We start from the raw sequence: 71,536 nt of genomic DNA, 5'->3' as shown, positions 1-71,536 counted from the left end.
AAAATTTGAATTCAATGTATTTAAAATAGATTAAAATCTAATTCAATTCAACTCATTAAATTAAATAAATTGAAATCCATGAATGAAATTCACCCATCCAATCAACAAAATAAATTTATAATAACTCATGCAACACGTGACATTTTGAAATAATATTAATTATACCCAATCAATTTTATTATAAAATTGAATTTATCATAATCAGAGAAATATCATGAAAATCAAATCATATTAATGGACAAATTTGATTATATTTAAAAAAAAAATCATAAAATAGTACAAAGTTGTGACTTAAAAGAATGTGAAAAGGGTAATTTGGGTAAGGAAGGGCATTATAGTAATTGTATAAACCATACCGTGGAGTCCAGTCAAGAAAAAGACCAGTTTTCTGAGTCTTTTGCTTCTCCATTAATGGAGGGAAGTTCATAAAATTTCTCCAAAGTTCAAAAAGCTACACCACCTTCTACTTCTGGCGCCATTTGCAGTTACCCTTCTCTCTTTCAAACTTCTCTTCCATTTCTAGAAATAAAAAAACTCACACTTCTCTCTGAGTTTCCCTTTCAAATTCTTTCTTCATGGAAGAAAAAGAAAGCACTATATCCGGATCAACAGGTGGTAACTCGTACACTGACTCACCTCCACCAGTGAGTAACAACGTGTTGTTGCCGCAACCGCCGCCGCCGTCGTCTCAAGTAGCGGTCAGTAATGTGGAAAGGAACATTGATCTTAGTGCAGGGGCAATTGCAGTTGCAGCAGCCCCAGAAAATAATAATAACAATAATAATAATAGTGGTGGTAGCGGGGATTTGTTTGGAAAGAAAAAAAGAGGGAGGCCGAGAAAATATGATTCTGAAGGAAACTTGAGGTTGCAACCTTCTTCTTTTCCACTTGTATCGTCACCTCCTGGTTTTACTTTGACTCCTTCTCCGGATTATTCTTCTTCAAAAAGGGGTCGAGGTAGGCCTCCGGGTTCTGGTAACTGGCAGCTTCTTGCTTCTTTAGGTAAGTTCCGGGAAAAGTTTTCATGTTTGCGTTTGGTTGCTGAGAAAATGCTGGAAAGTGAAGGGAAGATGTTAGAATTTTTTGGTTTATTTTAATGTTTGCTAACCTTTTTTTAAAAAAAAAAAGTAAATATTACTCAAGTTACATCACAGAAGGAAAAAGAAAATTCTCGATATTTGTTTTGTTTTGTTTTCTAATAAAAAGCATTCCTAAAAATTAAAAAAAAAAAAAAAAAAAAAACTTTGTTATTTTATTTATTTTGTCTTTCATTGTCTCACCAACCCCATATGTGGTTGGTTGATAAAAACTCATTGTGAGAATTGAAAGAGTAGGTTGATCTATGGTGGGATTGAGATCTTAATTTCAACTCAGCAGATAATTGTAATTTTTTTAATGGATTTCTGACCAGGCTGGCTTCAACGAAATTGAACTTTTTTCTTCTTCTTAATTTTAATTAAAATTGCTGGTAATTCTCGCATAATAACACTTTAAAGTTGAATGTGTACTTGAAAAGGTCAGTCTTTCAGTATCATCATTGAACATTAATAATTAAGATTTTCCTGTGATCATAGAAATGAGTCAAGTTAAAGATTGTGTAGTACTTGTCATTATGCTCACTTTTTTAATGGGAAGAATTTGCTTTAGATTGTTATAATTTGATAAATATTACATCTGGAATTTGATCTGTGAAGGTGAATTGTTCGCGAACACAGCGGGAGGGGACTTCACACCTCATGTTGTAACCGTTAATACTGGGGAGGTAATGGACGTGTTTATGAATGCTTCGGTGAATTAGTTAAGAATATCTAAGACGAATCTTCCTCAAAATCTTGGCAGGATGTTGCTGGAAAGATTCTTTCGTTTTCGCAGAAGGGTCCTCGAGGAATTTGCATTCTCTCGGCTAATGGAGCTGTTTCTAATGTTACCATTCGCCAACCAGGGTCCTCTGGTGGTATCTTGACATATGAGGTATCAACTCCGAACTGAAAATTTTGTTTTTATGGCTTTTATTTCTTTCTTGGAATTTCTCCCTTCCTCTGCTTCCACAATAATTAATTGGGTTGGTGAGGTTTCCTTTCTCGTTCTATCATTCAATTATTAAATAATAATATAATACTCAAGTTACCTGTACAAATAGATATATACATAATACATGGGCAGTAGTTAACATGACAATCCATAACATTTCCACATCAGTTTGCATGTATAAATGTATGAATATTTTGTAAGTGTGGCATTCATTACTAAATCATCAACACTATGTTTAATAAATGTGATTTCTGAGGGCACATGCTGATATGTTTTAAGTACTAAAAGAACACAAATTTCCCCAAAGATACAACGACATATGCTCAGAAAATATGTTCTTTTAGTATTTCAGAAATTCAGTTCAGTTACTGGAGCAATATCAATGATAAGCTCTTAACTAGAACACCCCAAATAATTCATTACTAACATTCAAACCCTTCATTAACATACTCTCAGAGAATATGCTCTGTTTATATTTATAAAATCTGGAAAGCCCGATTGGAAGAATTAATGGTAAAATTGAGCCGAAAATAGCCCCGAGAGTCCTTACTATCAGACAAGCTAACTTGAGCCTCACAGATGATCTTTGAGCTCAAAACAGCAGTCTTACGCCCCAAATTCCAAGTCTAATTCTTTTTCACATACACGCTTGACCAAATTTTTTGTTCAACATATATTACGTTGCACAAACTTTATTTCTTTGGAAAACTTTGAAACTTGAGGCCGTGTTCTTGCTATATATCCTGGACACTTCATATATGCAGGCGGGAGGTTTTTCTCATCCAGTTTTGTCGTGTTTATAGAGAAGTAGGACTGTTACAGAATTTGTACCATGTGATAAATGTCCAACTGCCAGTAACTCAGTTAACTTCAATATCATCTTTCGTATCACCCGCTATGATTGTTTCATCTAAACATATTCTCCGATGCAGCACAGAGTAATTTATGTTTGTGCTCCTTGGCTTTGTTTGTTTTCATGATGATTTTACCACTTACTGATAAGACCTTCATTGAGATTTATATCTTTGTTCCTTCTAAATTTTTAGTAAAATATTCTTTGCAGGGTCGCTTCGAGATACTGTCATTATCTGGTTCATTCACAGTCAGTGATACAGGTGGCGTAAGAAGTAGGACCGGTGGATTGAGCGTTTCGTTGGCTGGACCTGATGGGCGTGTTATAGGTGGTGGTCTTGCTGGTTTATTACTGGCTGCTAGCCCTATCCAGGTAAGGCCTTTTTCTGCCTTTTGTCTATCTGAATTATTTTAATCAAACTCTCAGTTTTGAGCAAGAGAACAGAGCACTTTTCTCCTAATTTCTGGTATTAACCTGTTTCTTAAATAATTATTCTCTGTACCAATCTTATAGCTTCTGAAGTACTTCTTTAATAATATCTAGCTTTCTCTCCCAATATGATTGTAATTAGAGAGAACATTAGTGAACTTGCATGTGAATTTGATAAACGCTGACCTGTGAATCACCAAGAAACACATGACAAATCTATCCAATACAAATTCACAATCAATAAGCACAGTACAGAAAAGGAAATAAACTCTCTATATTGATGTTAAAATAGAACAGTACATCCAGAGATCATGTTATATCATCTACCCAATGAACAAGCAACAAATTGGAACAATTCTAAGTATAGCAAAGAAAATAAAGATAAGACTGAACTTCGAGGTTCAGTCACCTCCCCTTCTAAACCTTAACCCTCTTTTCTGAATATCCTCCAATTCCTTCTCTCCCTCACTTTTATTCCCTGACACCTTTTGCTCATAACCGAACTCTTCTTCCTTCCAATCTCATTAGGCCACCTGTCCTCCCAAAAACAACTCCTAACCTCGTGCATAACAAATATTCCTCTACTTCTCACCTCTACCCTTCCTACTGTAGACCAGCCTCCCAAGTGACTCATCATTACCCTCCCCAAGGAGAATCACCTTGTCCTCAAGGTGGAAAGAAGGAAATTGAGAGTGGATTGTGTTAAAATCCTCCCAAGTGTTTTCATAAGGAGGTAAGCCTTTCCATTGAATTAGTACCTCCTATTGTCCATTTAAGAGCTTTCTTTTCTTGAGTACAGCTTCAGGTTCAACCTGCAAAATAAAATCTTCATTGAGGGCTTCCGGTAGAGGTTGGCTATTGGGGAGTGAGGAAGTTGCCTTCTTCAATTGCGAGACATGGAAAACGTCATGAATACGAGCTGAGGAAGGTAATGCCAGCCTGTAAGCTATGACCCCAATTCTGTCTGTGATCACAAATGGATTGTAAAACCTCAGACTAAGTTTCTTATTATATCGACGAGCTAGAGATCTTAATTTGTAGGGCTGTAACTTCAAATACACGGATTCCCCTATCTCAAACGTAACTTCTCGCCGTCAGTTATTAGCATAAATCTTCATTCGGTTTTGAGCCTTGAGGAGATTCTCCTTTAACTCCTCTATGATATTGTTGCAATTCCGAAGTTGTTGGCGACTTTTTCGATTGAGGAAGTGTGGTTAGCATACCTCAACACCGTTGGAGGGTCATGTCCATAGAGAGCCTTAAATGGACACATACCTGTGGTGCTACTATAAGTTGTGTTGAACCAAAACTCCCCCCACGAAACCCATCTCAGTCACTATTGGGGTTGGCTATTGAAAAAGCACCTAAGGTACATCTCCAAACATCGGTTTACCACCTCGGTTTGACCATCCGTTTGCGAGTGGTAAGCTGAACTCATGTGCAGTTGGGTTCCTGACTGTTTAAATAATTCTGCCCAAAAGTGGCTCATGAAAACTCTATCCCGATCTGAAACAATGGTGCGGGGAAACCCATGCAATCGTATCACCTCTTTGATAAATAGATCAGCGACCACTTTAGCTGTGTAAGGATGCTTGAAAGTTATAAAATGGCAATATTTTATAAGATGATCAACAACTACCAGAATTGTATCTATCCCGATCTGAAACAATGGTGCGGGGAAACCCATGCAATCGTATCACCTCTTTGATAAGTAGATCAGCGACCACTTTAGCTGTGTAAGGATGCTTGAAAGTTATAAAATGGCAATATTTTATAAGATGATCAACAACTACCAGAATTGTATCTATCCCGATCTGAAACAATGATGCGGGGAAACCCATGCAATCGTATCACCTCTTTGATAAGTAGATCAGCGACCACTTTAGCTGTGTAAGGATGCTTGAGAGTTATAAAATGGCAATATTTTGTAAGATGATCAACAACTACCAGAATTGTATCTACCCCATGAGCCTTTGGAAGCCCCATAATAAAGTCCATAAAGACATCTTCCCACACTTGGTTAGAAATAAGTAATGGCTATAGCAGACCCGCTGGGCTCAAGGCGTCGTATTTGTTATATTGGCAAATAATGCAAGCTTCCACAAACTCCTTATATCTTTCTTCATCCCCTCCCAAAACACTACATTTGTGATGCGTTTATATGTCCAAAAGAAACCCGAATGGCCCCCAATGGGCGAGGAATGAAACTCATGTAATATTTTCTGGATATGAGGTCCAGATTTAGGCACCACCCGTTTGTCATGGTACAGCAGATGTCGGCCCACCAATCTGAAATGAGGATGGCTATTTGGTCAATCAAAAGTTGTTGCATGATCCTGCGTAACTTGTCATCATGATGAATGACATCTTCTAAATTTGTTATACCCGAGAGGCAGCTTATAGAAAGAGCGCGATGCTCGACAACTTCTGGCATCCTAGAGAGAGCATTTGTTGCCGTGTTCTGTGGCTCAGGTTTGTACTGAATTATAAAATCTAACCCCAATAACTTGATAATCTATTTTTGCTGATTCTCACTCAACAATTTCGGGTTAGTTAAGAAGTGAAGACTTCGCTAATCTGTCCGTATAACAAAATGTCTTCCCAAAAGATAATGGCGCCATTTTTGCACAGCCATAACTATAGCCATTCATTCTCGTTCATAAACTGATTGAAGTTTGGAATTTAGAGACAAATCTTTGCTAAGAAAGGCAATAGGTCGCCCCTCCCGCATCAACACGGCCCCTAAACCATTCCCAGAAGCATCAGACTCTATGATAAATTTTTGTGTGAAATTAGGCATTTGGAGGATTGGAACACTCGTCATGAGTCTTTTTAATTCTTCAAAAGCACCTTGAGCTGCTGTACTCCACACAAACGAATCTTTCTTTAATAGAGCAGTGAGTGGGAGGGCTGTCTTTCCATAATCTCGAACAAATCGTCGATAATATCTTGTCAAACCAAGAAATCCTCTGAGTGCCCGATGTCCTTTGGCTCTGGCCATTTAGTAATGCTCTCTATCTTTCAGGGGTCAACCACCACTCCTTTTGCTGAGATCACATGCCCCAAATACTCTAACTGTTGCTGCTCGAAATGATATTTCTTCTTATTGACCGCCAACTGATTATCTAATAGTGTTTTTAAGATAATGCTTAGATGCCTTGCATGCTCGCCCATCTCTTTACTGTAAATCAGTATGTCGTCGAAGAAAACTAACAAAAACTTCCTCAAATACGGTTTGAAGACATCATTCATTACTGCTTGAAAGGTGGTTGGTGCATTGGTTAGGCCGAAGGGCATAACCAGAAATTCATAGTGCCTTTTGTGTTCGGAAAGCTGTTTGTGTGTGTCCTCTGGTTTAACTCTAATTTGATGATAGCCTAACTTCAAATCAAGCTTGGAAAACACCGTTGCCCCTTCTAACTCATCAAATAACTCGTCGATAGCTGGAATCGGGAATTTGTCTGGAACTGTCACCTTGTTAACTGCCCTATAATCCACACATAATCTTCATCCACCGTCCTTCTTTACCAATAAAATAGGACTTGAGAATGGACTTATGCTCAGCTTTATAATCCCAGAGGCCAGCATTTCCTTGACAATGCGCTCTATCTCATTTTTCTGATAGTAAGGGTACCTATACGGTCTAAGGTTTGGTGGTTGAGTTCCTAGAACTAATTGAATGGTATGGTCTCTCGATCTGGCAGGTGGTAATCCTAGAAGTGGATTAAAAACTTGACTAAATTTCTCCAACACATCCAACAATCGATCATCAATATCCCTATTTTCATCACATTGTGTCTGAATCTATCCAAACTCTATCAAACAACCCTGCTCTTCACGTTACAATGCCTTAATCATAGCTTTGAGAGACACCATGGTTTTGTTAAGTGATGGATCCCCACACAAACTAACTGTCTGATCTCCCAATTTAAACCTCATTGTTTGCTTTCTCCAATTAGTGATTGTCTCACCTAGAGTCTCCAGCCATGTAATTCCCAGAACAGCATCAACACCACTCATGTCAAATGGAAAGAAGTTGAACGATGGTAACACCTTGTAACTCCATACAAACATCTCTACACTCTCATTCACACCTCACGCTGTACCCATCACCCACTCTAACCCCAAAAGTCTGAGTTCCTACTATAGATATCCCCAACCTTTTAACCACCTCAGAACTGATAAAATTGTGGGAAGCCCCACTATCAATCAATACAATCAACTTCTTACTTTTGATTCTTCCTTTAAGCTTCATTGTCTTTGGACTGTTGATCCCCACCATCGAACTGAGAGAAAGTTCAACATTTTCTTGTTGTCGCTCGATTTCAGGTTCAACTATTTCTCCATCACCAATTGATTCTGGTTCATCTTCCTCTTCATCAATTAAGATGATTTGGAACTGTTTTTCACCACATTTGTGTCCAGGAAAGAACTTACCGTCTCATCTAAAACAAAGGCCTTTCTCTTTTTTTTTTTTTTTTTGGATTTCTGTGTCTGTCATCTTTCTAAATGGAACTCTTTTCATTGAAAGTTGGTCACTCAAAGGTTCGAAAAGAAGATGGTGGTTGGTCACGAGGGGAGTAATTGGGCGACGAACTCTGTATTGAGGATTCAGGTGTTCATCGATTGTAATTGGAAACAGGGGTTGATTTTAGGGATTCTGGCAAATTTGGTAATTTTGGGTTGTCATTGGGTTAGGTCAGATTTCTGGATCCATGGGTGTTGAACTTGTATGAAAGCCCAGCTCCATTCATGCGGGTAAACTTAGTTGCTCCTAATCGGGCTTCCTCTAAGGCTTGATTTCTCTCATCTATTCTTTGGGCCAATTCAATTATTTGAATTAAAGAGCTGGGTTGGGCTAAACGAACTTCAACTCTGATCTCAACTTTAAGCCCATTTACAAAAGCAGCCTGTAATATCTCTTCCTTCTCCTCTACCAAAAATGCAGCCATCGCTTCAAACTGTCGACAAAATTAAGCCATTGAACTAGTCTGTCTCATCGCCATTAAGGACTCATAAGGATTATGCTCTTGTGATCCACTAAACCTCTGGAGGGGTGCAAGTTTAAACATGGCCCACGAACTTGTCGGAGTTCTGGATTCAGTCCACTGGAACCAACTGATGGCACCTTCCATACAAATGGTCGCCACTATCAGTTTCCCTTCCTCAGATATTCCGTTAAGGTTGAAGTAACACTCCACTCTAAAAATCTATTCGTAAGGGTCCTCGTCGGAGAATATTGGCATTTCCAATTTTCGTCCTCCTATTTCACTACGATTCTGGCTACTGTCACCAGACCCACTAGCTCCATTGGGATTTTCTACTTGGTAAGAGCGAACATTGTCCAATGAGTGCATCTCCGTTCTGCCAGCTTCTGCTTCGTCCTTTCTTCGCACCCAGGATTGTATATCTACCAAACATTCTCAGATAATACCCATTTCAACCCCTAACTTTGTAACTTCTCTCTCAACATTATCCATTCTATAATCCATTTTCGTCACAACCATTACCTAGAAACCAGTGCTCTGATACCACTTGATAGAACACTGACCTGTGAATCACCAAGAAACACAAGACAAATCTATCCAATACGAATTCACAATCAATAAGCACAGTAAAGAAAAGGAAATAAACTCTATATTGACGTTAAAATAGACCAGTACATCCAGAGATCATGTTCTATCATCTACCTAGTGAACAAGCAACAAATTGGAACAATTCTAAGTACTAAAAAGAATATAAAGATAAGACTGAACTTCGAGGGTCAGTCACCTCCCCCCTTCTAAACCTTAACCTTCTTTTTTTGAATATCCTCCAATTCCTTATCTCTCTCACTTTTATTCTCTGACACCTTTTGCTCCTAACTGAATTCTTCTTCCTTCCAATCTCATTAGGCTACTTGTCCTCCCAAAAATAACTCCTAACCTCATGCATAACAAATATTCCTCTACTTCTCACCTCTACCCTTCCTACTGTAGACTAGCCTCCCAAGTGGCTCATCAGAATCAAACACAACTACACTTATAAATACAACCATGACCTTAATCACAACTTTTTATAATTTAATTAATAATAAGCACAATTTGAACGTAAGACCACTAAATAACTTGACTTTTATATCATTTTAAGTAACCACTTAACCTCAAAGCGTAAGTTTATAGTTATAGATGAGGATCCAACAAAAATATTTATGCACTTCCTGGTTGTATTCACCAGGTCATGGTTTATATGTCTATGTATTACAAAAATATCCTATATTAAAACCTATGCTATTTTATGCCGCTTGCTATAAACTTGATGAAAATGCTGAAAAATTTATTACATTCTACACGTAGTCTGAATTTACCTCAATGGATACACGCTCTTTGAGTGATGTTTTATGCAAACTTCATGTTAAATTAGTGTGCTAAATAGAACTGAAATGTGCTTTATTCAAATACATTAGTTAAGGACATACATGATGAACTAATGTAATAATGCACTTGTGATGCAGGTTTTATACAATGAAACATGTAGCTATATTTTGTTATTGCTCGTTGATTAAGAAATGGGAAAAAGAAAAAGAAGAAATACTTTCAACCATTTTTTACCATTTATGCTGCTGTATTTGATGGATGACTTACATTGGTTCTGCTTCGTTCATTAGATTGTGGTAGGAAGTTTCATGCCAAATGGTTACAAGGTACATAAAAGGAAGCACCATCGAGAACATGTGATTCCTTCTATGTCTCCGGGTGCTCCTGATACAGTGACAGCAGCAAGACCAATTTCACAGGCAAAACCTTATGGGGAGACCTGTTTGACCCCTGTAACTCCAATACTGGGACAAAACCATGCAGAAGTGAATAACACCAAAAACAACGAACAATTGCCAAATGTCACATCATCCCCTAGTCCGGGTTGGAATGGCTCAGAGACCACATCTAACCAGGGCCCATCTCCTGATATCAATGTGTCTCTGCTCAGTGAATAGGCTGTACAAGGTATGTTTATATTTACTACTCAGAAAAAATTAAAAAAACAAAGAACTAGTGGAGAAACATAAATAATTCTTATTCCCGTTCATTTTCAGGTGTATTTCGAGACTTGGAGGCTGATGTGATAACTGGATGAACTAATCTTATTTCATTTTCATTGTAACAATTAGATTAATTAACATAAAGTTCCCAAATTGCTGCCTGAAATTTAGAAATTAGAAACAAATGCAGCATTCATTTGTTAGCAATTGTAGAAGCATTTTTATTTTACAAAAATACTGATCGTCAACTGAACTAAATTAAGACAGTTCTATTCATTCACTTGATATTATGTTTAGTTCTCCTTTCTCTTGTAATCTTGTTTGCCATTCTTGTGAATGATCGTTTCTTGATATGCATTTCAGCGTTTAGTTTTTGCTGTTCCAGAGCCGGTATTCTGCCTCATTGCAGCTTTTAATTATTAGATTTATTCATTGCTTAGTGAGGGAGAAAAACAGAATAAAGATATGCAAAGTCAAGCCACAAATTATTATATTAGATGAACAGCCACTTCACACACCCTTGCAAATGTATCATTTTCTTATCACCATTCATCACTTAAAAGAGTAGCTTTTTTGATGTGGGTGACAAACTTGGAATAATAATCCCAATCAGGATGCAAGGCTGTTATTGCAGGCTGCTGTCCAAATGGGTGCTCTTTGATATATGAAGGAACATCATCTGCATCTACCAGGCCATCCAAGTACAGCCTCAGCTCGCCCTTAGGACCTAAGGCATCATAATCAGCATCGCTTGCTTTGTATTCAGTTGGAAACACTGATGTGTGGGGCTGCAAGACAAAAGACATAAGATTAGGAAATCCTGAAGAAAATTTTCAGTTGTTCAAGTAAGAATATAATTGATGTTGGTTCACATATTACAGGATTTAGCAAAGCCTTGTAAGCGTCAGTATCAATCAACAATAAGTTGGACGATAAATATTGCCCCACACGCGAAGGTAGATTAGAGTATTTGTTTTCCCATATTTTGTCCAACTCCTTGAGAAAAATGGGCTTGTCTTTCTTCTCCAGGGTGCTGAACCCAGAATTCGTACATTCATTTTGCTCCTATAAGAAACCATCAGACATTTTAGAAATTCTTCAGCAGTACTTATCAATCTTAAAATTAGAGATAAATACTAAACAGTGTATAGTTTATGCTTACCCAAGCAAACAACAATTTGCTTCTCAAACCAGCCATTACACAATCAAGGGCATTACTCATGTACCACCTGTTTTGGTATAAGTCTTGTAGAGTTAGCAAAACACCATTAAATTTCAAAAGAAACAGAAATTAATAAATTATTAGTTTAATAATACTGACTCCCTTGCAGATGACCATATTCCTACTTCAAATCTTTCCAGGCAAAACTTCATAAAGTCCGTACAGTAAGGTCTCTTGTAAACTGCAAGAAAGAATGAATTTCTTAAAAGATTAGTTTCGTTAATTAATTATGATCAGTAGGCCAACAAAAATATGAAAACTTTCACCTATATAGCTTCCATTGGCAGCGTCAGGACTGCGATAGATTGGAACGCTTGACCTCTGCTTATGACAGACCCTATGGCAAAGCAACCCTCCTAGCCCAAAAATAACAAGTTTCTTTCTTGGACCCAGATTCAGTTTCATCAATGAGAGACCACCATAATCTTCTGCATCTTCTTCCAAACCGCTGTGATCATAGCATACAATTTTCTTGTTCTTGTCGTAAATGTTTCCTGCCATTTTTGGAATTATATGTAGAAACACAGATTATTTTTGCGCAAAGGAGAGTGTTGAAGATGAATTATACAACTAAAAAGTTACCCGCCTTCTCTTGGAAGGTTCATCATTAGAAGAGAAATTTTCTTTTGGCTTTATCACCTGATTGGCTGTTTGTTACTTTCTTCGGAGAAAGTATAACTAAAATCTTTTAATAATTTACAGGCAGTAATAATTTAAGTATAACTAAAATCTTTTAATAATTTACAGGCAGTAATAATTTAAGTATAACTAAAATCTTTTAATAATTTACAGGCAGTAATAATTTAACGAAGTCAAGAAGATTGAAGTCGTCGGAATTTGATAGTGAAAGACCAAGACTTTTCAACTTTTTTCTTTTATGTAGGAAGTCTGAATAATAAGTAGAAATTATATATATATATACTGACTCTTTTGCAGATGACCAAATTCCCACTTCAAATCTTCGGAAGCAAAACCTCATAGACTCTTATGAGAAAGGTCTCTTAAAAGAATATATATGATTTATAAAAGTTAAAAAACATTAGACAGCTATTGAGTTTACCTGAATGGCTTCCATAATGAGCATCAGGTGTGTGCGCATTGGGAATGCTGGACTTGTTAGCCAAATTAGCCCTGTGTATTAGCAAACCATTTGGACTTCTGACAAGAGGTTTCTTTCTGGGTCCAAGGTTCACCTTCTCCTGTGAAAGGCCAACATCATCTTCCGCGTCTTCAAAATAATCTCTGTTGCCGACCATATTTTCTACGAGACTAGTTGCAGCAAGCAATTGTGGCTCCTATTTTTAGTTTTATAGCTTCTTATTGCCAACTTTTCAACTTCCTTCTTTTATGTAAGCTAATAATGGTACAAGGTTCAAAGTCGGAGAAATGATCCCATCCGACCTTAATTGTTCAGTTATTAAATTGACGAGGTCAGCTTTGGAGACTATAGTCCTTTGCTAATCTAGAGGTACAAGTTATTGTAGGACTCTTCACTTCACTGTGTATTTATTACATCTAAATCCTGGAAAAAAAAAAACTTTGGTTTTCTTTTTCTGAAGTCATTATATTGGATTTCCCTTACATAGGGAAAAGCCATTTATATAGTGATACTCTATATAGGAATAAGCTCTATATAATCATAAAAAATTTTAATCTCAATTTAGGATAGTTATAAATAAGAATAAATTTCACATTGTAATAAGTTATAATTTTTCTAATTCTTGTCTTAAGGGAAGTTACCTCCACATAGTAATAATTATCTGTATATTACAAAAAAAATATGTATTACGTTACATTAAAGGTTTAAAATGAAATAAAATATTTATCTAAAATTGTTTGGAACAATGATTTATGCTTTAGAGTTGTTACAATACTTTTTAACTTGTAAGTATGTAATAATTCGCTAACATGGACATCTTCTTGTTGAAACTAAAATATTTCTAGTTTTTCAAGCATGTTTAAAACTTGATGGCCCAAATTTTTTTGTATTTCTATAGATCCTCAGGATTATTTCTTTTCTCTTCTTGTCTAATTGCAGTAGTGATTTCTTCTTTAGTTAAAGCATATACGACTTGTTACTCATTTGGATGATTGAGGAAGACATTAATATGCATTCGATTAGTGTAGTGAAGTTGTCGAATCTGATCACTCAATTCTGCAATGAGTCTTTTATTCTCCACATCCACTTCATTTGTAACTTGCAATTCATCGACCCCGGGGGTTCTAATTTTGCAATGCTTAAAACAATTAACAATTGTTTGTGGCTTCACGTCAATTGACCATACAGCAACTGCATTTACAATTTTATTAAAGATACTTTTCTTTTTTGGTTCCAATACATGATCTTTTATCCGTTTCAAAAATAGGCGATTAAAATGTTGACTATAATAACCTTTGAAATTTCTAATGATGCCTACATCACACAGTTGGATTTTAGAAGTGCTAGTTGGTGGTAGGAACGGAACAGTTGTGTGATATTAATACTAATACCAATACTACTAAAATAATTAATTGAAATCTTTATACGCACTATTAAAACATGAATTATAAAATAAGAAATCAAAATATTAATTTTTGTAACTATATCTCTATTAAGTTATAACTCCTTTATAGTAATAAATTAGTTTGATCTAACTATTATGATTATAAAGAGACTTTACTCTCTCTCTCTCTCTCTCTCTCTCCCTATATATATATATATATATATATATATATATATATATCGCCTCGCAAATGAAAAGGATAAAACCCAAGAAGGCTTAGCTCTGCTGTCAGAGTAAGAATCAAAATTTTAAAATTTCCAGGTCAAATGAGAGTAATATAATTAAAATGACTATATATTTCCCATTTGTTGGAGAGGTCTTGGGAGTTTAATCACAATACATATTCATGATCATCCAATAAAATAAAAAATATAAATATACATTGTCCTTTTTTCTATTCAATCAATTTAGTAAATGACCATGATCGGTTGTTTTAATAGTCTTATTAGATGTACTAATTTGGATTAATTTGCACAACCATCCATTTTTTTGTAAGTAATTCGATTTTTCTTTTTTCTTAAGATTAGAGTTTCAATTTATTAAAAGCATCTCTAATAGTGCTCTTTATTTTGAAGAACATCTTTCATATAAATAAAGATATAAAGAACACAATTTTTATTCAAATCCAATAAACTCTTTAAATTTAATGAAAATGTTCTTTATTTTTAAGAAAAAGACTTAATGGGAGAGAGAATTAATAAATAAAATGCATAAGAACTTATAGTTTATTAATTAAAATTAGAATAGAGAGTGAAATGTGACTCTTTAAATGTGGAGAGTCAAACTCACTCTCTAATTTATATTTTAAAAATAAAGAGACTGTTGGACTCTTGTTTTTATGGATAAACTCTTTATAATAAAGAGTTTAAATCATATAAAGAGTCCTTTAGAGATGCTCTAATATATTTGTGCTGCAAAACTAGTTTCCTCATATTTGTTCAGTGTATGAAAAAGGGCAAAAATCACTTACCGACAAAAATATGGTAACTATTGTCATTTTAATCAACTTCCCTCCAGCACTATCAAGATATTAGAGCATCTCCAATGGTACTCTTTATTTTAAAGAATAATTTTTATATAAATAAAGAGCATCTTCATTTATTTCTAAATATAAAGAATAAAATTTTTATTCAAATCTAATAGATTCTTTAAATTTTAGGAGAGAGAATATGTTTTTTCAAGAAAGAAACTTAATAGGAGAGATAAATCATAAATAAAATATATAAAAACTTGTAATTTATTATTTAAAATTAAGATAGAGTGAAATTTGACTATCTAAATATAGAGAATCAAACTCACTCTTTAATTTATATTTAAATAATAAAGAGTCTATTGAACTCTTACTTCTATAAATAAACTCTTTATAATAAAGAGTTTGGATCATATAAATAGTTATTTGGAGATGCTCTTAAGGCATAGGAGAGACAGGACTTTTGGAAAAAGTTGTGTATACTCTATTAGCAGTAGTCATCGGCCAGCAAATTTCTTCCTGGTTCATAATAGGTTAATAACTCACAAGAAAAGAATTTGGTGAGAAAAATGATAGACAAATCTCACATTTTCATTTACATAATCCTATGAGTTTAAACTGCAGGGTCCTTAGGCATGAATTTTAAGAAATTCAATATTTGCCAAAGCAATAGAATGATATGAAACATGAACACCAGTTACATGATGATCGAACAACCATTATTAATACAAACCTATAGCACACAAGAGTATCTTTAAAAGACTCTTTATATAAATCAAATTCTTTATTATAAAATATTTGTCCATAAAAACAAGTGTCTAATAGATTTTTTATTCTTTAAATATAAATTAAAGAGTGAGTTTGATTCTCTACATCTAAAAAGTCAAATTTCACTCTCTATTTCAATTTTATTTAATAAATTACAAATTTTTATGTATTTTATTATTAATTCTCTCACCTATTAAGTCTCTCTTTTATTTATTAATTTTAATTAAAGAGTACATTAGATTTAAATACAAATTTTATTTTTTATATTTAGAAATTAATAAAAATAATTTTTATTTATATGAAATATGTTCTTTTAAATGAACAACATAATTGAAGTACTTAAAAATATATATAAACATCATACAGATTATAAAATCACTTGATTTCACCAATTACAACTTTGACGTTCACAAACAAAGTTACATATAATTGTAAATTAAAGCAACTCCATTCACGTTCAGTAAAATCAAACTCTTTAATATAACGATCATTCTCTTTGAAGTTCACGAATCACTTTGCAGTAAAAACTCCAGTCAGGATGAGATGGGTTCACAGCTGGCTGCCCAAATGGATTCTCCTTCACATGGGACTGTACATCGTCTGCTTCCGCCAAGCCTTCCAAGTACTTAGCCAGCTCCCCCTTGGGACCTAATTCCAAAAAAAAATTATTAAACAATAATAAAACCGAATCATATTCTTACAAGTTATTGTACTTTTGTGAATAAAAAATATAAATATAAAGTTACTGTTTCTCTAGACTATTTCTTACTCTATATGTCATCATCAGGAGCCTCTACATTGTATGTGTGAGGGAAGATGGCAGTGTGAGGCTGCATGAGATTAGGCATTCATTAATTAAAGAGCATTTTAAATTAATTATCAGAAGGTAACGCAATCGCAAATGAGCTGTACAATATCCAGCAATATCAAGATATAAGAGTAAATATTTCTAGAAATGAAAATTAATGCTAAGTAAGTTGAAAAATAAGTAGACACAAGTATTTTATGTATATTATATATATACTGACTCTTTTGCAGATGACCAAACTCCCACTTCAAATCTTTGGAAGCAAAACCTCATAAACTCTTCTGAGAAAGGTCTCTTAAAAACTGCGAGATAAAAATTTAGTAAACTCAATAGCTGCTAATGTTTTTTAACTTTCATAAATCATATATATCCTTATTACCTATATGGCCTCCATAATGAGCATCAGGTGTGCGCGCATTGGGAATGCTGGAATTGTTAGCCAAATGAGCCCTGTGTATTAGCACACCACTTGGACTGATAACAAGAAGTTTCTTTTTGGGTCCAAGGTTCAGCTTCTCCAGTGAAAGGCCAACATCATCTTCCGCGTCTTCAAAATCATCTCTGTTACCTGCCATATTTTCTACGAAGCTAGTTGCAGAAAGCAATTGTGGCTCCTATTGTTAGTTTTATAGCTTCTTATTGCCAACTTTTCAACTTCTTTCTTTAATGTAAGCTAATAATGGTACAAGGTTCAAAGTTGGAGAAATGAACCGACCTTAATTGTTCAGTTATTAAAGTTGACGAGGTCTGCTTTGGAAATTATAGTCGTTCCTAATCTAGAGGTATAAGTTATTGTAGGACTCTTCACTTCACTGTGTATTTATTACATCTAAATCCTGGAAAAAAAAAAAACTTTCGTTTTCTTTTTTCTGAAGTCATTATATTGGACTTCCCTTATATAAATAGATTTAATTAGCCTCGTAAATGAAAAGGATAAAACCCAAGAAGGCTTAGCCCTGCCATCAGTGTGCTTTTCTAATAAGAACCTGTCAGAGTTAGAATCAAATTTTAAAATTTCCATGTTATATATATATATATATATATGGAGTGCTATTTGGATCAATTGATCCCAATCAAAAACTTTTTGGAAAGATAAACTTACAAATTTACCTTTCAGTAAAATAATTTTTTTTTTGGCTCCGAAACATGTCTTTTGGAGGGAAAACAATTCTCTCCATTGACATTATGGGCCGATGAGAAAGAAGTAATGATTACTTCAATATTTCTTATAACGAAGTCTCTTGGAAACCAAATGTCTTAAGAATAAATATTTATTATTCTTATTGAGTTTCCCTAAAACAGTGTAGTTTTATAAGGCATATGTTTTTATCACAACACATTATTTCTTGCCGTTTTATCAAAGTATATAAATAGTAATTGTATTCAATTTTACTCAATTTAATAAATTATCTTAGAGGTATTTACAAAAACCTCCTCTACCCCTCTTTTCCTTCTTTCAGCGAAACTTTGTAACACAAAGTCGTTTCACTTTAGGATAAACAATTTTTTTTATGATAAGAATTGTGTTTAACTTTAGGATGAATATTATCATTAATATTATCGTTAATAATCTTAAAATATAATATTATTGTTAATGGTCTTAAAAGATAATGCGAACCGTAATCTCATTTTAGAATACTATGTAAGCAATATAATGCTATACTATATCACTATTAATGCAAGTAAATCTATTTTTTTAAATGACATGTAGATATTCTATTTAAAATTTTTTATGATTCACAAAATCATAGGCAAAATAAATAGATAAATAAAATAAAAGTTATACTACTATATAAAATTTGTGACAAACATGTTATTTCAATAATATATGTGTATGGCATTATTTGGTAAATCATGTCATTTACCAAATTACATGTTAACGTACATGTAGCATACATACACATACATACATACATACCTTTATTTTTACATGTATTTCACATTTTAGAATTGAGTATACTTACATGTTGCATATACTATGTGATTTTGTATATATATATACTCAATTCTAAAATGTGAAATACATGTAAAAATAAAGGTATGTATGTATGTATATATATATAGTAGAATCTCTCTATAGTGATACTCTATACAGGAATAACTTTCATGTAGTCATAAAAAATTATGGTCCCAACTTAGGTCAGTTTTAAATAAGAATAAATTTCACATTGTAATAAGTTATAATTTTTCTAGGTCCCGTCTTGAGGAATTTGCCTCTATATAGTAATAATTATATGTATATTGCAAAAAATATACGTTATGCTACATTAAAAGTTTAAGATGAAGTAAAATATTTATCTAAAGTTGTTTGTGACAATGATTTATGCGTTAGAGTTGTTATCACGTCTTTTATTTTGCGGGTACGTAATAAGCTGTCAACATGGACACCTTCTTGTTGAAACCAAAATATTTCTAGCTCTCAAGCATGTTTAAAGCTTCTTGGCATGGAATTTTTAGTATTTATGTACTATTATCCTCATGATTATCTCCTTCCTTTTCTTGTCTAATTCTAGTAATGATTTCTTCTTCAGTTAAAACATACACGATTTGTTGCTTATTTTGATGATTGAGAAAGACATTAATATCTATTTGATTAGTGTAGTGAAGTTGTTGAATTTAATCACTCAATTTTACAGTGACTCTTTGATATCCATTTCCGTACTATCCTAATGCTACTAAAACAATTAATTGAAATCCTAATACTATTAAAACATGAATTATAAAATAAGAAATCAAAACAATAATTCTTGTAACTACACCTCTATTAAATTATAATCTCTTTATAATAATAAATTTAATTGGTCCCAAAATTATAACTATAAAGAGGTTTTATTGTATATATATTGTTCATGCGTGATTTTTACATCAACGAAACGCACGTGTGAAATGTTAAGCTGGCTCAAAAGACACATGTGAATGCAAGAAAAGAGAGTAAATACAATGAGAAAAGCGTTTTTAAAGTGGTTCGGATGCTAAGGAAGCAAGTCCTACGTCCACTGTTATTTTATTAACGATAGGGATCAGGTCGCATTAGCTGACTGACTTACAGATGATGGTACAAGCGAGTGAATGCTATAAATTATAGAGAGAGAATAGCTAATCAAGAGTAAAAATGGGCGAATCCCTTGAATGGGAGAGGAGCTCTCTATTTATAGTGGGATACATTGGGCTAATGATTACTGAATCTATGAGTTGGTGGGATTAAGCATGCAAATCATTCTTTATGTCACATTGCCCACCTTTTAAAGTGATTTGTACGATTTGGCGTAGGGATTGGACACGTGGGATCACCACAGCTTCTGGCTGGTCTGGCATGCACCCACTATTCTGACAGAAGCAAGCTACGGGTGTACCAATGTTCTGACTTTTGCATGCTGACTAGGCCTTACGTCAGCCCTATATTTTTCAGGCATAACAGAAGTCCCCTAGTTTTTAAGGTTTGAGGATCGAGCCTTGGAAACTATAAGTCATGCCGCGATTGGATGCTTGCGGGAAATTCTGGTGATTCTGACCTGATTGAAAATAGGTCGGGGTAGCACTCTGCGCGAACATGACCTCGCATGGTCATTGCTTGCTAAGGATGAGCGACCTGACTTTGTCAGGCATTATCTGTTGTACTTTAGCTATGATGCATTTAATGAAGCAGTCTCTGCACTGAAAGATGTGTCCTGTGCGTGATAAGTGCCAACCAGGTGCATTAAATGCGTTGTATGCTGACATGGTACCCTTTATCAGAACATTAAATGTGTGACATGCTGAAACGAAACCCTTTATCAGAGCATTAAATGCATATTGGAGCGCAATTAATGCTGAGAGAGAGAGAGTGCCGTCGCTTGAGTTTTTCAACGGAAAAAAGATGAAGGTTTGATTTTCTTCAATCGTGACGCTCACTCTTCCTCACTGATCTGCGATACGTGGCCGTGATCAACGGTGAGAAATTCTTGCCACCCAAACATTGTTTTGATTCCGAGAAAAACAAACATCGTTTTCCGTGCTATAAAAACTCAGATCTTTCTCAGGCAATGTCACCACACTCGTCTTTTTCATAGAGAGCACGAGATTTTCGCAAGCTTGGAGTCTTTGCCTTCCAAACCAGCGTTTTTCCGATATTCGAAGCAGAAGCCATTTTCGTACTCCGAGAGGTAAGAATCTTTTTCTACTTTTATTTTCTTATTCCCGTGGTTGGTAAATGGCGTTAATCATCTGGTAGCTCATCGGAGACAAGAAGCCCATGTCGGGTTCGAGCCATGAATGGCGGCTTGAACCATGCTGTTAGGGTTTACCCTAGGTTTTAGGGAGTTTGTTTCCTTCCACGTCATCGTACGGAGTGGCGTACAATGGCTAAATGACCCCCCATGCTTGTCGCTTTTGCAGACCAGTAGAATGGACCCCTTAATGACTAGATCCGAGGAAGGAACTAGTTCGTCCTCGTAGGGTGCTCCGAGTATCACTCTTGAGGTCTACTCAGTACTTACCGGGGAAGAGCTCGAGAGGGTAATAAAGCAGTACGGTATCGAGGTGGAAGTTTTCTGCGATGTGGCCCACTCATCGCGATACCCATCAAGTGGGATGGTCGCGATCTCCGAGGAGATCATCAAGGGTAGGAGATTGATCCCCTTCCACCCTTTTATCAGGTCGCTTTTGGATTACTTCGGGATCGCGCCGATACAGCTCACGCTGAACGCGTATGTGATCGCTGTTGCCATGTACATCGCGTGTCGCGAGAACGGGCTGGGCGAACTGACCGCTGTGGAGCTCGACTGCTCGTATTTCTTGAAAAAAAGCAAGGAAAAGGATTCTTATTACTTGTCCAGGCGACCTACTATAGCGGAGGGGATACATAGCTACCCTAGCAATACGGGGGCCTACGAAACGAAGTTTTTCTTCTTTCGTTACGACGGCCATTGCCGCTTTCAAGACTCGAGTAGGCTCTTTTCCCTTGGCGAATTCATTAAATTTGGAATGTGTTTTCTTTCTAACGACCTATTTCTTTTCTGGTAGTTAACAAGACGACCGACTTAAGGCTGCTCTTCGATCCGAATAGGATCGTATCTTTCGGCTTCCTACCTGAAGCCAGTCGCTACGCGAAGAAGCTCGTGACGACAGTGAATCTGCGGAAATACAGTTTCTTCAACACAAACGCGTCTTTAGAGCCCCATTGAGTAAGTATTGCTAACTGGTTCATTTCTAGTCATGAAATGAAGTACTTTTGCTAACAATGCTTGCACGCAGCGACCATGCTTCCGAAGGAGTCAGAGCCGCTGTGACTAAGGCAATTCAAATTTTTGTGGTCAAGGACCGCCAAGGCGACCGATGTTGCTCCTGCCGATCCCCCAGCTGAAGGTGCCATATCGGGCCCCCCGGTGTGACCTACTGGAGCTTCTCAACATCAACCTTCAGAGGACATACCAATCCGTCCTGCGAAAACTTCCCAGCCATCGGCTGTTCATCCGAGGCTAAACACAACGGCTCAGCGAGCAAAAAAGAAGAGAAGGCAAATTCAGGTCGAAGAGTCAGAGACCGAATCTGAGGGCAATCAACCAGGGAGGTCATAGCCGGACATCGGGAGGAGGTCGGGTAAGGAATTGACGGGCGACACGACCCTTGCGAAAGGCGCGAAGAAGGAAACCCCAGTGCTGGACTCGCTGGGGAACCTGTTGGAGTACCTGTAGCTGATGGTCTACACTTTGCTGGAGTGCGGACTCTCGGAAGCATTCGAGCAGTTCGTAGGTTCCAGCGACGTGGACCTAATGTCCACATCGCTCCAACATTTAAGCAAGGTAAACGAACTGTCCTCGACGAGGACTTCCTTTGTTCTTTTTTATAAGCAAACTTGATATCTTTTCTTGTTCGCAGGCCCTGCTTTCCATGCAACTGTCCTTGGAGAAGGTTCGGTTGGGAGCTGCAAAAGGGGAGGTCGCACTGAAGGAAGAGAACGCAATGCTCAAGCGAAGCTTGGAAGCCGCCCAAATAGAAAGAAACATATCCTCTGAATCGACGAACCGGTACCTGAGCGAAAGGGATGCAGCTCTTCGCACAGTGGACTTCCAAAAAGTGGAGCTCGAGAAGCATGGGGAGGAAATAAAGGAGCTGCAAAGGACCATAGTCAGACTCTCCAAGAAGGTCGGAGAGAAGGACCAGGAGCTCAAAGCGACCTCTTTGCAGGCCTTACGAGCAAAACAAGAGAGGGATGCCTCCGAGAAGCAAAGGCAAGCTCTCGAGGCCGAACTTCAGGCAAGTCAGGGGAAAGTTGTTTCCCTGACCGAAGAGATGCAGAATCAGGCAGCGGAGGTTAAGGAGAAGGCTGCCGAATGGGCAATGGAGTCTATCTATGCCTTGCGGTCGAAGAACCCGCATATTGATATGTCCGACCTCTCGGAGGATTGGTAGGAAACTCTCAAGTCCATGGCACGGCAGGATGATGAAACGGCGGCCGCCCGAAGATCCCCAGCCGACTAGCCTTAAGATGATGAGGTCGTTCCTCTAGAAGGTAGATCAGGGCTAACAGTTGTACCATTTTGCTTGTTGTACTCTTCGCATTAATGAAATACATTTTGCTTTTACAATTTATGTTCGCTTTATTATACATTGTCTACAATATTGGAACAAGTCTATGCGAACATGATAACACGTTTATATGAACAAGATTACATGCGAAGACTATTACAAGCGAACAGAATAATACTTTACAAGGAAGATCAAAAATTAATTTACAAGGAAAACTGAGTTCGGAATTACTAATAGTAAGGTCGAAGGTGCTCAGCATTCCAAGCTCGGGGTACTTTGGAACCATTCAGCCTTTTGAGATGATAAGTCCCTGGTCTTATCACTTTGTCGATGCGGTATGGACCTTCCCAGTTTGGTCCCAACATTCCCGCACTTGATTCCTTAGTACCGAGAAGAACTTCCTTTAATACAAGGTCGCCGACCTGGAAGTCTCTTCGTCTGACCTTATAATCGAAGAACCTCTTCGCGCGTTGTTGATAGGCTGCTATTCTTAGCGATGCCTTGCTGCGATGTTCTTCAACAAAGTCCAAACTTGCTCTCATAAACGCTTCGTTGTCGGCTTCATTATACAAGTCCCTCCGAAGTGAACCAGTTCCTACCTCCACAGGGATCATTGCTTCACAACCATATGCTAGCGAAAAAGGCATTTCTGAGGTAGAGGTTCTCGGAGTTGTCCTGTACGCCCATAGGACTTTGGGGAGGTCGTCGGCCCAATTCCCCTTGGCTGCGCCAAGTTTGGCCTTTAGAGTGTGCTTAATGGTTTTGTTGACAGCTTCAACTTGACTATTTGTTTGTGATCTTGCGACTGAGGCGAATTTTTTATGGATGTCTAGCTCGACGCAAAACTGCTTAAACTCCTCGTTATCGAACTGTTTTCCGTTATCCGAGATGAAGGTATGAGGAATCCTGTAGCGGCACACAATATTCTTGAAAACTAAATCTTTGAGTTTCTTAGTCGTGATCGCAGCTAGCGGTTCGGCTTCCACCCATTTGGTGAAGTAATCTATCGCGACCACGGCATATTTGACTCCCCCTCTACCGACTGGCATGGGATCGATGAGATCGATTCCCCACATGGAAAATGGCCAGGGGCTAATCATTGTTATCAGCTCGTGAAAAGGAGCTCATGGTATGTTCGTGAACTACTGACACTTGTCACACCTCTTAACAAAGTTGTAGGTGTCTTCTTGGATTCGGGGTCAATAGTACCCTTGACGAACAACCTTGTTCGCAAGAGATCGTGTGGCAGTGTGATTACTGCAGATCCCTTCATGTATCTTCCTCATGATGTAATCTGCTTCGTCGCTGGTTACACTTCGGAGAAGAGGAGCACTAAACCCTCGCCTGTACAGCTGGTCCCCGTAAGGGTGTAACGAGCAGATCTTGTTCGCAGAACCCTTGCCTCGACCTTGTCGTCGGGCAAGGTCCCATCCTTGAGGTATTGAAAAATGGGAGTCATCCAGGAATCTGATTCTATTACATTCACGGCCTGTTCGATTGGGCTGATACTAGGGGCCTCGATGAATAGAACAGGAATGCTATCCGGTGCTTTTGAGTCCAACGATGAGGTTATCCTCGCCAAGGCATCTGCCACAGAGTTACTATCTCTAGAAATTTGAGTGATCGCGAAGTGCTTGAACGGCTCGAGTGCAGCCTTAGCTTCTTTCAAAAAGCGGATCATATTTTCTTCATTTGCTTGGTACTCTCCTAAGATCTAGTTAACGACCAGCATGGAGTCGCTATGGATATTGATCGCGGTTGCACCCATTTCTTTGGCCAACCGCAATCCAGTGAGCATAGCTTTATACTCGGCCTCATTATTGGTTGCCTTAAATCCAAACCGGAGGATGCCGTGAACGCGAGCCCCTTCGGGACTTAAAAGGAAAAGACCTGCACCGACCCTCTTTTTGTTCAATGATCCATCGACGTAAAGGCTCCAGGTCGACAGATTCTGAGCAGTTTCCTGAATGGCTTCGCTGGGCTGTTGCTCCAACTCACTTGGAAGATAGGAGAATTCTGATATGAAGTCGGCAATAGCCTGCCCTTTGATAGTCGATCTTGGCTTGTACTTCAGATCGAACTAACTCAATTTCATGGCCTATTTAAGCAATTTACCCGATGCCTCTGGCTTCTGGAGGACCTGCCTAAGCGGATAGTTAGTCATTACATGAATTATATGGGCGTGGAAGTAAGGTCGCAGCTTTCTGGAAGCGATCAGCAGGGTATAGGCTAATCGTTCCATTTTTGGATACTGCATCTTGGCATCCAACAGACGCTTGCTCGCATAGTATACTGGCCATTGGATCTTTTCCTCTTCCCGAACTAAGGCTGCAATGACCGCGAACTGAGAGACGGACAGGTACAAGAGCAGGATCTCTTGCGGAAGAGGTTTGGACAAGAAAGGTGGCTTCCCGAGGTGTTCTTTTATACTCTGTAATGCCTATTCGCACTCGAGAGTCCACTTCTTATTAGCCTTCAGAACATTGAAGAATGACAAATAGCGATCTGTTAGCCTCGATATGAAGCAACTTAGCACCGCTATTCGCCCATTAAGGCTCATGACCTGTTTTTTGCTAGTCGGGCTTTCCATATCGAGGAGAGCTTGGATCTTCTCAGGATTGATCTCTATTCCTCGTTAGTTAACCATGAATCCTAGGAATTTTCCTAAGGATACTCCGAACGAACACTTGAGAGGATTCAGCTTCATTCTGTATAGTTGGAGGATATCAAACATCTCAGCGAGATGCACTATGTGATCTGAGGCGACATGGGACTTGACCAACATGTCATCTACATAGACCTCCATTGACTTACCGATCTGGTCGGAGAACATCCGATTAACCAATCACTGGTAGTTCGCGCCAGCGTTCTTGAGGTCGAAGGGCATAACTCTATAGCAGTACAGTCCCCGATCTGTAATAAAGGATGTATGCTCTTCATCAGGTATGTATATCAGAATTTGATTTTATCCCGAGTACACGTCCATAAAACTTAGCAGCTTGTGCCCCGAGGTGGCATCCACGAGCTGGTCGATTCTGGGCAGAGGTAAGCTATCTTTAAGGCATGCTTTGTTGAGGTTGCCGAAGTCGACACAGGTTCGCCACTTTCCATTGGGCTTCTTTACCAGAACCGTGTTGGCAACCCAGGTCGGGTAGAGTATTTCTCGGATGGATCCGTTTCGGATAAGGTTATCCACCTTTAGCTTTAAGGCGGCTTACCGGTCTGGATCCATCGCTCTTATTCTTTAGCAAACTGGCTTAGCTTCGATGTCGATGTAACGCATGCCAGATGATATCCGGGCTGATCCCGACCATATCTGCGTGCGACCAGGCAAACACATCGATATTTTCTTTTAGGAAGCTGATCAGCTCGGAGGTGAGCTGAGGGTTGAGATTGCTCCCAATCCTTAACACTCGGTTCAGTTCGCTCATGTCGACAGACACTTCGAAAAAATCCTCAACTGGCCTACTGGAAAGGCTTTCCTAAATTCAAGGATCCATATTATCCTCGGCTGGACCAGGCTATGGCTCGATCCGGCTGATCGCCATAGCCTGTCGGGGAATGCCTCGCGAAATACCCTACCCTTTGCATACCATCTGCACTGCTTTTATGTAACAGTCGCGAGATGCGCTCTACGATCCGCTAACTTCCCCTATCTCCGTCGGGGTGGGGAATTTCATCTTGAGATGGTATATGGAAGTGAATGCCTTGAAGTTTCTAAGTAGAGGTCGCCCCAGGATTCCATTGAAGGCAGATGGGCAATCCACGACCAAGAATTCAGTAACCTTTGTCACTTCGTCATAGTCACCCAGCATGACTGGAAGTTGGATCGTTCCTTAGGGGATCAAGTGGTCCCCTGTAAAACCATAAAGAGGGATCGAGGCGAGCTTCAGGTCAGCCTCGTCTAAGTTCATTCTTTCGAAAGCATTCTAGAACAGGATGTTCACAGCGCTTCCGTTGTCCACTAGCATCCTGCAGACGTTATGGTGCCCGGGATGATGCAGATAGGCTGCATCCTTCTCGAAGAAGGTAATTGGCTCCTCCTTGAGAACCTTTTGTGGTCGCTATGACGTGTTCATCACACTGATTGGGTCGTGATGAGTCGAGCGAGCATATCTTTCCTAGGCACCTAGCGTGTTCTTCGCGAAGTGCGGCCCCCCAAAGATCATGTTGACACTGTAATATCTTGTGCGATCAGGACGCTTCTTTCCTTGTTCCCTTGACTTTTCTCTTGTGCAGGAGCGGAGTCGTCAATATACTCCTTGAAATGCCCCTTCTTGATGAGTTCTTCGATTGCCTGCTTGAGAGCTCGGCACTCATCGGTGTGATGCCCGTTATCTCGATGAAAGCGATGGTATTTTTTATTATTTCTAGTTGACGCGGGAGTTTTCATGGGCTCGGGCTCTCCGAGCAGGCAGGCTTCTTCGAATTTATCGAGAATAGCCGATACGGATGCATTCAGAGGCGTATATTGGTCTCTATCGTGATCGCGACGAGGGACAGGAGCATAAGACTTCTTGGGCTCGTAGCGAGGTTTCTTTCCTTTTTGTTGATCATCAGCGGCCCCTCTGCGATCGGCTCTTCTACTTTCCCCCCAACCAGGCGTACTACCTAAAGCTCCGGGGTCGCGACGGCGGAGTGCCGCCAATGAATTTTCTATTCGGAGGTACTTCTCCGCAAGGTTATAGAATCGGGTGAGGGAAACATCGTCCTCAGCCTGTAATTCTTTCCACAAGTCGGTTTGTGGACGAACTCCTGCTATAATGAGAGTCCGAACAGACTCTTTGGGAGTATGAGCCACCTTGTTGAGTTCCATGTGGAAACAGTCAATGTAGGATTGGAGGGATTCATAGGCATGGCAATAGTCCCCAAAATTCCGGGGACCCGTCCCGCCCCGCCCCATATGGGGCGGGGAAGGCCCGGTTTTTTTGGGGATAGGGGCGGGGGTGGGAGGTGTTGTAATCCCCGTTCCCGGGGATGGGGCGGGGGTGGGTGATGCCTTTCTCCCGCCCCGCCCTGCCCCGTATACAAAGAAAAGTAAATAAAAACCAGTAAGATAAAAGCTTCAGCATTTGGCAATGGATTTGTGTAATTCGGGGGTGTTAATATAATGGCAATTAGCTGTTAATTATATTAATTAAAAAACAAAAGATGCTCTTAATTTAGCCCCACACTACTTAAACCCTATACATAATATGAAATATGCCTCCTAATATAGGTACCAGCTGTCTGTGTGATTGAAGTTTACCTTACATGTGCTCAACCATGAACATCACTACTTGAAATGCCCATTTCAAATAAAATTTTTATTTAAAAAAAAAATACAATTTGTGCATAAAATAATACATGGTACCAAATAGGCGTTTGATTAATTGAATTAAACGCTGTTCAAGATCTCAACAACTCAATCATTCTCGTATTAATAAATTTCCAAACCCTAAGAAAGAGTAATATTATATAAATATAAACTAAATTTTTGCCAATGTCGTCAGTGGCCATCCACATTTGTTAATCAGTCGATTGCATCTTGGATGATACAATGGGTTACATGAGAATTAAAATTATGATATATATATATATATATTTATTTATTTATTTACTTTTCACTAATTACTAATACCCCCATATATTTCATCTAATTATACAATTATTCCACCTATATAAACCCAACCTAAACAATTAAACAAGAACAAACCCTAACCCATATTGTCGCCATTGTCGTTCGACGACGCAGATTTCTTCCACTAGTTTGATCTCTCCGATCCGGCCAAACTTCAACTCTCTCTACAAAGGTATTTTCATTCATCTTTAGTATTGAAAAGTGGATTAGTTAATATTGATAAAGATACAAGACGTGGTTTTAAAACTAAACAAACAATTAAGCTTTGTGTTAGTATGATTAGCCGATTAGGATCATGGAGTGAAGTGCTCTAATCATTATCTCCATAAATACACAAAGTGGGTTTTCAAATCACTTTTATTATCATTACAATTATGATGTTGATTCTAAGCATTATTGCATTAATGGTTTTAGAGCTTTATTGTCTTTGCATGGGCCATGCTAAGAACTAGTTTGATGAAATCTCTTGGAGTCTAGGCTGGTGTTTTGTCCGCAGTCCTTGATGGCTGGGGCTTGGCCGCTGGATGTTGCTTTGATTGGGTGGGGATTTGTGATTGTTTTGTCTTGTGGTGTGGCTGTTATTTTGAGTTGCTTTAGTGACATTATTTTACATTATTGTAAATTAGTTTTGTCCCGTTTTTGTGTAGGCTCCTCCCTATTTTTGTTAAACATTATTTTACATTCTGTCTTTTATTATTCAACATTATTTTACATAGTGTTTTTGCTTCACATGGCATGACTATCATGCATTGATTGAACATTTGAACTTAATAATGGGCTATTTTAATTTTTAATATAGCATGGATTTTTGTTAATTATTTATATTAATATTTTTGTTCATTCTTTTAGGTTTCAACATGTCAACTGAAAATTCTTTACTTGTAAAGCGAAAAAGTTTAGACGAGGCCTCCAATCAATATTTTGAGGCATCCAAAAAATTGACACATTTAGATACTGATGAACCAACACGTTTAGATAATCCTTCTACAACACCTCTCCAGAGCCTCCCTGACAATGCTTGGGATAGTATAAGGTCTAAATCTAGATCAGTGGTATGGCAACATTTCAAGAAAGTAAAAGTTGATGGCAAGGATAAGGCAGAGTGTAACTATTGTCGTAGACAACTAGTTGGCGGTGCTAAAAATGGGACAAGGCACTTGCATGATCATTATAAAATTTGTCCAAGACGAAAGTATCAAGATGTAGGACAAAAGTTGCTTGCATTTACCCCAAAAGAGGATTCAAAGTCAAAGGTGACATTAGGCACTTATCATTTTGATCAAGAGGAGGGGAGGAAGGACCTAGCAACTATGATCATTCTACATGAGTATCCTCTCAACATGGTTGATCATTATGGATTTAGAAAATTTTGCAACACCATTCAACCGTTGTTCAAGGTTGTGTCCAGAAACACTATTAAGGTAGACATATTGAAGATTTATGATGTTGAAAAGCATAAGACAATGAAATTGTTAAACAAAACACATGGTAGAATTGCTATCACTATGGATTTATGGACTGCCAACCACCAAAACAAAAGATATATGACCATCACAACACACTTTATCGACAACAATTGGGTGTTACAGAATCGACTCATAAGGTATTATCTTTTTATGTTTTAATTTTCTAATTTCTGAATACATTGTTTTAGCATATTAATATATTAATAATGTATAATTAATAGTGCAGGTTTGTATATGTGCCTTGCCCACATACTAGAGATGTCCTTACTAAGGTGTTGAAAGACTGCTTTTATGAGTGGAACATTGATAGAAAGTTGTCGACGTTGACAGTTGACAATTGCTCCACCAATGGTGCAGTTGTCGGAGATCTGTTAAAGGACCTTCCACGTGTCTCACTTATGCTACGGGGTTCATTGTTTCATATGCGTTGTTGTGCGCATATCTTGAATCTAATTGTTCAAGATGGCTTATCGGTGATTGGAGACGTGATTGCAAAAATCCGTGAGAGTGTTGCTTATTGGTCGGCATCGCCGAAAAGAGTGCAAAGGTTTGATGAGGCAGCACATCAAGAGAGCATTGAAAGTACAAAGAAGTTGGCTCTAGACTGTAAGACTCGATGGAATTCAACTTATTTGATGCTTGAGACTGCATTCATTTACAAAGAAGCATTTATTCGCTTACAGCTTCGTGAGCCACAATATAATTGTTTGCCAACAGAGGAAGAATGGCAAATGGCAGAACAAGTGAGTTCAAAGTTAAAAGTATTTTACGATGCCACATTATTGTTCTCTGGAACACAATTTCCAACGTCCAATGTTTATTTCCCAAAAATTTGTGAAATTAAATTGGGGTTGTTTAGTTGGCTCAAATGTGATAATGATGTGATAAGGAATATGGCAAAAAAAATGGATGACAAATTTTCAAAGTATTGGGATGTGACTCATGGTGTCATGGGAGTAGCGATTATTTTGGATCCTAGATACAAAATGAAATTGTTAGATTTTTTCTTTCCTAGGATCTATGGAGAAGGTGGTCAATATCAAATTATGAGAATTCGAAAAATTTTCTTAGATCTATTTTCTGAGTACCATTCTAAGCAATGTAGTAGGCAAAAACGTCCTTCTTACATTGAAACTTCTTCTCAAATGACTACCCAAAGTGATGACCAGGAGTTCTTTAATGACTTTGAAATGTTTGTAAATGAAGACCCAAGTGCTATCGAAGGGAAGTCAGAACTCGAAAGTTATCTTGAGGAGAAACTATTGCCTAGGACTCCTGACTTTGACGTATTGGGTTGGTGGAAGGCAAATGGGTCAAAATATCCAATCCTCCAGAATGTTGCTCGAGATATCCTTGCTATTCCTATCTCCACAGTTGCTTCTGAGTCTGCATTTAGCACTAGTGGGAATGTAGTAAGCCCACATCGCAGCAGACTTCATTCTCATACATTAGAGGCATTGATGTGTTCTCATAATTGGTTATGGGGGGATATAAAAGGTAATTAGATCAATTTTTTTTTCCTTACAAATTTTTGAAACATATTAAGACGTGTTTACTTTATTGTGTATCTTTGATTCTTATGTTAGATAACCAATCATACTCAACAATTTGTGATGATGCTGATGCGGACGAAAAGGAGGAGGAAATATGATGATAGTGAAGTTGTGGCTGCTGCGCAAGTGCTGATGTGATTTCATGGGTAAATTACCTTATTTTTTTTTATTGTTGTTATCATGAATTATTTGCTTTGATTGTATAAAAAAAAACCAAGCAATAGCAATTCATGTTTGATTGGCTTAATGTTTGTTTTATGCTGGCTGTCGTGTTGGTTATATGAAATGTTTGAGTTATGAAAATACTTTTTTAAATAGAAATCTGTAAGTCTAAATGAAATAATTGGTGTTTCATTACACTATTTTTTAGCTACCATGTTGGATTTTATTTTAATGAAAGAATTGGTGTTATTTTTTTTTTTTTCAGGTAAAGGTAGAAGAACCTTTTGCTCCTACATTAAAAGATGAAGCAGCTGAAGTTTCCAATTTACTTGCTGAACCTAAAATTGGTCATGTTTTAGTTGAGGTTGTCCTATGTTTTCATAAGGAGAATTCAAGGAAATGTTCAAATTTATGTTTATGTAAAATTAACTATGTTTAAACGATTAATTTAAGTGTTTGTTATGTGGACAAGAATTAACTATGTTTAAGTGATTAATTTAAGTGTTTATCATGTGGATGAGAATTATTTGTTTTTAGTAATGCTCAAATTTATGTTTATGTAAAATTAACGGGACAGGGACGGGCCTCCAACATTCCCCATGGGGTGGGGAAGGGGAATTCTTGTCATCCCCGTAATAGGGATGGGGCGGGGGTGAGGAGTGATTTTGAGGGTGGGGATGGATACAGTGAATGAGATCCCTGCCCCGCCCCTTCCCGCCCTATTGCCATGCCTATTAGAGACTCGAAACTCTGTTCACGACATGCTTAGATGCACTTTGATTGACCGAGGGTTCTCTTTCTCTTGGTGCCCAAGGTGTGGCGATGTTTTTGGTGGGGAGAGATAGAGATGAGGAGAGGAATAATTCCTTTCCTTACTCCCTTACCAGGAATGCACAAAAAAGCGTTCAAACTTGGCTTACTTGGAAGATGGGAATCCATAGTAAAGTAGTCAGGGTGCCTGGCTTTTTCTTCTAATTTTGATCCAGTGTGGGCTTGCTTCGCATAGGCTACATAAGCCAGGGATAAAGAATAGCTCGTCTTTAGCGAAAGTCTTCAAAATCTTCTGCTTTTTCACGTGAACGTGGGCAATTTCTATTAGAAATGAAGTAAGATGCCCCTCCTCACCTATAAGCCAGAACTCTTTTTGGAGCCAAGGAACTCCCAGGCTTAGCTTTTTTCGGGTTTGAAGGAAGAAGGCTAGGAAGAAAATAGTCTATCTGGGGCAACCCTCGGGTGAGAAGTGAGAGTCGATTTCATCACAAACAGATATTTTTGTATATAGAATAGAAATAGGAGCTTCGAATAAAACTACACTATGCTCAAGGTTCATGGTCAAGACCGATAGCATGACGACGAGCTATTTCCTTACTCAGAAGAGAGCCCCAAGTGGGCACAGTGACAAGACTTTCTAGCGGGGTTCAGCATGGTCCTCTAGTACAAGCCTAGGAGGACCAATCCAATCAAGTTGCCAACGCACTAAGTCGAAAGGCCGAGTTGGCATCCTTAAAGTTAGAAGAGATAGCAGCCATGAGCCAACTCAAAGGGACCATCCCCGAACGCATAAGAGAGTGATTGGAAAAGGACCACGTAGCCTAGACCCTGCTGAAAAACGTGAGCAGCTTCAGTTAGAAGTTCCGCTCGAGTGGAACGGTTTTTGGTGCTCTATTTCATATCCTCCTCCTGTTGGTGAGTTACCTCTTCCCTTCCTTCCTTTCTATTTAGGAAGTGAAAGTCGTTGCCGGGTGCAAGCTTTGAAGTAGCGCGCTACCCGCTAGGTTCAATCAAATCAATGAATCTGATTCCCACTTACCCAGTGGTGATAAAGACTATAAAGTCAACGTTCCTCAGAACTTGCCCGAAAGGGAGAATCCATCTCTCTTTTCAATGCGATATCCGATATATGATGTGATTTGTTGACTTATCCGATAGGTTTGTTTCCGCTTTATTTACTAAAAAAGGCGAGTTTCCTGGTGCTTAACGCCCTGCATTCGAGAAAAGCAGAGCCAATCGGGAAAGATGGGAACTCTATAATCATTCTTGTATCTATTTTCCAGTCCAGCTGTTGACTTAAAAGTCCTTTTTTATTTTATTGAGCATGCAGAATCTAATTTCCAACTAGCCTCCTTCCTTTCCTCGTGCATGTGCATACTATATTTGCATACTTCATTGAAGACAGAAGAAAAAAGGCTGGTTGATAGATATAAGGTGGACTGGGTCCCTCCTCTCCTCTTCCTCCGCCCCTATCCTGGGAGAAGCCATATCTCTGAGATTGATGCTTCGGCCAGAAAATGAAAAGTTTATAGACAACTCGACTACAGACTATAGACAGCAAAAAAAAGGACTCAGGCTTCCTATTCAGGCACGGCACGAGTCGAGTAGGAAGCACTTTTGGAAGAGGATTTGTCCCCAAAGAGGGCTTTTATTCGTCCACTCTTTTTGGGGGAAAGGAATGGGGAAGAGCTCGAATCGACGTTTTCGACCCACATCTAATTTCGTATGTAATTGCACTGGGAGGAAAAGAACTAGAGATGGGCAGAGGCCGGGGACCACCGTCTCTGGCCCTGGCCTGAAAGCTCGAGGGGATTCCTCAATCCCGGCCCGAAGCCCGTTCGGGGAATTCAGAGAATCCCCAAAAAAAACCCGTTCCCTAAACGGCGAATTCCCGAATTCCCCGTTTGGGGATTTTTTGTAATTTTGTATTCTAAATTTTATACTTTTATTATTCTTTTTCTCCCAATTATATCAACTAACAAGACATGCTAGAGTTAAAGAAAAAGGGTATTAAAAGACAAGTGTGCAAACAAAGAAAAATCTTTAAAGCATGCCTAAGAAGACAACTGAGAATTAGTTCTTAATATTAACAAAAGCAATGGAACCTAAACTGAGAAATCTGATAGAGAAAACGAAGAACAGATGAACAACATGTGAAAACAAAGAAATATACTTGTAGCCAGAGTAAAGATGACAAGAAGTGATGGGAAAAATAAATAAACAATATCAAATAGATGATATTAGAAAGGAAATAGAAATGATTACTTTGATAATTTAGTTGGGTGAGTTTGATTACTTAATTTAGTTGAAAAGTGAAAACTTGAAAGTTGAATGGATTTCGGCCATTTGGCCTTTGGGTACGCATAACTTGTGTTATATATATATAAAGGTTACGGGCCGGGGACGGGGCGAGGTGGGGCAAAACCAATCCCGGCCCTGACCCGTCCCCAAACTCGAGGAACATTATTGGGCTCGATCCCAACCTAAAGCCCGAAAAATTCGGGAAAAATTCGCCCCATTCGGGATAGGTCGGGACAGATCCCCGCGAGGTTGGGCGTTGTGCCCATCTCTAAAAAGAACAGAAGACAAGCAGTGAAGGCTCGACCTTTAACAGGCGAGGCAAGACTATCCATTAACCTAAAGACACAAGGACACTGAACTCAACTTTCAATCTCAAACCCCTATCAATGGCCCACAAAAGAGAAATCTATTACGGGTCTTTATCAATGCTAATTGATAAATCAATGGGGGGTGGATTCATCAATTCAACATTGATGGCGGGTGGCCTAGGGCATTAGGGTGATTTTCCAAGGGTGGCCTTATTAGAGATATGATTTTATATCCTCATTTTGTCTTTAGCGAAATAGCGACCTATTTGTATCGGATGCAGGAGGACTTTCCTCAGACTTTTGAACAAGGCTTTCCTAATCCCAATACCTAGGAGCTCGCTTAGGTTATATCTATTTTCTTTGGCTCGCCCCTATCTCTAAAGGGGCTTACTCACTTCACTCGCTCTTGTTCAGTAGCGGTTTCTTCATTCTTTAGATAGCAGTGCGAGAGCTCTAAACTTTCATTCAGGTCTTTAGTTCCAGTTGAATCTCGAGCAAAGCTCGACACTGCTAGCGAAGCTCTACGACAGAGCATTTCATGAAAGGAATGAAAGCAGGCAACGTGAGTATACTACTTCCTGCAAGAATGCATTCGCAGCAGACAAAGTTCTCGATGCGATCTTGATGTTGATTATTCTTTTTCATCAGTACTCTCACACAGTGGTATAATTACATTATTCATTAGTGGGACTTGCGCCTCGAACTCGAGGTCGACTGCTCGTACAAATTTGACCTAACCATACGGCCTACGCACTATAAGTCAGAAAAGACCTCACCTAATTGCTCGCCTCGCTCTCCGCCTAAACTTGACTACGCATCAGAAAGAAAGAGAGAAGCACGCGAACATACAAACAAGTGTTATATGAATCTCACTCCACCAAGCCGTAGCGCACTGGCTCCCATCAACCCTCCTTTTTTCTTCTTCTCCGATAAGGGCTTGTTTTTTAGTGTTTACGTCTGGACTCTTGGGCCTCATTCATGTTCTCGAGAAGCAAAGAAAGCGGCTTGTTGCTCCTTGCGAGCTTAGTCATTTTGACCTTTCTGTTTTTGAAAAACGAGATTGTAAATCTGATGGAGAAGTGTTAAGGCATTTACAAAAGGGCATTCACCCGATCGTACACTCCCAACTGATCGAGGACTTTTGTACCGATCTCAACAAGAGACTCTCTTCTTCTTTTTTTCCCCCTGAAATCACAAAGGTAGACTTCATCCACCAGACGCCTTGGCTTTCTATTTAGTTTTCCAATCTTTTGCTGAACTCCTTCATTCTTGCAGATCATAGATGACCTAGTGGCATTTATGCCAGAGCATTCTTCTCAAGAAAAGACACCGAAGAGGGTGACTGAATTTCACTCTTTATAATTCCTTGATCCCTTTGACCTGAGACTGCTACTTGTACTTCCTTTACTACTCTTTGTGTCTCCTCAGTTGCTTCTTGTGCCTCAAAAGTTTTTACTTGTGTTTCTTTTTTTTCAATTAATCAGAAAAGGAAGATTGAACAGTGGCTTTGGAAATAACACTTAGTGGGCATTGAGGTTGATACGAAATAAACCTCATGCCATAGAGATTGTACCTTCATTCGTTGATGTCGGCCCCTTAAGAGATAGGTGGGCCTCGGGCAGTTCTTTGTCTAGTTTCTCTATTTTTTTCGAACTAGACTTGTACAACAGGGATAGGGGCTGCTTTTGGATCCCAGATTGGTCGACCAAGCGCAAGCATAGAATCCAGGTGGTTCATTCCTGATCGGCCAGATCAGACTATGAACTTTATCTTATTGAGATTTTCTTATACAGCGAACTTGTTTAGACGAAAATGAAGGTTTGAAGGGCCAATAATGACAGGGCCCTGGAGTTTGTATGCCTCGGGAAAGCCCTTATTTGGTTCCATGAAGCCCTGACAAAAGACTTGGGGTTCCATGAAGCCCTAACGAGTCCCGGCTTATTGACCTGTAAGTACTTTACCCCATATGGGATTACACCTTCAACCCTAGGTAAACGGCAGTAAGCTTGCTGAAAAGTACTGCCGAAGCTACATTTGAGTAGGCAGCATGCCATGAGTTGTTTACTTTACTGTTGTTGACCCTTCTAACCCCTAAACCTCATACAAATAAGGCCATCTGATCTGTTCATATAACAGCTTCAAAGTAGGTCCCTCCTTTTCGTTTTTGCTTCTTCACGTGGTTCAAAGCTACCTTGCCCAGGCTAGAGTGAGATCTAACATCTTCAATGTGCTTTTTGCTTGCATGCCTGTGAGTATTCCCGCCGAAAGAATGGAATGCGGAAAGGAAGCACCCGTTTTGAGCTGCTTAGAGAAAGCAAGAAATAGATGCTCTGGGGAAATCATAACAATGATATCCTCCTGGTAAAAAGGGATACGTAGGGCATGGAAATCTCTACTTCTAGTAAATGAATGGGCTATTCCTCCCGGGCAAGCCAACTCACTTATCGTTATCGAGCTACCAGTCACCTTAAGGGATCACGCTTATTGACATAAAAAATAGATTCTCTGACTAAAGAAATTGTGGAATCAGATGTCTTGCTGCTCCTTATATTGAGAGGTACCCCCAGGCTAGGGATATATGAATTCTTGGAGCCCCTCTTCTTCATCTTCTCTTGTTTTAGTCCTAAGAGCTCGTACTCTAGACGCAGACGATAGATGCATTTTCGTCTTTTGTGTTTGCTAGTCTTCTCTATAGGGATAGAGGAAGCTAGGAAAGAAAAGATTGGATCTTTCTTCTTTCCTTTGGGAGTAATATGTAGCAAAAGTGTCCTTCCTGTACTTGGAGTGTACTAACGACTCACTTTTTCTTGTTTGTGATTGCCTTTACCCAATACTGGGAAATTGAGCTAACCACCATTCCTTCACCGAAGTGGTTGACGACACAACAGCTAGATTGGCTTCTTTCGTTCGTTTCGTATAGTAAGGTGGTGGGGTAAGCTTCACACAAGAGCGCTAACAACTGCTTTTGAAGTTTCATCAGTGGATTCGACATATTCAACAACTGAATCTCAAGCAGCAGATGCCACTAAAGAAAAAGTATATTGCGCATATCATTTCATTTATATATAAGAAGAATTTCTTGGCTAAGCAAGAGCTACTATATCTGTTGGGTGAGAACCAGAAAAAAGGAAAGAGAGATAGACATGCGTGAAATGCTTTTTTCAAGAGTCAGATACCAATATGGTTAGAAGGTTAGCACACATCGTTCCTCTACTAACATGGCATTGTAGCTTCCTACCTCGTGCCAGCCCTGGTCTTGTGGTCTTTCCTTTTGGTGATGTCCATTTTTACCTAAAACGCGGTTAGCATAAGCATGATCGTTATCTACAAAATTCTTCGCTCTAAAGCGAAAGCGTGCAACATGATCTTTTTTGAAGCAAGGGCCCCTTCTTTAGGGCTTTTCTAAAGGGTCTAATTCAGTGCTTCTTAGGATATGACCTTCCTCAGCAAAGAGATCTGCTTCTTAAGATGGCCCTTCCCAGCTCTATGCTTAAGACAAAGCAGCTCTCTAAGGCTTTCCAGTGCCAAACACATACCTAGCTCACACTTTAACTAAAGGAAAGTGCTCCACAAGATTGGCACCTTCCTTCTGCCCTAGTTGATCCTGATTCGACATTAGAAGTATATTGATTTTTCCTTAATAACTGAATACTTTTGTCTGTAAATACTGCACTAAGTGATTTCATACCTTACTACTTCCCTCTGCCACCCTCACCCTTACCCTTCTAAGCTCCTTTGCCCTATGCCTTTAGTCTGCTTTGAATGATCATTTCACTCTTCGAAGGTGAGCGAAGTACTTCGAGGGATTAGATGGAGGGAACCTCTACTAAAAATGGAATGCAGAAAGGAAGCACCCATTTTGAGCTACTTAGAGAAATCAAGATTCTATGTCTTTCTTTCCGATCCATTGCTTCCAACTTCACCTTGTGATCTAACTGCAAGTGTAGGCATCTTGGCTCTGAAGCTTTCTAAGACTCCCTTGAGTTCCTATGGTAGCCAGTGCTTCAGTAAAAGCTGGTTCTTTCTCCCTTAGCTCCGCACTCTTACAACCAAGCACAGGAACCAGTAAACAACCAATTGGCTCGTCAATGGCTAAGTAAATAGCGCTCGAACCCTCCATCATGTATCTCTTTTCTAATCCCTCAATATCTGACCCGTCAACCTTCCCATCTCCTCTTACTTACGCATCTTCAATCAAATCATGATCTCATCTCGATCAATTTTGCATTGATCAGGGCAAGCGTTTCCATCCATTTCTATAAAGCAAAGAGGAAGCTTGTAGAGCTTTCTCAAACCATCACACGGATTCCGACCAAACTGCCCATGATATGGTAAGAACGGAATGGAAAGGCAAAAAAACGATTCTATGTGCAGACATGAAAGCTCATTGATATTCCATATCTCTTATTTTGATTTAGAGAGGAATGATTCCCTCGTCTGAGAACCGTCATTCATGTACTATTCCTCTCCACTAAAAAGAGCGATTGAAAATATCGATAACCTAAACAAAAATGCAGAAGTGAGCGTATCCCAAAGCTCTCCCCCTTTTTTAGCCAACCCCATTTTTCACCTTGAATTGGTCAAAGCCAAAAATCTGATGAACAGAAGGAAAGGAGATCAAAAAGATACGCAGACGACTTGACTATAGTATAGGTTGGATTTCCGTGAGCAATAAGCAGCGGATCTCCCCTTATTTTGGGAAAGCTAGTGGCCATGTGTGAATTCTTTCAAGGCAAGGGGCGACCTGATTCGACATTGTTGTTTACTCTGATCTGGTCGAGGTGGTTTTCATTTACCAATGCGTAGATGGTCTAAGTTCCTATGACTGAGTCTTTCTGGCCCTTGTGAACATCTTTTCTTAATGTATTAAAGAGGGCCTCTCTAACCGGTGAAAAGTGGTGGGTGTCTACTAACGGCCATTCCTGGATCAGCTCCGAATTATTCCTATCTCATAGAAAGTGCCCCATAGGGCGGAAAAGGAAGTAATTCATCTCCTTTTGAATGGTAGCCCTTTCGGGGATTAAAGAGATCTTGTCATAGGGTAGGAGGGGGAGTAGTCATCCAAAAGAAATGAAAAATTGGTTGTTTTCGGGGAATCAGGACCATTGATCGGCGATGAGGTAGCGGGAAATTAGTACCATCGGGGAATGAGTTGTGATTTAGCCCATTACTCCTAACACTTGAGGTGCGGGATGCCACATGAGGTAAGGTACATCTAATGAAAGTCTTTTCGCAGGAAAAGGAAATGCCCGCTTTTTCTTTCCTACAGTAGAGGAAAGGTACTTTTCTCAACTAAAAGGAGGAAGGGACCTAAGCTTCTCTTATGTGTATGGTCATGTGTAATATATTGATAAGGGTAGAATAAGCAACAGAAAAGGCAGCAGACCCCGGACTAGCAGCCAAGCTAGCCATGCTACACCAGAAAGCCAAAGTAAGCTATTGATGCAGCAGCTAATTCAGTCGAGTCTGTTGATTATGATTGTGAGAAATCCAAGCTAGCCACCAGCCATAAACAGAGCAAGTTTCCCACCTAGGTGAACCCGAAGCTAGAGCCGGTTGAAGCATCCAAGCAAGTCAATCTAGTTGATTCTGGTGACCGAGAAGCAGGAGCAAGCATAAAGGTAATGGATTCTATAGATGTCATGTCAGTTCGAAAGTTAGTCCCCACAGGAGCATAAACAAAGCAAACAAGGCCAGTGATTGAACTGGTCACCTTTCCCTAGAGAGATGAACCCGCACCACATTTTATAACCTTCGAACTGAAACCCCTAACTAGAGATGGAATTCTAAAACCTAAACAACTCAGTTAAAAGCTTCGTGACTGGTTCAAGGGAAGGTCCACCAATAATTGATAGGCCATTCTCCCCTTATTTGTCTCTTGATCCCTTATTCCACTAATCTGTTGTTACTGATTCATTCAAGGCATAGACTCCCCACTTCTTTGTCTCATTAGTGTAGGTGTTCGAACCGCTGAACTTAAGACTCGAGTTGAGAAAGAAAATAGGGCTAGGCCCAAGAGAGGAGGGCTCTCAGGGATTGGGGAAGACGGGTGGATTATAGAGCTAGGGGCGGAGCCTTATCTTGTAGTATGAATGTGTTCGTTGCTAATACGGGTTCAAACTGGACTGAAGGGAGGAGGAATTTATCCTATATACCATGTTCGTATGGTGGCGCGATGTTCTACATGAATCCACGTTGGAAGGTCATCATACCAAAGTCGTACAATTAGGACTTCGATACAGTTCTATTCTGTTCATTGTATCGGAGGTTATGTTCATTTTTGCTCTTTTTTGGGCTTCTTTTCATTCTTCTTTGGCACCTACGGTAGAGATCGGAGGTATTTAGCTCTCAAAAGGGATTGGGGTTTTAGATCTTTGGGAATTTCCTTTTCTTAATACCCCTATTCTTCTTTCATCCAAAGCTGTCGTAACTTGGGCTCATCATGCTATACTCGCGGGGAAGGAAAAATGAGCTGTTTATGCTTTAGTAGCTACCATTTTACTGGCTCTAATATTCTCTGGCTTTCAAGGAATAGAAGAAAAGAAGACCCTGATATTATTATTATGAAATAGCTCGAACCCTCTTTTAATACACTGTAGCAACAATCGGCACTCGAGTTCTTAGTGCCAAGTGCAAGAAGTACGCCATTTCCAAACATCCTTGTTCAGCGTGCTTGAATTGAAGGCACTTGAACCACTGAACTTATCACTGAATGACTGGGTGGATATAGCCCATAGAGATTACTTTCGTTGGGGACTGCTGATGTAGCCAATTCTTCGTCGCTTCCTCTCGCTTTGCTCTCAATTAGGTTAGGTTGAGCCTCCCATGCTTTCTATTGGTTGGGATAACGCCTCTTCTATGTAACCTTTGCTTCACACAAGGTCTCCCCCAGTACAGTAACATTACAAACAAGACGGAAGAGGAAGATTTCCTATAAACAAGCGACTTCCTTCTCTTCTCTACGGAAAGTTTCCCATTGGGGGATTTCCCCTCCCTTTGGTCGGATAGTACTGGTTCCCGATCAACGGGATAGAAGCATGAAGCAAAGGAAGAAGATTCCAGGTTTTCTTTTTCAACGATCTAAACTCTTTCATAACTCTAAAGAAGGGTTTTTGAGCTCGTGTTTTTCCCCTTTGGGTTGAACCTCCCCTAACGGATAGTTCCGCTAGGACCGTACTTGTTTTTCTTCTCTTGTTCCCCTTCCTCTCCTGACGTCGAGCTAGTTAGAACTGCCTTCCTCTCCGTCTTTTTCATTTGGTGAAAGACCTTCTTTTTCGGTTTTTGAGGCCCCCTTCGGCTGGTTTCTCTTAACCCAACTTCCGCTAGGGCTGGATTCCGATTCCTTTCTCCCATCTTCCTTACTTTCTTCACGTGAAAGCTAGCTATCGACCTTCTCTCCGACTTCTTCCCAGTGGGCTGGAAAGTACTTGTTTGGTTAGGTGGGTTTAGCCGTATCCCTTTCTCAATATTTAACTCTAATGCCTACTTCCCCTTTGGGGGTTTCTCTGAACAAGACCCCTTTGGCCGGAATTCGATTCCTATTCTTTGTCCCAACTCTTTCCTCTTTTGCAGTTCCCTTTAAGATGTACTCCCAATGCTTTTTTCTCTCCGAATCGGCCAATTGCTTATCCTTACTGTGATAGACCATTCGCTTTCAGTGCAGGAAGGCCTACTAATAGGCATATTCACTTGGATTCAATAGTAGCCTATGAATGCCATCAATCCGCTTAGAGGAAAATGTCATCGTCAGCGTGCCTTGTGCCTTGTCCTATTATTTAGACTATTGATGGAACCTCAACAACCAACTGGCTATTCGCTTAAAGCATCCTGGTCTTTTGATGCTTTAAGCGAGGGCCCGTGATTGAGGCCTTTGCCAAGCTATGAAAGTAGTAGTGTGGTTGCGATACACTTACTTTGAAATTAAAGGGAACTTGGGAGCTTAAGCCTGAGAATGATAGATCTGGTAAAGAAATCTATGAGTGCTTGCTCAACGATGACGTCAGGGTGGGAGTATCCCAGGTTACAATTGAAGAGTGGGAGTGGATCCGGCCATTCTTCCCATTTGCTGAATATGAAAAGGCACTTTTGCTTGTTGTTTATCAAGGCATTGAATTGGCCACTAGTTCATCCCGAGAGTTCTCCTTTGTTCCACTTCGTTCCACTTCCCTTAAGCTTTTTTAAATGGGCCAATTTTTTGTGTCAATGAATCCTATGCTTTTTATATCGAATGGAGTAAAGCGAGGTCTTGGACATAAAGGTGAAAAAAAAAAAGGTAAGGTCTTTGAGCTAGTAGTAGGACCACATTATAAGAGTAAGGCGAAACTTGTTGAAGTACTGGCGGATATAGCCAACAACCCTTCCAATAATACAAATCTAGAACGAGCGCGCAAAATAATGAATGATATATACCAGCGGCGAGTAAAAGACCGAGACCTAGCCAGCTATGAATTTATTGATAATGACGAGTAACATTGAAGAAGAGAAGTTCTTTGATTGCGTATTGAATATAGACCCATGTTGTTCCAATAGCTTTTACTGACAAGAAGTCCCCTAAAGCGGTGTTTGAGGGGCAGTTGACCGAAAGGAAAGCAGGTATAAAATCACTAAATCAATTGAGGTACTCGACCCATGTGAACGAGGTTAACAATTCTAAATCTCTACAAGCAGTAAACCCATTTGATATAATTGAAACAAATTCATATCAGATACTCAAATATCCCAGCGTCCATCTAACACAAGCCAAAATGCCCCACTCTTTTTCCTGTGCAAAGTGGAGCTTTGATTTTCTAGACTGAATGAAGATTGAAGACAGAGTCTGTTGTTTTATCAGGGTTTGTAGTTCATATGAACTTGTTAACACAATTCCTGTATAATTTTTTATGTATTTGAAAACGGAGCCACAATTGAGAAGGCAAGCAGCATATTGTCATGGGCCTAAGATTGGGCTTTCTTAGGCCCATGACAATAGGCTTCTATTCTTCTTTTGGTTCTTCTAGGGCTAGATTTTCTATTGGTCCAACTTGCCATTAACGGGAAATACACATGGACTTAATGGGCAATAGATATTGAGCCCATTATATGGTGATTATAAACAAATTAAAACTCATATTTAGATTCATCAAGTGGCTACATTATTAAAGTGAGATCGCAACTTCAATGGCATTATAAAAATTATCTTGTTATTATTCTTCAATCAAATCACAACACAACTATCAATGTTTGTTGATTCAATTGGGCCAAGTTGGTACATCGAAACACATGAATATCTTTTATGCATTCCCTATTTTAACTCAATTTTTTATTTATTATCCAAAAATAATTTCTAATATTAATATGACCCATAAATTTGAATTATACTTTTAATATTTTTGGGAACACCACTTTTTTTACACAAAATATGACAACTTAAAAGAGCATATCCAATGATACTCTTTATTTTAAAGAGTATTTTTCATATAAATAAAGAGCGTTTCATTAATTTATAAATATAAAGAACAAAATTTTTATTTAAATCTGATGTTGCTTTTTATTTTAAAGACCGTTGTGGGGAGGAAAAATGTTTTTTCAAGAAAGAAACTTAATATGAGAGATAATTAATAAATAAAATGCATATAAACTTATAATTTATTAATTAAAATTAGAATAGAGAATGAAATTTGACTCTTTAGAACATCTTCAAATGACTCTTTATATGACCTAAACTCTTTATAAAATAAAAACAAGAGTCCAATAGACTCTTTATTCTTTAAATATAAAAATGTTTTTTCAAGAAAGAGACTTTTTAGATGTAGAGTCAATATCTCTCATATTAAGTCTCTCTCTTATTTATTAATTCTAATTTAAATAATTCATTGGATTTGAATACAAATTTAATTTTATTCTTTATATTTAGAAATAGTCTGTTGGATAATACATCTAAAAAGTTAAATTGCACTATCTATGGTTATTTTATTTAGTAAATTACAAGTTTCTATGCATTTTATTATTAATTATCTCTTATATTAAGTCGCTCTCTTATTTATTAAGTCTAATTTAAATAATCCATTGGATTTGAATACAATTTGTTTTTCTTTATATTTAGAAATTAATGAAGATGCTCTTTATTTATGTAAAATATGCTCTTTAAAATAAAGAGCACAATTAGAGATGCTCTTAGATGCGTAGAGTCAAAATCACTTTTTAACTTATATTTAAAGAATAAAAAGTATGTTAGACTCTTATTTTTATGAATAAACTCTTTATAATAAAGAGTTTAGATGACATAAAAAATCATTTAAGATGCTCTAAGTAGTCCAATTAATGGACTTTGAATGGTTGATATTTGATATAACTTGCATAATTATTGCAGTTTGTGAATTCTGTTCTGTTAATTTATATTGTAATTTAATATTATTTCTAGAAAATGGTTTTAAAGATGTTTTAAAAATTCCATTAAATTTGAACATAGTATTATTGCCTTTATTTTATTGGACCAATATGATAAATATGAAAACTTGTGTCCTGAATTGGTTCTGTAGGTACCAAAGTAAATCAAATCCAACCTCGTATAGTGAAAAGGATATAGAAAAATATAATTATATAATTTTTGTGGGGAATTAAAACAAAATTTGTACAAGAAAATTGATTATTACATAAGGCATATTTGATTTGATTTGACAAGAGCTTTAATTTAGATCTTAGAATGCTTTCTTTATGCTTTACCGTACTGCTTTGGGAAAGAAAATATGAACCAGCAAAAGTACTTTTAATGTTTTGCGAAATAGTTCTTTGTATATGATGTGCCAAATAATTAGTTCAACACTTTTTGTTCAAAGTGCTTCTACAAAAAAAAAGCACTTAAATCAATGGGTGTCTAAGAAAATTCATTATTCTATAATGTATTTAAGGAATCGTTTGGAATGATTTATTTAAGTAAAACTTATGAAGAAGAGTTTATTAAGTTATAATTTATGAGAAAAAATATTAATTTTTTTAAAATATTAATTGTTTAATTAAGAAAATGTAAAAAAATATTTTTAATATAAATTTACTAAAAAATCCTTTAACATTTAAGAATATATCAACTCAATAAAATAAGCTCAAAAATCCTATAAAAGAATTTATTTAATATNACCACTCACTCCAGTTCTATCACATGTTCTGTAGAGAGGTCTAAGTGATCAAAGAGTAAGATAACCTCATGTTTTGTAACTCTTGTAACTCAGATTATTTATACTTTGTACAACAAATTGACTAGCAAACAACAATCAATAGCAATATTATATTAGCGATTTAGCGAGGCTAATTCGCCATCAGGCCAGTGAAGAAATCAAACTATATTTTTTTTCTTTTTGTCAGTGGCAACCAATCAATAAAACAAGGCAGATACCAGCGAGGAATCCTCCTAAAGAGATTAAATTTGGAAGAGACACAGACCTGTGCTTGAGGAAGAGCAGATTATCGTGGATGGCTTTCACTGAAGCTTCAAGTCTCGTCAAGTGAAATTCAACACCCTACATGGAGACATGTGGTGCATGCATAATCAGATAAACAGGAAAGTAGAAATGTATAAGATTGATGATAATATTTCTAGTTCCAAGGAAATTGAGAATTTAAGGATCGTGCCTCGATCTTGTCCTTCTTTGCAACTGAGTCCCAATCCTTGGCAGCAATTCCGATTCTCCAATCAAGACTTAGAGTTGTGCTTGTACCTTGTTGCTGGTTGCCCAACCAGAAACATGCCAAATAATTGCCAGCCTCGGTAGTTGTAAATGCAAATTGACCATGAGTAACATTTTCATTGTAGTGAGCATTGTTTCCAAATGGAGTTGTGACCTAAATAAAAGAGAGACAGTTTATAAGTTACAAGTGAAACTACTGACCCCATAATTGCAGACCCCTTGCAAAGGCCCAATTGGTTCACCATATTGAAAAATAGCAGAAGCAATCGTCTTATCAGTAAGCCAAGCATAGAACAAGTTACTTCATTCAATTCTAGCGTAGTGAAATTTCCACACACTCAGTACATATCTGATATTACTTTGTGAAAAAAAAAAGTCTGAATTTAGGAGAAAAATGCTAAATATCTAATGCAGGCAACTCATCATCATAATCACGAGAGTTTTAATTTCATATTCTACTAGTAAACAAATAAATGCAACAGGATCATTGCTCAGCTGCCCAATTCAAAAATTAAGAGCCCAAAATTATAAAAAAACAACTTCCTCATCGGGCTTATTACCAGTTCAGTAGGTGTTATAAAGGCAAGTGAACGGATGATTAAAGCTCAAAAGCAACATGAAAATGAAACCATAGCAAATCAATCACAACTTTCACAACAGATCGTACTTCCAACTACCACAAAACTCAATCACTATCAAAACCATAAAAATGGGCATACCCATATAGAGATTTGAATATTTTAAGTTATATTATGAATTTAAACCAGGATTAATAGATACCCGAACAGAGACAGTGGAAGGATTTTCAGGTTGAGCTTCGTCGACCACGTAATAATCAGCCAATACGACGACGTTGTTTTGTATCTCCTCGGACACACACTTGGTCCCTGAACTCGGTATATTTAACCAGATGGCTTCTGTGACCGGTACGATGTTGTTGTTTCCAGTTAAACATAGCAGAATCATTACAGACAACACCGCCACCTGGGCGCGTGAATTCAAAGATCCTGCCATTTTAGAACACTGAGACTTGGTACTTTGGTCTCATCAAAACAAGTTCTAGTTCTAGTCGTGTGTTAAAGACGAAGAGGAGTTGATTACACGTAAAGTGAGCGCGTGAGAGAGGGTGGCTCCGATTTGGGTGCGACATCGTCCTACTAAGACTTTTCCCGGGGCTTTGACGCAAGAGGTCTGAAGATTGTCCAATCAAATTAGAGTTGGACGATCCTCCTAGGACATGAAGTTTGTAATTGCAATTGTCTAATAAATTCCCCACGCGCACCAACGTAGCGATTATGATTCTATTTTTCTTCTTTATTAATAGTAAAAAAATAACTTTTGATTTTTTTTGATAGATTTGGGTAATTATTGTAGGCCCTCGGGCCTCGGCCCTCCAAAGATTCAGATTCTAAAGTCTCATCGCTCTAATATTATGAGAAGTTTTATTAAATAGTAACCCAGATGACGATTTTTAATCATTTTAGCAGATTTTTACGTAATTAATCATTATAATTATCATAGATAGAATAAAATTTTAAGTTCTTACATTTTAAATTCTTTCTTTTAACAAGGTCTCTACACCTTTTGTTTTACAGAATTTGAATGATTTTTTTTTTTTTTTATAATGACATCATTAAAATTATAATATTATATATGTAAATGTTTGTTTTCACTGTAATATGTATTGCAAATTATTTATGAACTAAAGATGGGTCGTGCGTTGCGCGGATATGTTTATTTAATGTTTTTGAAATAGGTTGTAAACAAATTTATTATAATAGAATAAAGTAATTAGATTAAGAGATCATAATTGTTAAATTATATAAGTTTTATAATAAATATAAATTTTATATACGTACAGAGTTGTATTAAGATAAAATTAATAATTGTACTTTTATAATTATTGATATCAATTAATATTATCAAGATCAATTATTTAAATTTAAAATTTATATTGAGCTTTGCAATTTCTGTAACTTATATTCATTTTCAAGTTTGACATTGACTGGTCAATTTTTTTCTCATAGTATAGGGTTCATATATTTCTTTAAAATCAGTAATCCCCAACCAAGGTTTGAAAACAAACGTCTATTCACACAGTTCATTCAAAAGCTTTGTTTGTTTTATAGTTAAAAACATGATAACTCAATTAATTTCTAGGTTAATAATTGTAAAACTATAAAACAGAAACTTCCATCTTTATATGTTTTTATTTAAAATGGTTAGATTTTTGGAATGTGTATGTAATGTAGTTATATAATTATTATTAATACTCATCCAATGTGTGAAGATGGAATAATTAAATCAAAACCAACGTATCAAGATGGAGAATTTTTAGTAGATTCATTAAACAGTAAGTGCAATGCATCAATTAAAGGAACAATTTTCAATCAATTAACGAGTAACATCAAAATCAAGATAAAGTTGAACATTGAGAATAATACTTTTATTATAAAAGAAATACGTACATCGGTTTTTCATATGTGAAGTGGGTTGGGATGATGTAGATGGTGTTTATTTTCTATTTCTCTTATAGTTGTTCAATTCCTGTAGTGCATATGCATACTCTCTTTTGTTTATGTTATAGATAATGTCCATGGCAGATTGCATGATTTCTAACATCTGTTCAATGACTTCTCTGAATTTTTCTCTAACAATATGTAGATCATCCAGATTTGTGTCAACTTTTTTGAAAATTTCCCTCAATTCCAGCATTTCCTAAAAAATGTCTAAACCATTTGCAGAAACAATATACAATCAAATTTTATAAATATATGGAAACTGTAACATGAATCTGTAAATATAATTGTGAGATGAATTCTTGACATATAATTTTTTTTTTTTTATATGGTTTTTATATTCCCGCAAATATGTATTATCGTTTTGTTTAACATTTTGTAACTTAGGATACAAAAAGATGTGGAACATTCATACCTTTTGGTTGCCTTGGTGGAGAATTATTATTGTTGAGGTCGTTGCTGATATTCGTTGCAGATTCTTTTGGTTGTGATGTTTTGTCAACCATTTTCAAATTAAGTTGTAGAGAAGAAATGAACAATTAAAATGTATAATATCTGGAGAAAGTTAAATGGGTGATTGATGTCAGAGTAATATTTATAGGAGAATATGATACAAAAAGGTGGAATTTGAACAGACAACTGGTAATAAATAAACGTGTCGATCGAAAAATTGTTAATAATTGTTTGGATAAGGTAATACGAAACATTAGTAGACTACCTATACAATATTAAAGAAAACCGTAATAAATATTTTATTAAGTGTGCAACATATTAGTTAGGTAGTTAATGATGGTTTGGCAAAATGTTGAGATATTATAATAAATAAACACTGTAATTTACTAATAATAAAATCATGTTGATACATTTTTAAAGGAAGGGTAATAAATATTTTGTTAAGTATCCAAGTCAAAGATGATACGATGATATTATAATATATTTATTAATTTTTTAATTGTTGTTCGGCAATATGGTTATGAAACATGCATAAAGTTTGACTTCAGTCTTGTTTAATCAATAATACTACAAAAGTTTTTTTAAATCTATAATAGAAATGGTTGTTTATAGTTTTTTTTAATTAAGATTATAATATATTTAGATTGATGTTTGTTGAATATGTTTATTTTTTAACATTTTTATAAACAGTTTTGTCTAATATTGTTATTAAATATCTATTAAAATATTAAATATTTTTTTATGTTTTATCCAGTATTTTAGTCTTGTAATTATAATTTTATTACTTCACGTTAGAATATATCTTGATTTATTTTATCTAAATAGAATTAGGAAATAAACAGACGGAATAAATTTGAACTAATTTTTTATGTGAGAATTTTTGTCATAGAATAAAATTCCGATGGTTCCTTCACATTGATAATCCTTATATTGATTTTGAAAACGCATGTCTATCTATTCAATTTATTCAAAGTTTTTGGGATTATTTTCTGATCGTTGCCTTGTTTGTTTAGCAGTTGAGAACATGACAACCCAATCAGTTTATGGGGTACTGTATCAAACAATATAAAAGTTGCTCCAGAGAAATTAACAGACATCTAGTAACAGATAAACACGTTGATTGAAAAAGTGTTGACAACTTATTGGATAATGGGATGCGAAACGGTAGCAAACTGATTGTAGCGCAAAGTGTTGAATATTTCAATATCATTTATAGACTGATACTGAAATTTTCAACTGAAAGAGACGTTCAACCACTTCAATTTTTTTATTAATATGATAGTGCGGCAGCTTGGCTGATATAAACTCGAAAAGAAATTAAGCCACTTCATTTTTTATTAATATTATAGTTCGACATCTTCAAAAAATTGTCTAACGAATTGTATGGAATTCGTTGCCTAACCATTGTCCGTAATTACGATTGTTCAAAGCCTGCTATCGTCGATAACTTCACTGTCAAACCATCAATTTAGCTATAGAATGGTAATAGGGCAAATACCGATCCATAACTTATCCACCATTTAAGAATGCCTGGAAATTCGATAGATCAAGGTATCATTGAGGTCTACATTCCATTGTCGAACCATAATCAGGATGTAATTAGTTGCATTTATAATTTGTTATAACTTTTCCAGGAATACTGCTAAACCATGAGTTTGAATACTTATCCATGATATAAGGATGGCCGAAATTTGGATACTTTTATATATCAAAATTCCATAGTATAATAATAATCAAACCTAACAATTCCATTTGTTCCTATATTAGTCAGTCCCAGGTTATTTTTTATAGTCAGACCAAGTATTTCGTTTGGGGAGTAGATGATCTCCTGTGAATTCGTATAGCGGGAACGAGGCGGGCTTCAGGTCGGCCTCGTCCAAATTCATCCTCTCGAAGGTAGATGCGACAGGATATTCACAGCACTCCCATTATCCACCAACATTCTCTGGGTGTTATAGCGCCCTATCAGGGGAGTGATTACAAGGGCGTCATCGTGGGGATGGTGTAACCTAGCCGCATCCTGTTCGGAGAAGGAAATCTCTTCCTCCCGGTGAATCTTTTGTGGTCGCCGATCCGCACTCATTACTCTAATGGGGCCGTGATGAGCTTCACGAGCATACCTTTCTTGGGCACCTCGTGAATTCCCAGCGAAGTGTGGTCCCCCAAAAATCAAGTTGAGACCGAGCACCCCTTTCTGATTGCGACGTTTCTTACTTGGCTCCCCCCGATCTTTTTCTCTCGAGGGAGCAGAGTCATCGATGTATTCCTTGAAATGTCCCTTCTTGATAAGCTCTTCGATTGCTTGTTTCAGGGTTCGGCACTCGTCAGTATGGTGCCCATTGTCCCGATGATAGCGACAGTACTTTTTATTATTTTTGGCTGTTGTAGAGGTTTTCATGGGTTCGGGTTCTCCGAGCAGACTGGCTTCTTTGGACTTATCAAGGATGGCAAACACAGAGGCGTTCAGCGGGGTATATTGGGGCCTGTCGCAGTCACAACGAGGAACCGGGGCATAGGATTTTTTGTGCTCGTAGCGGGGTTTCTTTCATTTTCGCTGATCGTCAACGTCTCCTTTGCGATCAGCTCTTCTACCTTCTCCCCGACCAGACATACTGCCCGAAGATCCGTGGTCGCGACGTCGTAGTGCCGCCAATGAATTCTCTATGTGGAGGTACTTTTCCGCGAGGTTATAGAATCTGGTGAGGGAAACATTGTCCTCAGCCTGTAGTTATTTCCATAGGTCGGTTTGCGGGCGAACTCCGGCTATTATGAGAGTTCGGATCGACTCTTCGGGGGCGTGAGCCACCTTGTTGAGTTCCCTGTGGAAACGGTCGATATAAGATTGTAGGGACTCGTCCCTTTCTTGCCTTATGTTGCTGAGATAGCTCAAAGGCATCGAGAACTTCCGGTTTGCTTGGAAGTGCCGTAGGAACGTCGTGCTCATCTGAGGCCACGAACTGATCGTTCCAGCTGGGAGTGACCTTAGCCACCGCTTGGCATGAGAGGTTAGAGTCACAGCCAGGCAACGACATTTTGCAAGATCCGAAACCTGGTGGAGCTTCATCAGGTCATTGAATTCATGCAAGTGATCCTGCGGGTCATGGTTCCCATCGAACAGCCGCATGTCGGGCATTCTGAAACCTAGTGGGAGTGGAACGGCCAACACTTCGGGAGAGAAGGGAGATGCAGAGGCAGCCTGGGCCTACTCGTTCTGCTGCTCTCTCAGCCTGTCCAGAGCTCGCTGCAACTCCTCAATTTGCGGTAACGGAGCCAATTGGGGATTGCTTTCACCCACGCGAGTCCGGCCCTCGCGATTACGATTCAGGAGAGTCCAGAGGTCGGACTCCTCTTCGCCTCGGTCGGCGTTTTCGACCGCTCTCGACACACGCTGGCTGGAGGCGTGTGAAGGCGATGGATGGTGCGGGGTATTTTCACGACCCTCGCGGTGGTACGAACCGCCCCGTGAGGTGTAAAGAACATCCTCACGATAGCGATCAGGATCATTCCGTTGGCGGTGATAAGAATCGCCCCGTCCAGTACTTTTGTTCGGGTTCACTTGCGACGTGGCATGGGACAGCTCGGGATTTTTTTTTTTGCCGAGTCTCAGTTTTGTCGGCACCCTGCTCGGGGCACGGTTTGTGTTCGCTGGCCCTTTGGAGCCTGTAGGCTTGCTTTTTGCCACTTGCTTACCCTTATGTCTACGTGCTGCAGTGCTCACGGCACGGGCTATTTCCCTTCGTCGCGCTTTCGTGCGACTTGCAAGCGTTTTTGGCCGTTGCACCGCCCCAACTGTTCTAGAGGGCACGCCTTGGTCCAGACGGTTCAACCTTTGGTTGACCGTCTAGAGAGTATTGTCGAACCTCTCCAGGTAGCCTCTAATGGCGGGGTCAAACTGCGAAGTTGCTGGGATATCCACCGCAGCAATTTGTGGGGATGGAAGTATTCTGGAAGGGGTATCCCCTTGGGTCTGGGGCACTCCCTCAACGCGCTGGTTAGCTTGTTCAGGTTCAGATTGGCGGGCCATATGTTGCTGTAGGACAAGTAGGTTAGAGATTCTCCTAATGAAGGATGAATACTAAATCTGGGCCCTCCTTCTAGCGCCAAACTGTTGATGCGTGATTTTTGACACCAACTAATTGACACGTGCGTAACGTTGATTGGTCAAGAGACACACGTGATTATGAATAAAACGTAAAGTAAATGCAATGAAAGCCTTTTAAAGTGGTTCGGATGCTAAGGTAGCAAGTCCTACGTCCACTGATTTGTATTAATATAGTGGGTCAGGTCGCAACAGCGGACTGACTTACAAATGATTGGCCAAGAAAAGTGAATACAAAGTATTGAGAGAGAGAGAGAGAGAGAGCTAATTTCCAGTGTAAAAATAGTCGAATCCCCTTAATGAATGGGTCTTCCTCTTTTTATAGTGAGGTGAGGGCAAGTAATCATCAGTAAATCCATGGGTTGGTGTGAATGTCAGGAGTAAATCCGGCTTTATGTCACATTTCCCACCTTCCAAACTGATTTTACTCGATTTAGAGCAGGGAAAGGGACACGTGGGAGCTCCATAGCTATTGGCAGGCCTGACGTGTGTTTACCGTTCTGACAGGAGCAGGTCACCCCCCCATCACGTGATTTCCTACGTCAGCCCTTAATTTTCCAGTAGTAACAAAAGTGGTTCGGCGAAGTTAACAGCCTACGTCCATTATGTTTTTTGTATATATTGTGAGAGCTAACAATGTAGTTTTAATCTAGAATTCGTATCCCCCTCTTCATCGTTTTAGGGGGTTTATATATAAGATTACATAAAGGAAAGAGCGAAATTAAGGGGATTACAACCAGTTTGAATCATAATTCCGATATCCTTGCGATTAGGCGCTATGATCGCGCAATGACAACTGTTGATCTAGTCATTCTCGCAATATCCGGGATTTGAAGTAATCTGAGGATTGATTGACTAATTCTTCGGATTGTCCGCAACTAGCTTATGTTGGGTCGAGCTACGGCTAGACGAGCTTATGCTAGGTCGATCTATCATAGTTGTCAAGATCATTCTGGGTCGAGCTACAATCTCACATTGGCCTGAGCTTGGCAGAGAAACCACACACAACACAATCAAATTGTCACACCTACACCCTCTTTTTCAATCTTCACCTCTTTCAAATCAATTCATAGGTGCCTTCTTCTTCCATCTTTCATTAAAATTATAATAGTATTTTATGAATATTTTTCCATCTTTGGATTGACAATTTAATCGTCCATCTGATCCAGCTACTCACTTTCACTCCTCACTGCAGTCACGCTTCTCCACAGTGAGCAATCCATGGCCGCCACCTTCCGTTATCTACTTCTCATACTCACAGCAACCCTTCTTGCTTCCCACGTTTCTTCAACACAGCAACAAGAAGTACAAGAACCAGAACCCATCACTCGCTACAAACAATATTTAAGATTCAAAACAGCCCACCCCAATCCTAACTACACCGCACCCGTCTCCTTCCTCCTAACCCAAGCCCAATCCATCGGCATCCAATCCAAAATCCTTGAGTTCGTCCCCAACAAACTCCTCCTTCTCTTAACTTGGCCGGGCTCAAACCCTTCTCTCCCTTCCATTCTCTTCAACTCCCACCTCGACTCCGTCCCCGCCGAGCCCGATAAATGGGCCCACCCTCCTTTCTCCGCCTTTCACTCTCCCGAAACCGGCCAAATCTTCGCCCGTGGGGCCCAGGACGACAAGTGTATCTCCATGCAATACCTCGAAACCATCCGCAACTTGAAACTCACCAAAAAGTTCCAGCCAATCCGGACCATCCACGTGTCCTACGTCCCCGACGAGGAGATCGGGGCGGCGGATGGGATGGCGAAGTTCGTTGAATCGAAGGAGTTTCGAGAGCTGAACGTGGGGTTTGTGATGGACGAAGGACAGGCTTCCACGAACGATGACTTTAGAGTGTTCTACGCGGACAGGGCACCTTGGAATTTGAAAATTAAAGCAGTGGGTGTACCGGGGCACGGCTCCAGGATGTTCGATAACAGTGCTATGGAGAACTTGATGAAGAGCGTTGAAATGATTACTAGATTTAGAGACACTCAGTTTGATGTGGTTAAGGCAGGAAAAGCGGCGAATTCCAAGGTTATTTCGGTCAATCCGGTTTATTTGAAAGCCGGGACGCCATCACCAACTGTGAGTATTTGAGTCAAATTAAAGTTGGTTATTAATATTTGATTTTGTGTTCATGATGTTAATTGTTCAGTTGTGTTTATGAAGGGGTTTGTAATGAACATGCAACCTTCAGAGGCTGAAGCCGGGTTTAATATTAGGTTGCCACCTACAGCTGACCCGGATCTTTTGCGGAAGAGAATTGCAGAAGAATGGGCCCCCTCTATGAGGAACATGACATATGAGGTTAGTTTTGGTGTTTTATTAATTTCGATGTTATACAAGTTAACGTAGAAATGGAAGGAAAATGGAAATGAAAATGTTTTTTTTTTTTTTTTTTTTTTGGGTAGTGATCGTGCTTGTGTAAAGTTGATTGTTCTAATGTCAGTTATGACAATTTGCATCGTTTTTAATAGAATCAACGATTGCGTATGTTATAATGAGGTATGAAATGAGCAAGAGTAGGTTGTGTGAATAGTGATAGCAAATGTGCCATATGCTATAATTTCGGTCATATCGAATGATAGTTGGAGAAGCTAAGTTGACTAATCCAGAATCAGTTAGTGTAAAGTATCCACATCATTCTCTCTATAGTAAATCAAGCCTGCATTTAAATATAAGTGTCAAGAGTGATTTGGTCATTTGTTGAAGCTAAATTAGATTAAGTTATCCCAAATTAACCAAGAAAATCTATACATACCATTCATTCTCTTCGAAGAGTAAATTAAGCATGCATTAAAACGTTAGTGTGTTTGTGGTCTTTATGATCTGTTTTCTTTCGGTAAGTACTTATGCTGATCAGTGCCTTCTGCATGGGGATTTGTTGTGACTGAGCTATAAGTACTTCATACTTGTGTACATGATATCTAGGAATCATGGAGCCAAATGAATTGTGCTTTTTATATGAAAGTTGTATGTCCTCTGTTGTAGGGTAAACTAGGTCTCAGATAACTCATAGTGATAATTTTTTTTTCAAGTTCTCCACCCAACAATTTTAATAAAACCCTCTTTTAAGTTGATATGGAGCAGAGGTTTTCAAATTATCTTTTGTTGTTGGCCTTGGATTCTGTTCAAAGGGTTTTTTCACATAAGATCGATTACCAGTGAAATTGAACACTCTGCTTCTTTGACATAAGAAGAGGACTAGGATCATTCACCTAGAAAAGCTCTGTTAGTCCTGGATCCTGAATTGGGAAAGTATCCTTCTTTGTTGGATACTTGTCACTTGATTTTAATCAAATCTTAAAATGATACAGAAATATTTCCCTTCTTTTATGGAAACAATAAGTTCAGTGTAATTCAGTTGAATTGGTATTTGTACACTTAATCTCTTGGTTTCAGTTTGTGTTGTGATGATGGAGCTCTGTCTATCACTTAATCATTTTTCATTCACTTGCAAGGCCAAATGTACTCACTCCTAAATAGTAGTTACATGATTTTAAATATACTGTTGAAAGTCAATGTGAAGTCGATTGATTTCAAGTTTTTATATATTCTATTTTCCTCCTTTTGTTTTCTTTGTAATTAACTAGATCTAAGTGGAAGCTTGTGTTGATTACTCACATATTAATGCAGATAATTCAGCTAGGACCATTAAGGGACTACAAGGGGCGCCCTCTAATGACCCTAACAAATGATTCAAATCCTTGGTGGTCTGTTTTCAAGCAAGCTATCACAGCAGCTGGAGGAAAACTTGCAAAGCCTGAAATTTTGGCTTCAACTACTGATGCTCGTTTCATGAGAGAGCTAGGAATTCCCACTCTTGGTTTCTCCCCAATGTCAAATACCCCTATCTTGTTGCATGACCATAATGAGGTTTGTCTGATTACCGGTCTATCTTTATGCAGTGTCCTTTGCATCTAGTGCTGATTCTTTTTCCTACCTTATTCTATCTTGCAGCATCTGAAAGATACTGTGTACTTGAGAGGAATTGAGATATACGAATCTGTAATCAGCTCTTTGAGTTCTTTTGTGGAAGCATCTCAGGAAGCATCTCAATAGACTCTCTCATCATTATACGTTTCAGTGTTTGTTAATGGGGAGAACGATCCATATGCTGAACTCAACGTGGTGGTTATGTTCCGACTAATATGGTTAGTCTTGCACTTCCCATATTGTTATTCTTGTAACTTTAAATGATTTGGTTGCTGTCAAGATCGTACATTACAATAATTGCTCCATTGGCTGCTGCAGAATTGTCTACCATGAATAATAATAGCATTAGGTTATCCTTCAGCAATTTGTATGAAGCAGCTTATGCATCATGTTATGATATCCTTTCCAGGGATATCCTCTAATTATTCTGAACTTGACTATCGTTTCTTCTGCATGATGATGCATATGAATTATGATGCTACAATTAGTATGCCCTCTGGCACTTAGCCACATACAAACTTGTAGATTCAATTGAACCTACTCAACTTTTTTAAAAAGTAAAAAAAGTTTTTATGTTTTATAGAATTTATAATTTTGACCCCATTTAAATTCCTGTTGACTCACAAAAATGAATTATCAATTAACACTTTTTTAACTTTTCTTTTTCTTTATTTCCTCTTATTTTATCTTTTTCCTTTAGTTTGATACTCAAGAATTACTACTCCTTTAGATTACAAGATAAGATGATGTTTTTTTTTTTATTTATTTAAATTTTTTTTTTTTTAGCTTTCTTAATTGATGAAAGATCATAAGTTATAGGGTTTTTGTTGTGTTTAATAAATGGATTTGAAATTTGAAGATTAAATTCTTAGATTTTGATATGATCATATGAGTTTTGATTTATTCTTGTTTATGTTGAGGTATGAGTTAATTAGTTGTTACTTTAAGATGAGTTTGATAAATTTTGGTTAGTTATTGAATTAATTTTGAATGGTTTAAAGAATTGATAAAACCCTAAATTGTAGAGATTTTGGGATTTGGTTTTGTTTAATAAACCTAAGTTATAAGATTTAGTGTTTCAATTTATAGTTGATGTTTTAACCTAGTTGACTAAAAATCCTGATTATGTCCCTGTTCAGTGCTCACACATCGGTCCTATCGACACATGTATAATTATTTAAAATTGCTCAAGTGTAAAGACACAAAAACTGGTCCGATCCTATTGCTAAACGTTTTGATTTTATAATAGTTATTACATATTTGAAGTTTAAGAAGTTATGAATATGTCGTAGGGACAAAAATTGCTGAATGATGAGTGACGCTGGCAAGACTGCAAGTATTTGTTTTTCACTATTCATTAATTGCTTTCCTTGTCAAACTGTCTCAGTAGGCTGATAGATAGAATTACATACTTCGACCTTATTCGACATTTACGTAAAGCATTAGAATTTAGAATTTACCAATGCAAGACAATTTACGAACCAGTCAAGAGCCCACACTTTCCTCAGTCCAAGAGGTTAGATTTAACTTTAGAGTGGCACCCCCTCAAATAGACTAGAAAAGCTCCATTTCTTAAAATATGTCATTTCAAAGTTTTAAAATTAAAGATTTTTCTTATGGCATTCCATAAATGTTCTTCATTCCAATTTTTTTTTTTTTATTTAAAAGAGTTAACATTCCATTCCTTTCACTTTTGTTATATACCTCTTCTCGTCGTTATTTCTAAAACAAAACTTTAAATAANTGGCTTCTGTTTTCTTCTCTTGATCTGAAGTCTTTCATTTTCATTCCTTTGTTGAGTTTACTGAACCTCCCCTATTCTGTTTTCTACTTTTGCAGCCATAGATGGCAAACGGCTACTCATGTTGCAGTCAATTTAATAACATTATTGCGGCCTGATAGGTGGCGGATCCTTGTTGAAAAGAAAAAAGAAGAAAAAAGAAAACAAGGAAAAATAATGAATGGAAGCCTTCCCTAAAACTAGGTAAGAATTTATGTTGCATTTGAAGGTTAAAGTTTTGCTCAATAAGACTTTTACGTTGATTCGGTGTTGCAAAGTTTCTTAATGCCGTTATCTGGTGGTGCAGGCCTTTTTCCAGGTCCATTATGATCTCCAGCTTTTGTTTCGAAGCACTTTGGGCCGCTGTTTCCCAATACTATTTAGGTAGTTTGTAGTGGCTTCTGTTTTCTTCTCTTGATCTGGAATCTTTCATTTTCATGCATTTGTTGTGTTTACTCAACCTTCTCTCTTCGGATTTTTGCTTCTACAGTTATATATGAGAAACCCCTACGCATGCTGCAGTCAATTTAATAACATTATTGCAACCTGACAGGAGGCAGATCCTTGTTGAAAAGAAAAAAAGAAGAAAAATGAAAACGAAAAAGAAAACAAGGAAAAATAATGAATGGAAGCCTTCGACTGGTTCCTCAAGGTTAGCTGTGTTATATGTGCCACTTATTTGATCAGTTACTATTTGTCTTTTGATTTTTTTCTCCCTTTGCTTTGATAACATTATTGTTGCGGTGTTAAATAGTTATGTTCTTTGGTTTGATGGATTTTTGTATTTTTTCCCATTGATTGTAGCAAAGGAAATAGTACTAACAAATCAAATAATGAATGGAAGCCTTCCCTGAAACTAGGTAAAAATTTATGTTGCATTGAAGGTTGAAGTTTTACTCAATAAGACTTTTACTCTGATTCGGTGTCACAAAGTTTCTTAATGTGGTTATTTGGTGGTGTAGGCATTTTTCCAGGTCCATTGCGATCTCCAACTTTTGTTTTGGAGCACTCTGGGCAGCTGTTTTTCCAATATAATTTAGGTAGTTTATCCTGATTTCTGTTTTCTTCTCTTGATCTGAAGTCTTTCATTTTCATTCATTTGTTGAGTTTACTTAACCTTCCCTCTTCTGTTTTTTGGTCTTGCAATTATAGATGGCAAACAGCTGCTCATGCTGCAGACAATTTAATAACATCCTTGTTGCCTGATAGGTGGTTGAAAAAGAAAAAGAAGAGAAAAAGAAAAAAAAAAAGGAAAAGGAAAAGAAAGAAAAAAATGAAAAAAAAAAAAGAGGAAAAAAAAAGAAAGAGAAAAGACAAAAAAAGGAAAAAAAGTGTACAAAGCTTGTCCCATTGGCAGGACGTGGAGGTTTGTCTTTCATCCAAGGCTGTTCATGCTTATTCATCCATTGGATGACACTCCAGAGGTAATAATTATTTCATTTACAGTCTTTTGACTTTGTATTTGTGCTTCTTTTATTTTTTTAGTTTTTATATGATAGTTTTCACTGACATACATATTTGGAGAGGCAAATTGCTTTAAGAATCCACCAATTATTATCTATGTAAACTTAAGCGTTCAATATGAAAATACCATTAGTTTTTCAATAATTTTTTTGGTGTTTCAGATCATTATTCCTGATGTAATCATGGAGCTCAAGGTTTGACAAACGAACAACGAAACGCAGTTCCTAATAATGGGATGTCATACAAGGTTCTTCATATTAATTATTTTCAAGTATTCTGTTTATTGATCTCCTTAAGAGTGATTTTTGTCAACGTTTTGAAAAATAGGTCTAACCCTTTAATAACCTTTCCATTTTAGATTATAAAGAGGTCAATTCTTAGTGGTGGAGGGGCAATTTGGGGCCAGCATCGTTGCGGTATTGGAGTTCCTGCTGTTGGCATCGCATTTCCTGGTTATGTTGCTTAGCCACAGCTTGGTTTGGGGAATTCCGAAATAACATGGTATAGTAGTTCTCTCTTTGCTTAAATGTTTTGGGCTTCCCTTAAATGTCTTTGTTAGTTTGTTAGCTGGATGATTGATTCGCCGCACATGGTTGAAATCATTTACTTTTCTTTATTTAAGCTGAGTTTAGAATGTACCAGCATTAAATATTTCCCTTGATTCAATTGATAGGTGATTTCATTTGTGTTCATCGGGTTGAGAGTGGGGTAGTGTTACTACCATGTTTCTTCTCTGATATATCTACTCTTTTAAATCTTTTAATGTTCATGCTTTGCTTTCTCTGAAAATGCTGGGAATTAACTGTGGTTGCTGTTGTTACTTTTTAGGCTTCCAGTTCTGGCAGGTGCTGTAGGAGCTTTGGGTACTACATGTTGTCCACCATATATTGCTGTTGATGGTGCTTATCATCCTTGCCTGTTAGGTTAGACATCTCGAACTGGTTCCTCAAGGTTAGTTGTGTTTTATCTGCCACTTAGATGATCTGTTACTATATTGTCTTTTGACTTTTTCCTTTGCTTTCATAACATTATCGTTGCTGTGTTAAACAGTTCTGTTCCCTGGTTTGATGGATTTTTATATTTTTTCCCTATGATTGCAGCAAAGGAATTAGCACTAACAAATCAAATAATGAATGGAAGCCTTCGCTGAAACCAGGTAAGAATTTATGTTGCATTGGAGGTTGAAGTTTTGCTCAATAAGACTTTTACACCGATTCGGTGTTGCAAAGTTTCTTAGTGTAGTTATCTGGTGGTGCAAGCCTTTTTCCAGGTCCATTGTGATCTCCAGCTTTTGTTTCAAAGCACTTTGGGCCGCTGTTTTCCTAATACTATTTCGATAGTTTATAGTGGCTTCTGTTTTCTTCTCTTGATCTGGAATCTTTCATTTTCATGCATTTGTTGTGTTTACTCAACCTTCTCTCTTCGGATTTTTGCTTCTACAGTTATATATGAGAAACCCCTACGCATGCTGCAGTCAATTTAATAACATTATTGCAACCTGATAGGAGGCAGATTGTTGTTGAAAAGAAAAAAAGAAGAAAAATGAAAAAGAAAAAGAAAACAAGGAAAAATACTAAATAGAGGCCTTTCCTTAAACCAGGTAAGAATTTATGTTGAAGTTTTGGTCAATAGGAATTTTATGCTGATTCTGTATTGCAAAGTTTCTTAGTGTGGTTATTTGGTGTTACAGGCCTTCTTCAGGTCTTTTGTGATCTCAAGCTTTTGTTCCGGAGCACATTGGGCTGCTGTTTGTTCCAATACAATATAGGTAGTTTATGCAAGCTTCTGTTTTTTTCTTTTGATATGAAGTCTTTCATTTTCATCCATTTGTATAGTTTACTCACCTTTTCTCTTCTGTTTTTTGGTCTTGTAGTTATAGATGGCAAACGGCTGCTCATGCTACAAACAATTTAATAACATCCTTGCGGCTTGACAGGTTGTTGAAAAGAAAAAAAGAAGAAAAACTAAAAAAAGGAAAAGGAGAAAAAAGGAAAAATAAGTGAAAAAAAAAAAAAAACTAGGAGAAAAAGAGAAAAAAATTAAGAAAAAAAAAAAAAAAGAGGATGGAAAGTGTAAAAATGCTTGTCCCATTGGTAGGCCTTTTTCCAAGTCCATTGTGATCTCCAGCTTTTGTTTCGAAGCAGTTTGGGCCGCTGTTTTTCCAATACTATTTAGGTAGTTTATATTTTCTTCTCTTGATCTGGAATCTTTCATTTTCATTGATTTGTTGTGTTTACTTAACCTTCTCTCTTCTTATTTTTGCTTTTATAGTTATATATGAGAAACCCATGCGCATGCTGTAGTCAATTTAATAACATTATTGCAGCCTGACAGGGGGGGATCCTTGTTGAAAAGAAAGAAAGAAGAAAAATGAAAAAGAAAAAGAAATAAGAAAAATTACTAAATGAAGGCCTGTCCTTTAAACCAGGTAAGAATTTATGTTGCATTGAAGGTTAAAGTTTTGCTCAATAAGGATTTTATGCTGATTCTTTATTGCAAAGTTTCTTTGTGTGGTTATTGTGTTACAGGCCTTCTTCAGGTCCTTTGTGATCTCAAGCTTTTGCTCCGGAGCACATTAGGCTGCTGTTTGTTCCAATACAATATAGGTAGTTTATGCAAGCTTCTATTTTCTTCTTTTGATATGAAGTCTTTCATTTTCATACATTTGTATTGTTTACTAACCTTCTCTCTTCTGTTTTTTGGTCTTGTAGTTATAAATGACAAACGGTTGCTCATGCTACAGACAATTTAATAACATCATTGCGGCCTGACAGGTTGTTGAAAAGAAAAAAAGAAGAAAAGGTGAAAAGGAAAAAAAAAAGTGAAAAAAAAAAAGGGAAAAAAAAAAAAAAAAAGTGATCTCCAGGTCCATTGTGATCTTTAGCTCTCCAAGTCCATTGTGATCTTTAGCTTTTGTTTCGAAGCACTTGGGCCGTTGTTTTTCCAATACTATTTAGGTAGTTTATATTGGCTTCTGTTTTCTTCTCTTGATCTGAAATCTTTCATTTTCATTCATTTTTTTTTTTTTACTCAACCTTCCCTCTTTTGATTTACAGTTATATATGAGAAACCCCTATGCATGCTGCAGTCAATTTAATAACATTATTGTAGCCTGACAGGAGGCAGACCCTTGTTGAAAAGAAGAAAAATGAAAAAGAAAAAGAAAACAAGGAAAAATACTAAATGGAGGCCTGTCCTTAAATCAGTAAGATTTTATGTTGCATTGAAGGTTAAAGTTTTGCTCAATAAGAATTTTACACTGATTTTGTATTGCAAAGTTTCTTAGTGTGGTTATTTGGTGTTACAGGCCTTCTTCAGGTCCTTTGTGATCTCAAGCTTTTGTTTCGGAGAACATTGGGCTGCTGTTTGTTCCAATACAATATAGGTAGTTTATGCAAGCTTCTATGTTCTTCCTTTGATCTGAAGTCTTTCATTTTCATACATTTGTATTGTTTACTAATCTTCTCTCTTCTGTTTTTTAGTCTTATAGTTATAGATGGCAAACGGTTGCTCATGCTACAGACAATTTAATAACATCCTTGTCGCTTGACAGGTTGTTGAAAATAAAAAAAGAAGAAAAAGGAAAAAGAAGAAAAGGAGAAAAGGAAAAAAAATGGTGAAAAAAAAAAGAAAAGAAAAAAGAAGAGAAAAAATAAGAAGTGATCTCCAGGTCCATTGTGATCTTTAGCTTTTGTTTCGAAGCACTTTGGGCCGCTGTTTTTCCAATACTATTTAGGTAGTTTATATTGGCTTTTGTTTTCTTCTCTTGATCTGGAATCTTTCATTTTCATTCATTTTTTTTTTACTCAACCTTCTCTCTTCTGATTTTTGCTTTTACAGTTATATATGAGAAATCCCTGCGCATGTTGCAATCAATTTAATAACATTATTGCAGCCTGACAGGAGGCATACCCTTGTTGAAAAGAAAACAAGGAAAAATACTAAATGGAGGCCTTTCCTTAAACCTGGTAAGAATTTATGTTGCATTGAAGGTTAAAGTTTTGCTCAATAAGAATTTTACGCTGATTCTTTATTGCAAAGTTTCTTAGTGTGGTTATCTGGTTTTACAGGCATTCTTCAGGTCCTTTGATCTCAAGCTTTTGTTCTGGGGCACATTGGGCTGTTGTTTGTTCCAATACAATATAGGTAGTTTATGCAAGCTTCTGTTTTCTTCTTTTGATCTGAAGTCTTTCATTTTCATACATTTGTATAGATTACTAACCTTCTCTCTTCTGTTTTTTTGTCTTGTAGATATAGATGGCAAACGGCTGCTCATGCTACAGACAATTTAATAACATCCTTGCGGCCTGACAGGTTGTTGAAAAGAAAAAAAAAAAAAAGAAAGACAAAACAAAAAAAAAAAACAAAAAAAAAAAAAAAAAAAGAAGAAAAGAGAAAACAAAAAAAAAAAGTGAAAAAAAAAAAAAGAGGAAGGAAGTGTACCTGGAGACATATTGCTTATTCATCCCTTGGATGGTACTCCACAAGTAATAATGTCTTGATGTTCGTGCTTTTTTTTTTTTTTTTTTAGTTTTTACCTATTTCACTAACATACTATGAATAGTCCTTTTGTTGAGATATATTGCTTTTAAGAATCCACCAATTATTATTTATGTAAACTTAAGTGTTCAATATGAAAATACTATTTTCAATAATGTTTTTGGTGTTTCATATCATTATTCATGACGTAATCAAGGGGTTCAAGTTTTGACAAATGAACAACAAAATGTAGTTCCTAATGTGATCTCCTTAAGAGTGTGATGTTTTTTAATGTTTTGAAAAATAGGTTTGACGGTTTAATATCCTTCCTGTTTTAGATTATAAAGAGGCCAATTACTAATGGTGGAGGGGAAATTTGGGGCCAACATCCTTGTGGTATTGAAGTTCCTGCTGTTGGCATGGCATTTCCTGGTTATGTTGCTCAGCCACAGCTTGGTTTGGGGAATTCCGAAATGACATGGTATAGTAGTTCTCTCTTTGCTTAAAGGTTTTGGGCTTCCCTTAAACGTCTTTGTTAGTTTGTTAGCTGGGTGATTGATTCACCGCACATGGTTGAAATCGTTTACTTTCCTTTATTGAAGTTGGGTTTATAATGTACCAACATTAAATCCCTTGATTCAACTGATAGGTGATTTCATTTGCATTCATTGGGTTGAGAGCGGGGTAGTGTTACTACCATGTTTCTTCTCTGATGTATTTGCTCTTTTAAATCTTTTGATGTTCATGCTTTGCTTTCTCCGAAAATGCTGGGAAATAACTGTGGTCGCTGTTGTTGCTTTTTTAGGCTTCTAGTTCTGGTGGGTGCTGTAGGAGCTTTGGGTGCTACATATTGTCTACCATATATTGTTGTTGATGGTGCTTATCATCCTTGGGCGTTAGGTCGACTGGTTCCTCAAGGTTAGTAGTGTTATATCTACCATTTCTTTGATAAGTTATTATAGTCTTTTGATTTTATCTCCTTTGCTTTGATAACATTATTGGTGTGGTATTAAAAGTTCTATTCCTTGATTTGATGGCTTTTTATATATTTTTTTTCCATTGATTGCAGCAAAGGAATTAGTACTAGCAAATCAAATAATGAATGGAAGCCTTCCCTGAAACCAAGTAAGAATTTATGTTGCAGTGAAGGTCGAAGTTTTGCTCATTAAGACTATTACATCGATTCGGTGTTGCAAAGTTTCTTAGGGTGGTTATCTGGTGGTGCAGGCCTTTTTCCAGGTCCATTGTGATCTCCAGCTTTTGTTTCAAAGCATTTTAGGCCGCTGTTTTTCCAATACAATTTAGGTAGTTTATACTGGCTTCTGTTTTCTTCTCTTGATTTCAAATCTTTCATTTTCATTCATTTGTTGTGTTTACTCAACCTTCTCTCTTCTTATTTTTTATTTTACAGTTATATGAGAGAAACCCCTGCGCATGCTTTGTCAATTTAATAACATTTTTGCAATCTGACAGAAGGCAGATCCTTGTTGAAAAGAAAAAAAGAAGAAAAATGAAAACAAGGAAAAATACTTAATGGAGGCCTTTCCTTAAACCAGGTAAGAATTTGTACCTTTCCAACTCATTACAACACTTCAAAGGGGCCAATGTATCTAGGTGCTAAGCCAAAACATATTACCTGCTTATAGGGGGAAACTTTAATAAACACTTTATCACCCACTTCAAACTCCACATCTTTTCTCTTTAAATCTGCATAGCTCTTTTGTCTATCTTGAGCTTGTTTCATTCTACGTCGGATTAGCTGGATATCTTCTATCATTTTCTGAGTTATCTCCGGCCCAAGAGCTGTATGTAACTCATCTTTCTCTCCTACCTCATCCCAATGCAGTGGAGATCTACATCGCTTACCATACAAGGTTTCATAAGGAGCCATCTTAATTGTAGACTGATAACTGTTATTATAGGCAAACTCCACAAACGGTAACATCTCATGCCAAGTCATTCTATAATCCATACAACATGCCTTCAACATATCCTCAAGTATCTGATTTGTTCTCTCAGTCTGGCCATCTGTCTGAGGATGGTATGTTGTACTAAATGCCAATATGGTACCCAAGTTTCTCTGTAGACTAGTTCAGAAAGCTGAAACAAATTTGGAATCTCTATCCGACACTACGGTCTTGGGCATACCATACTCTGACTATCTCCCTAATATAGATCTGGGCCAACTGATATGACGTAGTGCTATCCTTTACTGGAAGAAAATGGGCTGATTTCGTTAATCTGTCTACTATCACCCATATCGCATTATACCCCTTTTGAACTCTTGGAAGGTTTGTGATAAAATCCATTGATATACTTTCCCATTTCCATTCAGGAATGCTGAGTGGCTGAAGCAAACCTGATGGTTTATGGTGTTCTACTTTCACCTGTTGACAAACCAAACACTTAGTCACATAATCTCCAATATCTCTCTTCATACCTAGCCACCTATTAAATTTTCTTTAAATCCTTATACATCTTGGTTCCTCCAGGATGAACAGTATATGGTGTATCATGAGCCTCCGCAAGAATCTTTCTCTTCAACTCAGCATCTTGGGGAATGCATATGCGATTCCAGAAACGGAGGACACCATCTAACATGTGGAATTCTGATATCTTGCCCTCAATCACTTGTTGACTTATTTTCTGACACTACTCATCAACAACTTGTTTTTCTTTAATCTCTTCCAGTAAAGTAAGCTGAATATCTAACTTGGCAAGCCTTCTCGGTATCACCTCTATTTGGTCCTTAATCAACTCTCCCAATAACTCTTTCTGTCTTGTGAATTGAGACAAGTAGGTCTTTCTACTCAAGGCATCAGCTACTACATTGGCTTTTCTAGGTTGATACTTAATTTCACAATCATAATCTTTTACCAGCTCTAACCATCTCATCTGCCTCATATTCAACTCTCTTTGGGTGAAGAAGTACTTCAAGCTCTTATGATCCGTATAAATGTTACTTTTTGCTCCATACAAATAATGCCTCCATATTTTCAGTGCAAAAGCTACAACAGCCAACTCTAGATCATGTGTAGGGTATCTCGTCTAATATTCTTTTAACTGTCGAGAAGCATAGGCTATTACTCTACCCAACTACATCAAGTCCCTAAAATGAGGCATCTGTATAAATATCATAATCTACACCCTCCTGTGGTAACACAAGAATAGGAGTTGTGGTCAATTTTCTTTTTAACTCTTGAAAACTTTCTTCACAGGCATCTTGACCATATGAAAGGAGTTCTCTGTTTGGTGAAGTTGTAAGTGGCTTAGCCAACTGAGCAAACCCTGCTACAAACCACCTATAGTAACCTGTTAACCCCAAGAAACTTCTAACTTCCTTTACTGTCTTCTGTTTTTGCCATTCAAGAATTGCTTTTACCTTACTTTGATCCACTGATATACCCTCCTTTGAGACGGTATGGCCGGGGAAGATAACTTGATCTAGCCAAAACTCACACTTAGAAAATTTGGCAAACAGCTTCTTATCTCGCAATCGTTGTAACACAAATCTTAGGTGTTCTTTATGCTCCTCTTCTATCTTAGACTAAACCAGGATATCATCAATAAACACCACTATGAATCTTGATCCACTGATATACCCTCCTTTGAGACGGTATGGCCGGGGAAGATAACTTGATCTAGCCAAAACTCACACTTAGAAAATTTGGCAAACAGCTTCTTATCTCGCAATCGTTGTAACACAAATCTTAGGTGTTCTTAATGATCCTCTTCTATCTTAGACTAAACCAGGATATCATCAATAAACACCACTATGAATCGATTAAGACAATCCTGAAACACCCAGTTCATTAAGTCCATAAAGACTGATGGGGCATTGGTTAACCCAAAAGGCATCATCACAAACTCATAATGCCCATATCTGGTCTGGAAAGCAGTCTTAGCAATATTTTGCTCCACAACTCTTACTTGGTGATAACCCAACCTCAAATCAATCTTTGAAAACACGGTTGCTCCTTTCAGCTGATCAAACAAATCATCTATGCGAGGTAACGGGTATTTATTTTTCACTGTCACTTTATTTAACTCTCTATAATCTATACACATCCGTAGAGATCCATCTTTCTTCTCCACAAATAAAATTGGAGCACCCCAAGGAGAATGGCTAGGTCAAATAAAACCCTTGTCTAAGAGTTCCTAAAGTTGCTTTTTCAATTCTTGAAGCTCAATTGGGGCCATCCGGTAAGGGGCTTTAGAAATTGGTGTTGTCCCTGGTGCCAGTTCAATACTGAATTCCACTTCTCTTTCCGGAGGTAAACCCGACAAATCTTCCGAAAATACATCTTAAAACTCCCGGACTATGGGCACATTCTGAATCTCTAGTTGTGGGACATTACTATTGTGCACTACATGAGCAATATACCCCGAGCACCCTTTTCTTAACATCTTTATGGCCTTTACACTGCTAATTAACATACTAAGCTGGTGACCCTCGCAAAAACTAAACTTATCACCATAATCAAGATTAAATCTTGCTTTCTTCTTCTAACAATCAATCTCTACTCCAAATTTCTCCAAGAAATCCATGCCCAAAATAACATCAAAATCGAGCAAATCAAACACTATCAAATCCACTAGCAACTCTTTTCCATGGATCACTACAGACTCTCCTGGAAGCATCTCTTGAGTTACCACACTAACACCATCTGGTAACTCTATCTTAATGGGACAATCCACTGTAATAGGTTTCAAACCTAACCTCTCTAAAATCTCATGTGTAATAAATGAATGTGTGGCTCCAGAATCAATTAATGCATAAAGGGGAACTGAGTGAAATAATAACTAACCAGTAACTGCGGATGGGCTAGCTTTACTTCACTCTGAGCTACTGTAAACACTCGAGCATTGGTACCTTTAGGTGTTCGCGCATAGGTGCAGGAGGGGCTTTGCAATTTCTCATTATATGCCCGCTGTTGGCATTTATAACATACATTTCGGCCCAAATCTTTAAGACACTCCCCATAATGATTTTGTCCACACTTCTAGCACTGGGGAACTTCAACAGTTCTCGGCCTTTTATTCTGCCAATCCCTCATGTTCTTCATGGGTTGAAATATTTTCTTATTTCTCACCTCTCTATTAGTGGGGGCATCAGCTCTATCTCTCTGTATAGTAGGAGGTGGAACACTTGGGGCTACTATTGATGGAGTTGCTGGGGTTAGCTTACTCACAAATATTTCTGCCCGTAAGGCTCGTTCCAAAGCTTCACTATATGTTTGAGGGGGCTGGGCACCAGCCATCACATCTCGGGTTATTTCTGGTTTTAGCCCTTGCACAAACTTATCCCTCCTCAATTATGGTGTACTCACTATACCTGGCACAAACCTTGTCAGGGAATTAAATTTCATCGAATTTTCTTTCACTAAGCTAGTCCCCTGTTGCAAACTGATAAACTCCTGAACCTTTTCATGAACTCGATCAACTGTTCTATATTCTGCCTCAAACAAACTTCTGAAATCCCCCCAAGTCATCGAGGCTATATCGTGACCGTCGTACGCTCCACGGATCTAAACCACTCTTCTGCCACTATTGGGTTCATCGTACCCCTGAATTCTGACGACTGATATTGACTAGGCAACCCATATATCGACTCAATACGATTCTGCACTATCGGGGGTACCGGCCTTTCTCTCCCATCTCTAGGGGTTAGTACAATAATTGGGGTCTCAATTCTCTCCAGTACAGAGCCTCCCTGATTCTCTACCAAGACTTGCTGTATAATATTATGGATCCTCGCTTCATCGAGATAGGGGGAGTAGATTATGAAGAGTTGGAAGCTTCACCCATACTCATTGCCT

At 37.8% G+C, this 71,536-nt stretch overlaps 4 protein-coding genes and 2 long non-coding RNA genes across 6 annotated transcripts; 4 read left to right on the top strand and 2 right to left on the bottom strand.

The window, feature by feature from the left end:
• Positions 1 to 389: 389 nt before the first annotated feature.
• LOC116110692 (AT-hook motif nuclear-localized protein 7-like) lies at positions 390 to 10,286 on the top strand. The gene is made up of 5 exons (XM_031396915.1): positions 390 to 1,002; positions 1,695 to 1,762; positions 1,840 to 1,971; positions 3,095 to 3,256; positions 9,960 to 10,286. Exons 1-5 carry the CDS (start codon positions 576 to 578, stop codon positions 10,284 to 10,286), a joined length of 1,116 nt encoding a protein of 371 aa, XP_031252775.1. The 5' UTR covers positions 390 to 575.
• A 587-nt stretch (positions 10,287 to 10,873) lies between these two features.
• On the bottom strand, positions 10,874 to 12,238 carry LOC116110648. The gene is made up of 5 exons (XM_031396865.1): positions 11,820 to 12,238; positions 11,653 to 11,734; positions 11,494 to 11,560; positions 11,211 to 11,396; positions 10,874 to 11,119 (listed from the first exon to the last, which is right to left on the bottom strand). Exons 1-5 carry the CDS (start codon positions 12,052 to 12,054, stop codon positions 10,874 to 10,876), a joined length of 816 nt encoding a protein of 271 aa, XP_031252725.1. The 5' UTR covers positions 12,055 to 12,238.
• Positions 12,239 to 46,663: 34,425 nt separating this feature from the next.
• Positions 46,664 to 48,071, bottom strand: LOC116110646 (transmembrane emp24 domain-containing protein p24delta5-like). The gene is made up of 3 exons (XM_031396864.1): positions 47,771 to 48,071; positions 46,935 to 47,144; positions 46,664 to 46,822 (listed from the first exon to the last, which is right to left on the bottom strand). Exons 1-3 carry the CDS (start codon positions 48,002 to 48,004, stop codon positions 46,664 to 46,666), a joined length of 603 nt encoding a protein of 200 aa, XP_031252724.1. The 5' UTR covers positions 48,005 to 48,071.
• A 5,769-nt stretch (positions 48,072 to 53,840) lies between these two features.
• On the top strand, positions 53,841 to 58,212 carry LOC116110645 (aminoacylase-1-like). Its single transcript, XM_031396863.1, has 5 exons — positions 53,841 to 53,953; positions 55,231 to 56,143; positions 56,228 to 56,365; positions 57,695 to 57,934; positions 58,019 to 58,212. Exons 1-5 carry the CDS (start codon positions 53,841 to 53,843, stop codon positions 58,118 to 58,120), a joined length of 1,506 nt encoding a protein of 501 aa, XP_031252723.1. The 3' UTR covers positions 58,121 to 58,212.
• Positions 58,213 to 60,375: 2,163 nt separating this feature from the next.
• Positions 60,376 to 61,019, top strand: LOC116110685. Its single transcript, XR_004124939.1, has 3 exons — positions 60,376 to 60,426; positions 60,579 to 60,634; positions 60,737 to 61,019. It is a non-coding gene; the product is annotated as an uncharacterized LOC116110685 (long non-coding RNA).
• A 4,147-nt stretch (positions 61,020 to 65,166) lies between these two features.
• On the top strand, positions 65,167 to 65,578 carry LOC116110684. Its single transcript, XR_004124938.1, has 3 exons — positions 65,167 to 65,206; positions 65,309 to 65,384; positions 65,490 to 65,578. It is a non-coding gene; the product is annotated as an uncharacterized LOC116110684 (long non-coding RNA).
• The last annotated feature ends 5,958 nt before the right edge of the window (positions 65,579 to 71,536 follow it).

The sequence above is a fragment of the Pistacia vera genome, unplaced genomic scaffold (assembly GCF_008641045.1).
Source record: "Pistacia vera cultivar Batoury unplaced genomic scaffold, PisVer_v2 Contig609, whole genome shotgun sequence".
Taxonomy (NCBI): Eukaryota; Viridiplantae; Streptophyta; class Magnoliopsida; order Sapindales; family Anacardiaceae; genus Pistacia; species Pistacia vera.
Note: the sequence above shows the minus strand (reverse complement) of the source record. Positions and strands in the feature narration are given on the sequence as shown.

Excerpts from the sequence above, each read along its gene's own strand:
- LOC116110692 (XM_031396915.1), top strand. The coding sequence starts at position 576 with ATGGAAGAAAAAGAAAGCACTATATCCGGATCAACAGGTGGTAACTCG. Across the intron at positions 1,003-1,694 it reads GCAGCTTCTTGCTTCTTTAG|GTGAATTGTTCGCGAACACA; the intron begins GTAAGTTCCGGG and ends TGATCTGTGAAG. Across the intron at positions 3,257-9,959 it reads TGGCTGCTAGCCCTATCCAG|ATTGTGGTAGGAAGTTTCAT; the intron begins GTAAGGCCTTTT and ends TTCGTTCATTAG.
- LOC116110648 (XM_031396865.1), bottom strand. The coding sequence starts at position 12,054 with ATGGCAGGAAACATTTACGACAAGAACAAGAAAATTGTATGCTATGAT. Across the intron at positions 11,397-11,493 it reads GCAAATTGTTGTTTGCTTGG|GAGCAAAATGAATGTACGAA; the intron begins GTAAGCATAAAC and ends GGTTTCTTATAG. Across the intron at positions 11,120-11,210 it reads ACAAGGCTTTGCTAAATCCT|CCCCACACATCAGTGTTTCC; the intron begins GTAATATGTGAA and ends TTTGTCTTGCAG.
- LOC116110646 (XM_031396864.1), bottom strand. The coding sequence starts at position 48,004 with ATGGCAGGATCTTTGAATTCACGCGCCCAGGTGGCGGTGTTGTCTGTA. Across the intron at positions 47,145-47,770 it reads CTTCCACTGTCTCTGTTCGG|GTCACAACTCCATTTGGAAA; the intron begins GTATCTATTAAT and ends TCTTTTATTTAG. Across the intron at positions 46,823-46,934 it reads CAAAGAAGGACAAGATCGAG|GGTGTTGAATTTCACTTGAC; the intron begins GCACGATCCTTA and ends GTCTCCATGTAG.
- LOC116110645 (XM_031396863.1), top strand. The coding sequence starts at position 53,841 with ATGGCGGGGTCAAACTGCGAAGTTGCTGGGATATCCACCGCAGCAATT. Across the intron at positions 56,144-56,227 it reads CCGGGACGCCATCACCAACT|GGGTTTGTAATGAACATGCA; the intron begins GTGAGTATTTGA and ends GTGTTTATGAAG. Across the intron at positions 56,366-57,694 it reads TGAGGAACATGACATATGAG|ATAATTCAGCTAGGACCATT; the intron begins GTTAGTTTTGGT and ends ATATTAATGCAG.